This window comes from Dermacentor silvarum, chromosome 1, assembly GCF_013339745.2.
Source record: "Dermacentor silvarum isolate Dsil-2018 chromosome 1, BIME_Dsil_1.4, whole genome shotgun sequence".
Lineage (NCBI taxonomy): Eukaryota > Metazoa > Arthropoda > Arachnida > Ixodida > Ixodidae > Dermacentor > Dermacentor silvarum.
Genome location: NC_051154.1, coordinates 243,565,706 through 243,637,794, shown reverse-complemented (window position 1 = coordinate 243,637,794; position 72,089 = coordinate 243,565,706). Strand labels below are relative to the sequence as shown.

Below are 72,089 nucleotides of genomic sequence, written 5' to 3'. Positions count from 1 at the left end.
GGAACCCACAAATAAGGCAGTTCAGGGTAAGATAGGTTGGGCCTCTTTTGAAGTCAGAGAAGCGCAGAGCAAAATTAGTCTTGAAGAAAGACTCAAGAACATCAATCAAAATAGATGGGCGGCTAAAGTGCACAAATAGCTGCACCTGAAAAGCGTGTACACAGAATGAAGGAAGATGTCAAGAAAGTTGACAACCAAGTACAGGGTAATTGAATGTCTAAATAGACAACTAGGAGTCATCGGGAAGAGAGAGAAGCAGAGACAGTGAATTAGATGCAAAGAATTCAAACAAAAAAGACCATGGAGATTTACATGAATGACAAGAAAGAAATTAGAAGGGAATATCTGAACAATAGCACAAAGGGCTGTGCCGTGTAATTTGAGGCTCGAACCGGTTGCCTGAGGACAAAAACATACCGGAGTATACGAAGTATACAAGTGCTCCTCGCGTTGCGTTTGTTACCATGACAATATCATGTGCATTATCATTCGCAACAAGATGAGGCATGTGCATGCTGCAGCAAATATCCGGAGACCATTTAGCACATCCTACTGGAATGCAAAGGGATTCACCCAGTGAGACCCGTAGGTAACGTACGCCTTCGAAAAGTGCATCGGTTTAAAGGGGACTGAAGTGTCAACCGGTCAGCAGTCGAGATAAGCAAGAGAAGTTTAGAGTATTGGTGGAAAAACAGCAGGGGAAAAAATTATACGACCGGATCCGTACAGGCATCGGGAGCGATACAAGGTAGATCGAGAAGTTGAGGGGAAGAAAAGGTTATCGAGATGTATGCAAAAATGCTAGAATGAAAAACATGTACTGTATACCTAATTAAATCAAGCAGGCTAGGTGACCTTTTGTCAACACCCCGTTTCAAAGGGGGTGCCAATAAATAATCCTAAATCATCATCACTGTTTCCAAAATGCTCTTATGCAGTGTATCGCACGCAGCTACAGTGTCGAACAGCACCACCTACAGTTATACGACACGTTTCAGCAGTGACAAAATTAATTATTCACATATTCACCAAAAACAAAACACCGCTAAGTGCAACACGAGAAATCGTACATCGAAAAAAGCCGGTGACACGTCATCTAGAAAATTATACCCATCAAAAAAAAGAAAACAAATTTTAGGTGGAAATAAAAACTTGGTTTGCAGATATCCTACCCTAAGATTGTGATAGGAAAGAAATGTTACCATGGGTAATACCGCAGAATTTTCAGATTTCATACAAGGCGTGTTCGAGGCGATTGATGTTCGTAACTAAGGTCCGAATCACTGCACAAAAGAAATTGTCGGCCAATAAAGTTCGACACAGATCACGAAGGACACTGATCACGAAATAAAACTTTAAAAGTTCTGCATTATCATTTCGTGTTCGGTGTCCACTTTTCTTTGCCATGATCAACCCCGACCAGACTAGTTTTCGTTAAACTCTCGATTTCAAAAGAAGTTGTTATGCAAGGTGGCCGATAATTGAGAAAGACACAGAGGTTCAAATAAAGCAGATACAATGAATAAAACATCTTCCTTTCTATCTCCTATTCTTTGAATACGTTTAAGTAGCGATACGATGGATTCCCGATGCCTTGTTGCCACCGCGCGCTAGCTATAGCTGCTTGTGTTCTGAAGAGCACTGGACAAGGGACATTGCACTGCGGCTTCATCTCCGTGGAAAATTTCAAAGGAGGTTTAATCAGTGCTCGAAGTATACAAGTGTTCTTCGCGTTGCGTTTGTTACCATGACAATATTATGCGCTGCTGAAGCAGACATACCATTGAAAGCACTAGATGAAAGGCCATTACAGACAATCTCTGTGAAATGAACGCGCGTGCAGTGAATCCGCCTTGGTTACATTTCATTTTTCGTCTGCCATTTGCAGTCCTTCACTGCAGTCAGGTTTAGACCGCACGCAAGGGAGGTTGCGTATGAACGAATACCCGAGTTGTTGCAACAAAGGATGGCAAATCTGTCTTCTAATTGAATAGTCCGAAAATAATTCTGCGCTTTGATACAACTTCGAAATGAAACTCCGATCATTCCTACTGAGTACACCTTAAGGGCTATTGTTACGGCTATTGTTAGCGGCTATTTGACGGCTATTGTTAGCAAAAGCACAACATCTCTGAAATTTTCAGTTACTTGTGGTAGTGATGCAGAAGCGCTGACGATTTGGGGGCCTAACAGCACCGCTGGTCAAGTACCGACTGAAGAATACAAGGTCACGACAATAAGTGTCGTTCTTCTTTCTGTCCCTGAACAGAACGACGCATGCGTGTAGCTCTGAGATCTCAGTCTTTATTTTCTTTGAGTCCCTATTTATTCACAGAATGCTGTCTTTCCAGCGTAAACAGAGAAATAGCTATTCTATTTACACTTTTACCACTTATTTGTACTGTGTGAAGTTACCTGAATGGCAGGAAGACAGTAAAAATGGGCGCATTGAACATCTCTTTCCATGCAAGTTCATTCAGCCTATCGCACTGAACTCCTAGAATAGCAGGCTGCGTCGACAGTGTTACTAATAGAGGTGAAAAAGATAAGGAAAGCGTGTGTGGGGAACGGGTGGGGGGTGCGTATGTGTATGTGTCTGAGTGCAGTAGCCTCATATTGCACATATTGCGAATATTAGAACCCCTTTAAATCAAAAACTAAAAACCCTTGAATTATTCTTCTCGCATCATCCAGGCAATTATTACACAGAAGTTATACCAGTGGCTAAAGCGACCTTCTAGCCGAACACCGTACGTCTCGTATTCGTATAATATAGGTTGTCTTTTTTAACAGCGGAGCTGTGTAAGCCGGCCGTGATGCGCAGGAAAAAAATGTGGGCCGATCCTTGGCGGCAGTGCAGAAAGGGTCCAAGCGCAATGGCACATACCCCTGGGAAGTAGCGAAGGTGATCCTAGCTAAGTCTAGCTAAGCATCGTTTGGACTACTTAAGCTGAGTCAGTCATCGAGTTCGGCAAGTGTTACAGGCGAAAGACTGCTGCACATTTGGTAATACATAAAGTTATACAATCCGGGTTAGACTTCTTTGTAAGACACCGTAGACTTCAGTGGCGCAACGACGGGGGGGGGGGGGGGGGGGGGGATTCAGGGGTTGTAACCCCCCCCCCTGAGGCCGACTTATTCCCCCCTTTTGTTTAACCCCTTTTCTTTCTTACGCATTTGAGTACTGCAACTAAGATGTAAGACGCGCAATCGTCTGCACACTAGCAAAAAGCGAATTTTTTTTCAATTTCCCATGAAGAAATCTAAATTAGTGCTGTTTAGATGGTATTGGGAAACTGTCAACCCCCCCCCCCCCCTGGCAGAGATCCTATGTGCGCTACTGTTAGACTTCTTTGTAATGCATTAAATTATACAATAGGGGTTAGACTTGTTGCAAGACATAACCAGCGGCAATGGAAAGTACACGTGTGGCACTCAGGTAACCTCCTGAACGCCACATATGAACACTTAAAGGGATTGAGACATCAAATTTTGAGGCTATAAAAAGCCTGTTGTAGGCTTCCTCTGTATGCAAGGGCACTCAACATGAATTGCTGTGTTTCCGTGTTCTTTGCTGTGTTGGACACAGCAAACGTTTACAATATATTTTGATTCGCTTACAAAGTGTGCCTAAATGCTTGTTCTCGCGATCGAGACCCATCGCTAGCACTTGCAACACATCACTGTGTTGCAAGCGTAACGGAAGTTTTAGTGACATCATACCACATTAGAGTGACGTATAATGAGCGGTGACTCACAGCACCGGACAGGCCTAGAGAGCCTCGAGTCAAGAGTGCAGTGAGCCGCATCGGACGCAGACGTAGAGTCGGAATCGGAGCTGCCGCAGCTAGCCATGACAACTGTCGGCGTGGTTTTGTTTGCCTGTGCTGGTACAGAACGTGTGTGCGAGAGCAGACGATGCAGCAGTGCGTATGCCACAGCTTTGTGGGCCCACGTGACCAAGCTTCCTAGATAGTGACATCACTGTCCAACTCGGCGCACAAACAATGAAACCAAAAATATTTCACATAAATAATGCCATATTCAGTTACTTACCGAGAATATATGAATCTTCGAGCGTGTATCATGCTTCCTGGAGCAATAAGAAACGTTTGAAACAAAGAACGCGCAAGCCACAAATTTGATGGCTCAACCCCTTTAACGTAGTACCTAAAGTGCAGCATGTTACTACACGCACTAGGCCACACCTTTAGCCAGCGAGATGGCTCCGACATGACGTCTACAATCACGCCCGCACTAGACACACCTTTATAAAGCCAGAACCGTGCAACAGCCATGGTTTCCGGGAAGCGTGCTCGTTTCGCACCCCGAAGTCTGGGTTCGATTCCCACCCAGGCCGAAATGTACCAAATGTTATTTTGAAAGCCACTAACTTACTTTGTTTACAGGAACCTCTCTGAGAAATGTGACGTCAATCCGAGGATTATTGGGCGTCAGCCATTTTTCGGCAAGGCCCATTTTCGACAACGTTACTGCCAAGCACCGCCAACATAGACACCTAAGGCTTTTAGTAGAATTCCCTCTCACTTAAAAAAAATCATTCACTCATGTTACAATATAACTTGGAAAGCCATGGCCGTGTAACCGATTCACTAAAATTGTATGATTAAATACTGTCATAGGCTTTACAAATATCTAAGGTAACTAAAGCCGCTTATTTTGTTGTGCCGGGCGATGGTAATGTGACTTTGAAAATCAGCATGCGCATGCCATATTTAGGAACCAGATCTAAGCCCACTTGTACAGGGACTCAAAAACTAATTTCCATTAATAAACTACAATATATGCCCATGAAGCACCCTTTCAATAAGTTTCACTATATTTGATGTTGACACAATTGGTCTTGTTGGTAGTATAACCTGCCCCTTGCTTTTTAAGTAACGGAATAATTTTGGGGACCTTCCACTCATTTGGAATTCATGCATTACTAATAGAGTAGTTCAAAAACTTCAAAAGCTCATTCGGAGCTTCTTGGGACAAGATATTTAACACCGCATTTGTTATTCCGTCCGGGCCAGGGGCTGTACTTGGCAACCTTACCAGGACCTGTGCTACTTCCCAAGAGCATACCTCTCTGTAGTCCGAGAATGCAGAAGTGAAAACAAAAGTTTGAAGGCTCGTTGTGAACCGGTTTTCCAATCTATTAGCCAATAGCTTTAAGGACTCCTGCATTTCATGGAAGGTATAGACGAATGAGTCTACATTAAAGGTCACTGGGAGTCTCTTTCTAAAACGAAGGTGATTAAATAGAGCCCATTTCTTTTTGGATTTAGAAAAATAGCCGAGATGTCTTTTTTTTTTTTGTCGTACTAATCTTTTGCGCGTGTAACAGTACGTTTAAAGGTTGCCGCAATAAATTGATAATTATTCCAATATTGTGGACTCTGATTATGTAGCAGTTTTTTCCAAGCAGCTTTCGTTCTTCGATAATCTCGTGTGCACTCAGTACCCCACGAAGGGGCTAGATGAGTTACGTTTAGCTGGCAGAATTATGAATTCAGACTATTTCGGGGCATCAATAGTGCTGAAAAAATGTTCGAGCCAATTTCTCCATTATTACTATTTGTAAATGACGCAGTGCAGTATCGCAAGCAGTCTTTAAAGTTTTTGCAATTTACAAATATTCTGCCTTAACTGATGTGAATTAAATGATGTTAATGGGCATGCAACTTCAAAGCACATCAGAAAATGATCACTGTTTGTGCCTCGCAATGCCACCGGCATATCCGAAGGCTCTATCCTTGATTACGGCAATAGCTTCTCGCAGCAAACATCGTCGCCTGTCAATTACCTCCAGTACCTGTATTTCATTAGCTCTTATCGAGCAGTTTGCATAGTCGGCGGCATAGTTTCCTCCACACAGGCAGCACGTTTCGGCTTCAGCTTTGCACTCATTAGGGGGATGATCCTTAGCACAGACGCGACAGCGTGCATTTGATTTGCAGCCTCCTCCACTATGGCCAAAACGCCAGCAGTTCCGACAATGAAGTGGATGGGAAGTGAGAGGTTCTACTAGAAAAATAAGCGGCCACACTTTTCGTTCCGACATACCAGCAAACGTAGCAATGGCAACTTCCCCGTTTACGATTCGGTTACTTTGGTATACAGCTATGACTCCAGCATCAGACAGCTTCTCGAAAATCTCAGATGGACTTAACCGAGAGTATACACTCAGAACAATGCCGTTAGTGCATGATAAATGCGGCGGAATAAACGCACTCGCCGGAACAGATGCATAAGTCTTGCAATTTTGGCGGTCTGCAACAGATGTCAGATCTGATGACCTACGAACTATCCCACTTCTTCCAAATTGTCGGACATCGCTTATCATCTGGAGGTGACATGTCATGGCCTGGAGCTCAGCCTAGACAGCCTGTGGGTTGTTCAGCCGGATTAATTCGCCGCTCGTGAACACCAGCGTGACAGGGATGATGCTAACGCCGCTGCGGAAGAAAGATTCCAAAGGCAAATTATCAAGAGAAAGTGAGGCTGACCAAGGGCCATACCCTTGCCCAGGGGCATTTTTATACATCAGCGCTGCTTCAATCACGAAACAAGTCCTACATAAACAAGATGAGTGAGGTAACGGGGGTCCAGTCCACCCTAAATTTAGCCAAACCACCGACCTGCTAAACGCTCAGCGTCGGTCAGAACCCTGTGCAGCGAGCGTTGCATCGTCCGACAGCAGGCAAACACATGCGTATGCGTACGATTGTTTTTTCTGCAGCCACTTCCTCTCGCTCTCGACGGCGACAGGTGGAAACTGCTGCCGCGAGTCGTTCTAGGCCACAATCTCGGCGAAATCGTCGCCAAGAAAAAGGCTGCATTCCAGCGCTTGTTTGTGTTATTTTACTTTAATTTTAACCTCATCAAAGTTCCCATTCCTGTTCTATTTTTGGATTTGACTAATTATCTTCCTGACCCACCTGATTTGTGGCCAATCCTCTATAGTTGCTTTGAGCCATTCATAAAAGCCAGCCAACCAACCAGGTGAAAATTGATTTCTTCAGATCTGAGCAAATTAATCTTTGTCGACTCTAAAAAATATAAACCTCGGAGTCTCAATCACATTTGGACATGGAAATGAAAGTCCCGTGGCTTTGCTCTGTTTTGAAAGGATCGCTGAAAGAAATCGCAGTTACCATTGTCAACAACAAAGGGTGGCTCCATTTGCCCAGTCGCGGAATTCTAAATGAGTGCATGCACACAAACGCTCAAAGGCCGCTCGGAAAGAACTGCTGTATGAACAGTTCACAGACACTTTGAACAACTGAAAATTTGCTGCCGGCACATTTATGCAGACGATTGCAAAAGCAAAACAAGACTACGAGGAACGACGTTACAGCTATTTTTCAAAGACCAGCAGCGAGAAAGTCCTACATATATTCAAATTTCTTCGATCTCGCAACATGATTCCTGTGCCAAAAAGAAGTTGACGTAATTTTTATTCCCACTGTAAATATTCGACCTTCTAGAGCATATCGCTCAAGGCTTTGAATTGCGTTTGCCTATTGCCGAAATGAATGCTTCCAGTGGAGATGACTTGAAGTTTGAAGTTTGAAGTTTATTTTTGCTTCCATTACAGAAACAAGGAGCAGGAGCAAAAGGCTACAAAGGCCTGACAAAGGGCTCCCACTCCTGTTGACACTCAGCGTCAGCGGTACAAATGACAATACGAAATACTTCACACATGTTCATATCAAATTAAATGTCACTTCGTCGGGGTTACTAAAAAAGAACTTGTTCAGGTTGCTAGTACATCTAACTCTGCTCCAGGTACTGGTGGTATTAGCAAGGTTATGATCGAACAACTCTTTGATTTCTTTTCTCAGCATCCAGTGAATATCGTTATCATGTCTCCTATGACTGCTTGGGTTCCTCCAAAATAGTGTCTGGCAAAAGCATACTACTGAAAAAGCCAGCAATGACATGAACAACATTAGACTAGTATTGCTTACATCAAATGTAGTTAGGGTAATATAAATGGTTTTGAATATCGGTATTTCGAAATTCCTTTCTGATGAGTTTATACTGAGCGCTATTCATATTGGCAGTTGTAGTTGCTTAATTTAGCCTAGACCTAGCGAGCCGTATACTACTTCCTCTGCGTAAATGGCAATATTCTCGATGCAATACAATGTAACGGGTTCCTGGAATACATATTTGCCTGCAATTGAAAATTTCAGAGAGATCAGGAGTTTTACTATTTTCAAAATTATATTACAACGTTAATATATAAGGCAAGGATTTCCTCAAGAATCAGTTCTTTCCCCTGTTTGGTTTATATTTTTATGATTTTTGTCTCTGTAACTCAAAAGTATGTAGTTTATGTCTACGCAGATGACATTGCATTTCTTCCTTCACCGAGTGATGTATTCTCTATAAAATTCTGCAAATAAACTTGTGTTCACTTAAGCCATTTGTTTATAGACTTCACATGTTCTTGTTCTTGTTCCCTAGGGAAATGGCGCAACCCACTGTAGGGGATCGGCCATGAATCGGGTGGCTTAAAAGCTGTTATCATTTGAAGTGCCTACTCATACAGATATGAATGATCCAATCGCTAAGTATTACAGGTAAAATTGCGTGAGCATAATAAATATTTACAAGACTTTTACCATACAATTCTGTTTGCCTCGCGCAGAAATACACAGAGGGCTTCAGAGACGTTCCTGTGGCTCTAACCCAGTACGGTAGCACCTAAGGAAAGAATTACTGGAAGAGTGAAACTCAAACCGAGGTTTCGGAGGGGTTCTTCTGAAAATCTTTTCCTTACAATAATGAACCGGGGGCATGTCAAAAAGAAGTGTTGCAGAAATTCGCTCTCATTACACCAAGGACACAAAGGTTGTCACCTTTGTCAGATCAGACCATTGGAGGTAAAGGTTTAGTTGGGGGAGTCGGCATCCTAGTCTCGTAATTGTTACTTCGCTTTTTATAATGGGGCACGATTAGTTGTTCCAAGGAAAATTAAGATGCGGGAAATCAGATGTTGACAATGACAATTTCGCAAAATTATTTGCAGTAATAAATTGTCTGAATCGCGCCGCAGTGACGATAGCTGACGTAGGTAAAATTGGGATTATAGGGCCATCGTGGGATGCAACTGCGAGAACATCTGCATATTCATTTAAGGCTAGACCTTCGTGGCCTAGAACCCACACTAGACGTAAATGGGATGGGAGGAGACAAACAAACAAACAAACAAACAAACAAACAAACAAACAAACAGACAGACAGACAGACAGACAGACAGACAGACAGACAGACAGACAGACAGACAGACAGACAGACAGACAGACAGACAGACAGACAGACAGACAGACAGACAGACAGACAGACAGACAGACAGACAGACAGACAGACAGACAACTTTATTAGGGTCCTGAGGAGCCAGCCATTGGAGCCCCAGAGAGGCCCCTGGCTAGCTGTTGGCTAATCCCATGTTGGAGCCGGGAGGCCATGCCTCTCTGCTCTCTCACGGGCCCTCTGGACAGCCTTGTACTGGTCTTCCTGTTTAGTGCTCGTGATGGCCTTCTCCCAGTCCTCGCTGTTGTTGAAGTCGTGTAACATAGGGCACTGCCAGAGCATGTGGGCTAAAGTACAGAATTCTTCCCCGCAATCAGGACAATGAGGATCTATTTCTGTGTGTAGTCTACTCAGGAAGCCTCTCGATGGGTACGAACCCGTTTGAAGCATCCTGAGCGAACGGGACTGTGCTCTACTCAATTTAGGATGGGGAGGTGGAAAACGTCGCCGCTCCCCTATGTAATTTGGGAGGAGAGAATAAAATATTTCTAATAAATCTGACGTGCTCACTGAAGAACAGACAGACAGACAATCGCTTAAAATTACGGCTGATGACAGAGTTGATGGTAATTTCTGTAACGCTAAGACAATCGCCAATAATTCCACCTGAAACATAGGCGTGAAGTCAGGTAGCGGAATGGAAAAAGACCAATTAAGATATGGTGATACAATGCCCACACCTGCCTTCTCTTCACAGACGGAAGCATCAGTTGCTATCACGGTCTTTGTATCCAGGTGTGTAAGGTGGTCTTCCAAAATACTATTCAGATATTCATAGGGCAAATGTTTACAATTGTTTGGGAAAATATCATGAAATTATATTTTAGAGACTCGAGCAGAGGAATTTAGTAAGGCCACCTAGCATAAATGAAGATTGAATGGGTCCAATAGTTTTTATATTCAAACGTATAGCTTCACTGGCTTTACTCAACAATAAAACAAATAACAAAGCATAGACGTTTCGCCACCTATGCGGGTGGCATCGTCAGTACACAAATGGCGTCCCATGAAAGAGAACATCAACTTATATCGTGCCGTAAACATCCGGCAAAGGACCACGATTACTGTTGCATGCATTTTGATTATGACGGATGAACCATGATTCGATGAATTTCCTTGGGCCCCATCGTTGTTCCCGTGCCAGCGTCGTCACATTATCGAAATCAAACACGTGTCCTTTCGTCAGGCAGTGGTCGACTAATTCCGTCTTGGCACGTGTTGAATGTGTGGCTTTGGTGACGTCCCTGACGTGTTCCTTGATGCGAGTATGACGTCGTCGCCCGGTCTCACCGATGTAGCAGGCATCACATTCCGTGCAGTTAACTTTGTACACAACTCCGCTTTGTTCGTCGGAGGGGGTGCGGTCCTTTGGTTTTGGGAACACGTTAGCCAGTGTGCGCATTGGTTTAAACACAGTCCTTTAAACGTTTTTCCAATAGTTTTTGTACGAAAACAACTTGAGGTAAGCGGGAGCGATACCACTGATGCTTAAAAAATGAGGCCGAACCAATAACGAAAGTGTATTGTGACCTCCTCTGTGGAGATGGATATATCTTTAGGAAAGTTTGTAACGGTAGGATATGAAATCGCATGATAAGAGATGGGAGCCGTACTTCTTGATCTAATATATCATTAGCCATGAATTAAGGAACCCCAAGACATAAACGTAGTGCTTCTCGTTCTAATAGAAACAGAGGGCAAATTTTGTATGCAGTTTTGGCAGAAAACAAAACGCAGCCAAACTCTATTATAGGGCGAACATACATGCAATAGATCATAATCAGCGCATGCCAACGCAATCCTAATCCATTGCTGCTAAGTCTACGCAACATTCCTACTGCGCATGCTCCATTTGAGGTAATATGCTCAATATGCGGACTCGAAGCTTTTCCTTGTACATAACAATAAAATATTTAAGTGAATTCACCTGCGGGATACTGTTGTCGATAAAGAATTGACTGTTCCACAACAACTATTGGCGGGAAAATTAGGATGGGGCTTTTTGCTGCTATTTAGAGAGAGGCTCATGCCATCAAGCCACAATTCTAGGCTATTCATATCAAATTGTAGAGTTTGGTACAAACCATGTAAATCTACCAATGCAGCAAAAAATGCGATGTCGTTGGCATATAGGTACGCATGCACATCTTGTTGTAAAGGTACAGTACTCAGTAAAACATTTAACAGCACTGTCATAGAACTGAACCTTGGGGTAAAACTCCTGACTGTTTTACATTAATGAGTCCAATTTGTGTTGAAAGCAGTAAAATTCTGTGAAGTTTAAAAATACATAAACCTACGTGATTACATAATTTGGCAGACCTGCATTCTGAAGTGCGTTAGTTATATGTAAAGTGACAAAGGCAGCAATTTTTTTTTTTGGCAACGAGCTAGTTGAATACGACTTTCTAGGTCGACATCGGCACACCATATTGAGCACCCACGTCTGAAGCCAATTTGGCATGGGCTCCAAATCATGCTCGCTGTAAGCCAATTATCTATGCGGTTGTGTAAGATTCTTACTATGAGTTTTACTAGGTTAGATGTAAGCGATATTGGCCGACTGCTATCTCAGGCGTAACCGGTGCCTTACTTTTTCATTATTGGGGTTACTTTTGCAGGTCTCCATTCTGTAGGAATCCACACATATTTAATTGAATGGTTTACCATGGTAAGTAAAGTATCAAGCGATACCTTCAATAAAGTTCCTATTATTGCCGTAGTAATGTCGTCAGACCTGGCACTGAACTGGGTAGCTGGCTTAGGACATTTGTCCACTTCAAAACTGTCACTTCTTCGAAGTCTTCCCCATGTGTAGGTGGTGTAACGTGATAGGGCTAAATCGACTTAAAGCGACTTTCTAGACCTTTAGCAATTCGTTCCAGTAATTTGGCCAATTCGCTCGGTATTGGAACCACAGAGTCAACATTTATTTGCGCCTGAATGACCTTTTCACTGCTCATAAATCGAAAGAGTGCTTTTCTGTAGGTGGCCTTTTAAAGAAATTCTAAGTGCATACAATCAAAGCTGCGATTCGCATTTGCAACTGTTCTTAAATGTTGTGGCCGCGAACTGATAGTCTCTCCATTTGCTAAGACACTGCAGCATGGTTATGAAGTAATTTTTGCAACGCTGGTTTTCTTCTCCTGTAATCACGTGAGCACTCTTTGTCCCACGAAGGGTTAGAAGACCCACTTGAAGCGAATTGCACAGTGAATTGAGATTTCTTTACGGAATCTTCGAAAACAGAAAATAAGTTAATTGCCTTTTCTTCATCCTTATCACATTACTGATTAGATGAAGCCATGCGTAAGGTCTTTTTGAATGTGCTGAAATTAACAAAAGTATTTGAATGCATCGTAATTTGAGTCAACCGGCATACTAACTCAAAATATATAGGAAGATGGTCACTGCTTGTGTCCGAGTTTATAACAGACCATGTGGAGATAGACAAACTAGACATCATAGAAAGTAAGATCTATCGCGGAAAGTGCCTGACTACAAACAAATGTGGGTGTTCTTGCTTTAATGCATAACAGATTATTGTTAGCAGCCCAATCCCACAAACGTTTACCACTCCAATCGGTCTTAACCCCCACAAAGTATGATGGGAGTTAAAGTCCCCAGCTGAAATGATTTATTTCTACAGGACGTAGGTACTGAATTTAGAACACTAGTATTCAGAATGCCTCCTGGGAAATAAACGCTAACTAAAGTCATTGGGATGCAGCCTGGAACAGAAATGCCTATAGCTAGAATTTTGCTTTGTCATATCATGAGCTGGTTAGCCAATCTATCTCGGTGCAAAATTTTTGAAGAAAAAAAGTCGCACTTACGCCCGAAAGGCGAAGCATCGATTGCGATAGCAAATTAGTAGATGGCTATACGAAGCAAGGATAGTAGTTAAATGGACCGTATAAAGCTGTAAACATGCGCTTACTAACTAAATAAACAAGCACGGTGTCACGCGCGCACAGGTACACAAGAACAAATCGCGCTCGATGACCGCGGAAAGTCGCTGTGAAAACACCGGAGTGAGAAAGCGCGCCAGCAGCAGCGGGCAAATCGACCTTCGCGCTGTCTCTCGTCTCGCTTCAACGCGAACGTCGAAAGCACAGCGCATACGAAGCTACCGGCACTCGGCGAATGCACTTTGTCCCCATCGCACATCGCTTTGAAGATGAGGCACGCACGGGCCAACAGATAGCCTTCAAGATAAGGGCGCACGGCCGCGCTGGGAGCAGCTCGGCCGTGAGCAGCTCAATGTTAGCTATAGCTCGAATATTGGAATACGTTTTTGGCTGTGAAAATCCCACGCTACATTAGCATACTCTAAAGTCGGTCGGACAATTAAGTTCTCCCCTATTATCTTGACATCAGGTGCGGCCTCACTCTGCTTACTTCAAAGAAGACCATGTTTTTTCTTGGCGGATCAGGATATGCGTTGTATGAGCTTAGTCCAATTTATTATTGTTACACCGACTTACTCTAAATAAGAAAAAAAAACGATCGAAAAAACGATCGGTGCTTTGGCAGAGTCTTAAGAACCCTTGATCAAAATAACTCCAAATCCCCCTTTCTAATCGCTCGCTGTCTCTTTCTAGCTCTCTTCCAAACTTAAGGTTACCCCCCCCCCCCCCCCCCCAAGCGCACTGTGCAGCTTCTGGACGTTGAACCCCACAATTTCAGACTCAGTGATGAGATACCTTAGAGTCTTTTTCCACATGCAAAAGACCACGATACAACGATCAACACAAGTTTATTATAAGTCGTCCTTTTAAAAGTTAACCGTCATACTTCATGGCTAAACACACCAAGTGCTAAACCACATTAACATATCATGTGCCAAATGCACGAACGGCGTGAGCACCGTAGCACGCGCTCTTCGGCCAGCCTTTCGGTTGAAGCTTCCTAAATTATAGATGTTTGAGCTATTTTCCGTAAGGCGTCGGTATTTTTGGGCCCACTCAAAATCCCATGTTTTTCGCTCGAATCCTCTCATCACGGTTTATATGATTAATTAATTTAAATTGGGCCTGGCGAGCATTCCGCGTCAGGTGACTGTGCACACCGCCCTTCCGTCGTGGATCAGTGGCGACAAGATGGCGCGCCTTGAGGCCGTCTTCGATGTCTTCCACCTCTGCAGCGTCGTCCATTCGTTAAGCAGGTGAGGATGCTCGGGTTGCTCTCGGCTGATGTCGCTGAAGAAAGGCAGCTCAAAGCAGGGCTCAGCAACGGCCATCGTCTCGGGGATCTTCCGGCCCATCTGCCCGGAGAGAGGGTGACCGGCCCGCTCTATGGTCCGCCAATTCCGGCGATGGTTCTGTGCGTCCTGCTCCTCCCTCGCGCTGAGCTCGGTGCCAGAAGAGCGCGACAACGATCTGCTCGAAGTTATTAGGGCAAAAAGGGGCAAAAAAACCTATATAATTCTAGTGAAAGCTTTATATTTTTCACTACAATGATGGTGACCTTTTGACAATGAACAATAAAACCGTACTCTGGGAAAACATCTTGATAGATCAATTACTAGGGTCAAACAGGGCTGGTATATTGGAACGATTCCTTTGTTAAGGTTCTATTTGTTTCTCAACTTCTACCGCTCACGACGTGACTATCATAGTAATAGCAGCGCACAGTCGGAGCATAGCACGGACCCCTTACGAAGCGAGAAAATAAAACGAATTGAAAAAATATATCGTTACAGTATGCAAGCCCCCCCCCCCCTTCCCCCTCAATTCACAATCGGTCAACACAAACCACACAGAGGTCAACATTTCTCAGCATTCACCCAAGATAAATGCACCATTTGGGACGCTAGATGGATAAAGTGCCGATCCATAATGGTGGCTCAGTGCCTAAGGCGTTCTGTTGCCAAGCATGAGGTGACAGGTTTCATTTGTGGACGCAGTGGCCCCATTCCGATGAGGCGAAGTGCAAAAAAGCTCGCGCACCGTGCTTTGAATGCACGTTAAACCCAGGGGTATCAGAATAATTCGGAGCCCACCACGGCGGCGTTCATCATAAACCACTTTGCATTTTCGCGATGTTACACTTCACAGTTTAAACAAGTCACACTTACCTCGATACTTAAAGCTTTCTTTCTTTTCATTAGGTTGCTTTCTATGCGAGCAACTGAAACGACCAGCGCAAACAGAATAACGACGATATACGAGACAAGACATCTCATCTACCCTCATCACCATTTGTTATCAGTATTCACTATTGAGTATGGATTACCAATATGCCCATTAGTATATTCTTTGCAAGAACTCCGCTCTCTAGAGATACGTCAGTACACAAGCAATGAAGTGGACATAGCTCGGGCAGATCCTTCAAATCAAGTGTCATATCGCGCATGAGTCTAACCGTTTTCTGTAGGCTAAAGCTTGTGTTTATTTGCATACGAAGTTCGAAGTATAGCAGCCCATGTAAATCATCCAGAATAGTTAGTACACGTGTTCGTGCAGAGAAAAAACTTCTGCAAAGAAACTTAGCTCCAACAAGAAAAGTAGCATGCTCCAACAGTTTTGATGGGCTCAAACTACCAGCTTCAACCTCACTGTAACTGCGCGTCTCAGCGAAATCAAGAAAACCTTCCAATTTCATACATTATCAAAATGAAGCGCGAAAGATTAGATATAAAGCAGCTCGTAAGGCTCAGGGATCGTGTTGGTGGATGACGGGTGGCTTCGATGACCCCAAGTAGAATAATGTGGGGGTATGTGATAACGTAAGCACGGTATTGCTGACTGGGTTACGGTTGCATGGGGCATTGAATTTCTTCCTACCCGCCGCGTCAGCTTAGTGGCTACGGCATTGTGCTGCTGAGCTCGAGGTCGCGTGTTTCATCCCGGTAGCGGCTGCCGCATTACGGTGGGGGTGAATTCAAATACGTACCTGCACTCAACTTTACGCGCACGTTCAGAAAACCGGAGTAGACAAAATTATACCGGAATCCCACCACTACGACGTGCCACAGATTCATATAGCGGGTTTGAGATGTGAATGTTTACGTTAAAAAAAGTTTCGGTGATTCTTTCTAGATTGTCGATTGATCAGGCCGCGGCATCCAAAACAGCGCAAAACTCGAGCATTAAACCAACCGCGTAAGACGTGATCGATGAGAGGTCAAACTCTACTTAAATTCTTGTGTACGTTAGGTAGAAAATAACATGCGCCTTGAGTGATGTAAGAAATTATCTGCATTCAATGAAACTTTTTCAACGCCCCCTTTTTTTAATATTCCTATTAGATTCCAAAGTACAATGACAAAAAATTTCCTGCCTTAAAAGCAACTCCGGCGATTTTTCGCGATCAACGGATCTCAATGAAATTTGCTGAATGCGTTCTTCTGCATGGTACCCTCATTTCTTGAAAACATCAGGCTTAAGAGTTGCGCAGATGTTTTACTCAATTAATTTCGTTCATTCCCTCGAAACACCTGCCTTGCCTGTTCCTCAGCTACTGGCCACATTTGGTTATTACGTAGAAGGAGGTATACGCAGAGCATGCAGGGAATGACTGGCAGCGGACAAACTCGAGGAGTGAGCTAGTGATAGTGAGCTAGAGTGTTGGCGTGAGAAGTTGGTGTCGCGAAAAGTTACGTTCTGTGTGGACGGGCAAGAGATGAGAGACAAGTGGTGTTGGTTCCTTGGCTGCGTTTACTTCGAACCCCGCCATCCGCACACAACGTTTCAGCCGATGACGATCACGTTCAGCCAAGTTTGACCCTATCTCAGTTGGCAGACCTGATCGACTAGCCGGAAGCGAATTAAGCCATTAGGATGAAGAAAACAGCTTCTGTAGTTGAGTTTTGACCATACTGATTTGAAGTAAACCCTTCCTCATTTCGTACAGTGCAGACAAAAAAAACTAGAAGCGACGACGCGGCACGCTATCAACATCGGTACGTTGCCATTCTCGAAGGAGGCCAGTCGCACTCGCCGACACTTCCATAAATTAAATATTACTACGCGCATGGGTGTATCTTTACCTAATGTTATCCTGACCCCTTACTTAGCTTTGGATGTGCACTTTTTGCCTCTTATGCGAAATGGGCAGCAAGCGGAGGCCCGTTCGATACAGCAGCCTAAACAGCCCCACCTCGTTTGGCTGCCAACGGTGCCAATACTGGTATCGGCGTTTCCGCGCGTCTCCTAATTGCGCGTCTCCTAATTGAACGATCATACGCGCATTGTCCTAATATATGTCTATTTTACGGAACACACCAATTGTTAGCATGCACAGAATACGAAGAATGATAAGAAGGCAGCATAACAACGCTCCTATACTACGGCCTCCAGCTCGCTGTTTTCGAAAGTGCGTGGTAGCTCATATCAGCGCAAGTCAGAGTGATACAAAGGTGCTTCCATGCACCAAATCTGCGTGTTTTTCTATGTTCTGACATTAAGTAATGCGATTGATGAAGGCTAGCCTTATATCTCAAGTGAACGACAAGCGGTCGCTATACCTGCTGATGTAAACAAATACGCCAGTCGGTGCTTTGGACTATCAGTGGTGTTCTTGCGGGATACAAATGTGGAAAGTCGTGCTACACATCATATAGTAAGTATGCGAAGCGCTTCTCTGAGAAGGGGGCAAAACACCTGAACTGCAAACAGCACGCATAAAATGAGTGGTAAGGGTTACTCTAGTCTTCATGATGCTGCGTGATTTATTGCGCATGAGCGCTGGCTCTCGTGGTGGCGGGTCGAATGCGAACGCTGATTCGTGGCTATTGAATTCGTTGGAATCGTAGCTGTCACTCTGACAAATCTGAAAAGCTGGTGCCGCTGACGTTGTCACCCGAAGGTCCGGCGCGGTCACAAATCAGCTGAGCTTCTGCTCATCGCCGGTTTCGTTCGTTGCGCGGGCGAGACCGACATGCCCTGCGCTCCTTCCCCGCTATGTGCCTCTCGTCACGTCACAGGAAGAAGTTCGCTGTGCTGCTGTCGGGTTTCACTTTCACGCATTTTGCTTATGTAAAATTTTCAAATTTGCGGAACAATTTTAGTATCAGACGCGTGAAAGCGGTGTCTAGGGAACCTAAATATTACATCACCTCGACACGGTAAAAAAATCGCGGAAATTGCAATTTAAGAATAGACATGGCCTGATCCTAACTACACAGTGGATGTATCAGACCCTTCAGTGATTAAGATAACTACTCCTATGCGCGAAAATAGTCCAGTTCTGCCGTTGGAACCGTTGATGCTTCGCAACAACAAAGCGTGTATGAGTCACCTCCTCAGATCAAAAGTTTACTACACCTTGAGAGGCCTATGGTAAAGTGCAAGATCAGTATAATAAGCAATTCGTACAAAGAGGCATCACCGGTCATCTAAGGTACACGCTTCTAAAGAGCGAAGCATATAAAAACCAACGAATCCGGCGGAAACAACAAATTCTAAATCAAGCGCAGTGAAAGCTTCCTCCCTGTACCATCTGAACTGTTGCACCTACAAGGTTTGCAAGCCTTTGTAAGCAAACTGCTGAAATAATGATGTCAAAGAACAGTAGCCTACCGGCAGTAATCCTATCGGAAGACGGTATATCACGTGTTCACGTCCGCGGATCTATTACAAAAATACACCGCCACTCATCTGATTATGCTAACAGCCATATTCCGCTCCAAATGCATTCCTGAACATCACGAATTCCTTGTGCCGGTCTGCTAAAATCACTGTCTCTGGACACAGACCAAATGCATTTGCGAAGCGCGAGACATACCCGCAATAATCGACGTCTTCCGGCCACTGGACGAACCGGAGCGGCTTGCGCTTACATGGCTCTCGCTGCGTCTGTGTCGGGTCGGAGCTCAACGGGTAGGAGAAGCGCGGCAGCAGAACCGCCTGCGTCAACACACGCGGAATAATCAGAACCACCGCGTACTGGCTCGACGCCTTGAAACATAGTGGGTCCAGCAGCAGGGCACCATGGAAAACGCTGGCCACCGGCTGGGAAAAGAGCAAGCGGCCAAGACGACGGTGTATGAGTCGCACTTAGTTTTGAGTCGACTGACGAAACTGAAGATTCTCAGCATTCGGTCTGCCTGGAAGACACCGGCTTGAGAAAATAGAACAATGGCTTGCATGCCCAGAAACTTTGAACACGCGCATTATGGTACCGTACACATTCGAATGCATGCCTAGAAATTCAAGACACAACGCTTAGCTCACCGGCTTCGCGAGCAAGAAGCGCACCGTTTCCTTTGCTGATGTGACAGGAGCGTCTACCAGGACCCTTAGAAAAATTTCGTTATACTACTTTAGAACTTGTAAAGCTCTTCTCAGAGATCGTCCTACCTGAGCAATTTTTGAAAACGCTTTAGTAATAGCGGAGATTACAGAAATAGAATGTTGCGATGTGGCGATTGCGCAAAGCCTACAGTACAGGATCTTTAACACCAACTCATGCAAGCGACTTTTCTTCTCTGCCTACTCCTGCATGGCAACCGTAATAATTCACATACATTTCCGTAATCCTCTTCAAGCACGATCGTCACTGGCCTCCACACTACACTTCCGTAATTGTAATGCCTAAACCTGGTGAGGGGCCGTATAAGCAAGCATCAACAAATTCGAATTGCTTTCATTGACAAAAACAGTGGCATACATCAATTTGTGGAACTGAACGTGAAGCTAATCAGCATGGAGGCGAAAATACATAGTGGTGACCAACCAGTGATGTCGTATTCTACTTATAAAAATAGTGAAGACCGCTCTTAAAAGCTAATTCGGGGCGCTTGAACAGTGCTTTAAGCGCGGCTTTTACTTTAGCGCACATGTTGCTCTAGTACAAATGCGTACTCCCCACAATAAAATTATATCAACGAAGGAAATACTCCAACCCTAGCCTAGCAAACATTTCGGCGACATCCGTCCACCATTACTGCTGAAATGTGAATGGCCGTTGCTGTTATCTTCGTACTGAACTGCGCAAGCGTAACTTGCGGAAAATTATTGTGTGGAATACCAATGCATGGTCGTAGCCACACAAAATCATGTATGACTCTTTTAGATGCCTTTTGTGGCGCTGTTTTAAAACGAATCATCCATACCAACTAGCTCGCACCCAAACCCTTCTTGGATAACTCTAATGTGGCGTTGATCTACAAGTTGTGCTAAACAGATACGACTTCACCACTGCTCGACATGAATTGCACAATGGCGACATGTGCGCTGTATTGTATATTTGGAGAGTGTTGCGTCCCGAATCGGCCGGGCGCATTCTTTGATTGTTTCCCATCGAGGCAGGCCCTTTCATCAGCGTCGCCGAGACGGTGACAGCCCCCGACACCGACGAGACGGGCAAACAAGTGCCCCAACTCGGCAGTGCGCATTCTTTGGTTGCTTCCCCCGATGCCACCCCTTTCATCAGTGGCCGCCTACCTGGCGACGCGGCCCGACACCGGCAGTGACGCGATGAGAAAGAAGCTCACTTAGAAGCGACCGACCACAACCGCCACCCTTCGTTAGAAGCGGGGATTAGCACGAAGGCCATTCTCCGGACCCTGACAAGATGACCGTCGGAGGGCAAGAAACTAAGCCACCGACTTTCGTGGAAGGAGTATGAACCCCCTGCTTCCGGATTGCCTCGTCCATGCATCGAAGGTGCAACATTAGAGGCGGAGTTCAGTGAACAATATGGCCCCTCTGATTGGCCGCATCAAGGTCATCTGATTCCCTAGTCGGGTCAACTAGGGAAGACGAATGTTTCATAAGCAGACACCTTGAGTGCAGTAGTGTGTCCTGACGTGTTCTGATATGTGCTCAGACATATCAGAACACGTCAGATATGTGTAGTGAGCTGAGACTTTCACAGTGCTCCCCCATGGAGTGGGCTTCCATATTTGGAGCCACTGTAAATATGTAGAATAAACCCTCTTTTTCTCTCGCTATTACTCCCGGACGTACTCATCCCTCTGGCTGAAGGATCACCGGCCTAAACGCTACCACGAGTCAAAACAAGAGCCAAAAAGGTTACTTTGCTGCCTAGGTACCTTAAAATTGGTACTTGTTATTGTACTGAAAGTTATGCCTGCTTCTCCAGATAATCCGCCTAAATAAAATACCTTATAGAGCTACCAAGACACCGCGAAGGAACAAAAAAAAGTTCGAAGTTTCATCAGCCAGGCGAAGCATTGATTACGATCGCATTTATTAGACAGCTATGCGAAATAATAGGGACCGCAGTTTTAGTGGTGGTATAAACTGCTGCAAACATTCTCCTTAAAAACTAAGTTAGCAAACATGGTGTAAGGTGTCCACAGGCAATCATTAGCACATCTCACTAGATGACCGCGCGCACTCGCTATCAGGACACTGACGTGATTCTCAGCGGCAGCAGTGGCAAACGAATCGCCTTTCGCGCTGCCTCTATGTTAAACGCGAACTAGGCGAGCGAGAACACATCGCACATGAAGCCGTCAGCTATCTTGTGCTTCCTAACTTTGCACCCACCACAGATAACCTCCATGATAAAGCCTGCTCAGCCGCGCAATACGCAGCAGCGCCCGGAGTAGACAAAGAAAAACGTGCTAACCTGCCCACCTCCGCCCCACCCCCCTTCTACCGCGCAAACATCTCCCTGCTGTCCCCCTTGCGCCCGCAAGAAGACGGCGTTGATTCTCCTAACCCTCTTCTCTAGCGCATGCGAGATCAAGCCCCGAATCTTCTTCGCCATTCTTCTTGTAACTACATCATAGGGCGCGCGGTCGTGATCTTATCGCTCCTAGACTTTATACGGAACATCACGGCGGCTGCGATGTCTAAGGGGACGGCAACGACCACGGTGGCAAGTCCCCTGGAGTGTCCATATAATCGTTTTCGCAATAAAATAAGCACGGAACGGAGCTCAGAGCCACGCACCTCAGGAGCATTTTTCATGACGCAGTCGAGTGCTTCCTCGGAGCAGACCAGCAGCGTGCAAAGTAGAGGGGCAGGCGACCGGACACCGGTGACGTCAATGAAGTATTCGGGCGAAGTCACAGGCCAGCACTCCTGCACTGGGCGCTTGTTGCTTGCAGGAACCACTGAGTAGAGCATTTCTCCCAAACTGCGTCGCACAACGAAATAACTATGAGTGATGACCAGATACATTGCAGTCATACCCGTCTTCTAGACTTCGCTGAATGAACAGCAGCTGGACAGTTTAGCATTCTCGGTCCGCGGTCCGGATTTCCTTGTGTACATCTCGCAAACAATTATACCACTCTGTCTCCCGGAAACATAAACGTTAGGTCCCATGCATGTACCTCTTCCAGGCTCCCACACGTACGCGCAACCTCAAATTGTCAAGGGCACAGTGGTCTACGCAATGCCCAGCTCTGGCTACAGTTATGTGATTATGCCCTCAGAAAGAATTTTTCGCGGCATCGCTACCGTGTGATTACACCTGAGCAACAAGTTATTTTATTCTGTTATCTTTTTTTTTCGGTATCGCTGATGTGTGATATTGTATGCATAAAAACATGTGACTACTCAACAACAAGTGGCCGCGCAGAACGCTACGTGGCCCAGTCTAAAAAATCACTCGTTCAAAATGTCAGGAATATTATCCAGCGCTGACTTGCAGCAGTCGCAATCATCAAAGCCTTCAGTTTCAACGTAAAGTGTGCATAAATTTCCCATATTCATCGGCCTTCGAGCTTTCTCCAGGAAACTATCAAAACACATTTGAGTCAGCATTAACGCGCAGTCACCAGACAGCGTAATTTGGCATTCCAAAACGCTTTTCTATGTCGTTTTCATTGAATAATTGTGATTACGACGCACTACCGACCGTACCGTAAAATAAGGAACATGGTAACTGAAGCGAAGGACTCGAAACATTATTGTCTCTTACCTGTGTGTAAGCTGGCTTCCACAGTCACCGATCACGATGGTTATCGCCTCCCTTCTCCTCTGTTTATGTATGTACCGATCGCAAATGTCAACGAGGCTGTCAAAATCGTCCCACTCGGCTCCGAAGCCACCGCCCTGGAAGTCCTGGAACTGGTGGGACACGCTGAACGCCGGTCTCAGGTTATCGAGGAAACTCCTAATTGTGCATGAGCAACTCGGCTGGTGCCACATATCATCCATCGTATCAGTGCTCCAGGTGCACTGGTCACTTTTCCGTCTATCAAGCTAGGCGGCACGACGGAATATGCGCCGATCAGCGCGTCAGTTCAAAGATGTCTCGAATGAAGGCGGGCTCAGTCCAAGCGACGATGATCGCGGCTGTCATGGGTTGAATAAAGGTCCGCTTCGTCGTTGACCGCGAGCGCAAAAAAAAAAAAAAGAAGACCCTCGCAGTGCCGTACCTGCACGCAGTCTCCACCCTTGCAGAACCGAACTAGCGTCGATATAACTCGAGGCAGAAATTTCGCCGATGGTGTTCGAGTCGATGTCCGCAGTGCGAAGCGATTCGAACGGGCACGGACGATGTGAAAAGGGGACCTTCCCTATAAGCGCAGGGGCTACCTTGTTGATGATGATAATAGTGGTGAGTTTTATCCTCGCATACATAGTCATCTAGCGGCTACTTGAGAGCCGTTCTGAGGTAGCACCATAAAAATGCTGAAGTTATTTTCCCTTTTAGAATATACGAAAGAGACGACGTGACGAAAATAGTAGCATGCGAAAACAAGCAAAATACAGCTGAATCAGAAAATGTTAGTTTTGGTTTCGGTACTGCTCTGTCAATATTGCTGTGGAACTGCCTCTTATGTACTGTCACTATATGTAATAATGTTAGCCTTATAGGCTGTAACCGGGCGGGTATAAAAACATCAGCATATACAAAAATGTATTACAATTAAATGCGAAGCATTTCTTGGTGAACATATGCCACTTTGACAGTATCTATCTATCTAGCCACCTACGTCTTGCTGCTCTCACGGGCGTTTCGCTAACTTGGCAGGTACCAAAATTGGCCTAGCATGACAAAAGTATATGACGAACATAAATGGTAGATCACGACATGAATGTCATGACATGCGTGTCATGTAGGTCATGAAACAGCCGCTTAAAATGACAATGACCCAGCGAAAAAAGACTCACACTCATAAACCTCGGGAATGAGTTCGGACTATGCACCAAGTCAAGGAAACAGTAAAGGATGATGGTAGAAATCAGTCATGAGCATGACTCAGCAAAAATTATGATGACACAGAGAAAAAAGAATAACACTCAAGAACCACTGAAATGGGTTCTGACGTGGGTACTAAGTGAAAGAAACACTAAAGGATGATGGTAGAAATCATATTCGTGAGCATGACTCAGCAAAAATTACAATAACTCAGCAAAAAAGATGAACACTCAAAAACCACAGAAATGGGTTCGGACGTGGGTGCAAAGTGAAGGAAGCACTAAAGGACGTTGGTAGAAACCATAGTCATCAGCATGACTCAGCAAAGTTAACAATGACTCAGCAAAAAAAGATTAACACTCAAAAACTACTGAAATGGTTTCTGACGTGGGTACTAAGTGAAGGAAACACTAAAGGATGTTGGTAGAAGTCATAGTGATGAGCATGACTCGGTAAAAATGACAATGACTCAGCAAAAAGATTCATACTCAAAAACCACTGAAATGGGTTCGGAACACGGTACTAAGTGAAGGAAAAAGCTAAAGATTGATGGTCGAAGTCATAGTCATGATCATGACTATGGCCTTTAGGTCTCTTAGGCATAGCTAAAGGGACTCTAAAGACTCATGACATGTGTGTCACGCAGGTCATGAAACAGCCGCCTACATCTTGGTGCTGTCATCGTCGTTTCGTTAACTTGGTAGGCTCCCTGCACACTGCTTCGCATAACATCGATTCCCACAGAGTCTGCAATCTGCCGGCTTTTTTTTTTTTTTTTTGCGGATCCAGATATGCGTTGTATAAGCTTAGTTCAATTTATTATTGTTACACCGACATACTTTAAATAAGAAAAACTACGTCCATCGGCAATAAGCTTGACTTCAATTGCAGAGGCATATCGTAACTTATATTTGAAATAACATGAGACCTAATATTAATCCAATGGACTATGAAATAGGGAGCCTTCATGCAAGCGCTGTGAAGGCAGCCTTCAATAAGGTCCTCCCTCGTCTTAGAAACCACGCCTAGAGACGTCAAGCGACAGCGCTCATTTTCTTTTCAGTCTCTCACTTCGCAGCCAGCCGCCCCCAACAACGACGGCACGTGACGTCGCTCTATTAATCTGTTAAAACTAACCTGCCGAAGATGTCAAGGCCGCCTTTGATGAAGATAGGTCCTCCTATCGAAACGTTGGCCAGCCTTTCTGAGGGACCTTATCCCTGATTTAACCATTATACCAAGGTACTTGAGTGACTCTACTTGTGGGATATCTTCTAGATGATAGTTAAGCGATATGTGTACTGGATCTTAAACGGGAAAAAAAGGGTAGAAAACTTGTTAGCATTCAGGTACAAATGTAAGCTACCCAGCCAGCCTTCCAGTTCCCTTAGATACGACTGCAAAATTTGGTAAAGCGAGCAAATGTCACTACCCATAGCAAAAGAAAGCAATGTCGTTAGTATAAACGTAGACACTGACACCTGGATGAACAGGGATTCTGCTCAGTAAAATAATAAACAATACTATTGAAAGCACCCATCCATGAGGCAGACCTCTTGTTTGCTTGTGTTTACCAGAAGAAAAGCCACTTCGAAAACAATAGAATTCCCGCTCTTTTAATAATTAGTTCACCCATGCTACAATACAACCTGGTAAGCCTTGGCTCTGTAACCAATTTATTAAAATTGTACGTTCAATACTGTCATGGGCTTTACATATATCAAAGGTCACAAAAGTCGCATAGTGTTCTTTTCTTTTTTTTTTGTGCCGGGTTACGTTAATGGGACTTTCAAGGTCTACATGCCCGTGCCATATTGAATAACCAGATCTCAATCCAATTCGACAGGGACTCAACAACTGATTTTCGTTAAATACCTCTATTATATGCCCCATGAAGCAAAGTTTCGATAAGCTACACTACATTTGACGTTAACGAAATTCGTCTTATGTTGTCGACAGCCTACCCTGCCCCTTGCTTTTTAAGTAACAGAATAATTTTGTCGACCTTCCATTCAAGTGAACTCGTGCATTACTAATAGAGTAGTTTAAAAACTTGAAAAGCTCATTCGAAGCTTCTTGGGACAATATATTTAACACCGCATTTGTTATGCCGTCCGAGCCAGGTGCTGTAGTTGGCAACCTTAAAAGGGCCTGTGCTACTTCCGAAGAGGATACTTCTCAGTAGTCCGAGTATGCAGGAGCAAAAACAAAAGAGTTACGGCGCGTTGAGGACGGGATTTCCAATTGTTTAGGTAATAGGTGTGACTTTTGCATTTCATGTGAGTTATAGATGGTTGAGTCTGCATTAACGGTCATTGGGAGTCTCTTTCTAAACTGAAGTTAATTAAATAAAGCACGCTTGAATTTGGATTTAAAAAGATAATAGAATTTTTAATGTACTCATCTTTTGCGCATGTAACAGTACGTTTAAAGGTTGCCGACATAAATTGATAATCCTTCCAATTTTGTGGACTCTGATTATGTAGAAGTTTTTTTTCCAAGCAGTTTTCCTTTTTCGTTAATCTGGCGAGCACTCAGTACTCAACCAAGGGCTAAATGGGTTACGTTTAGCGGACTGAACTACGAACTCTGACTTTTTTTGACATCTAAAGCGTTTAACTAATATTCAAGCCAATTTCTTCATTCTGACTATAAGTAAATAACGCAATGGTCGAGTGCAAGCAGTCTTTAAACTTCTTGCAATTAATATTCCGCCTTGTCTTTCGACTGATGTTAATGGGCATGCAAGATATTTTCGCGTTGTGACAGAATTTAGATGACAACAAAATTATTAAACCACCTCCTAGGGAAAATCGATCTAACCCAAAAAAGATAAAAAATTCTTAAAAAGGAAAAATTTGTCTCAGGAGTAACTCACGTTTCTTCCAAGGTTATGACGTCAGGATTAAGCTGTGTTAAGCAATTTAAGTCTGTTGAAGCATAAATCAAGGAACGTCAGTTCTTGCAAAGGAAATGGTTATGCGCAAAAACAAAAAACATGGACACAGAAATAGACGGGGACGAACGCAAACTTTCAACTGACTTTATTTTTGCCTGTGTTGTCAATATATACTCTATATATATACTTGGCGTTGTGTACGAAATTCCGCTATCATGTGGAAAGACGTACGTAGGGCAAACTGGGCGGTGCGTCAACGTTCGTGCAAGGGAACATGAGCTGTCGATTAAAAATAATGAGAATGCGCATTTGCCAGCGCACGTCCGGCATTGCATGTGTGTACCAAATTTCCGAGACATCAAAATTTTGGGCAAAAGCCGTGATACTACTGCCCGTGAACTGTTGGAAGCCTTTCATATTTCGTCAAAAGGAGATGGCTGTATAAGTGACACATCAATTTCTTTAAAAGAAACTGAGATGATGTTCTTGCGCGGCACGTTGTAATCTTTGAAGTGTGTCATGTGATCACCGCTGTTGTACCTACGTCATTCAGAGTATATATTGACAACGCAGGAAAAAATAAAGTCAGTTGAAAGTTAGCGCTCGTCCCCGTCTATTTCTGTGTCCGTGTTTTTTGTTTTTGCGCATAACCATTTCCTTTGCAAGTATGAACCAACTCGCCCAGCAGAAAGTTTTACTGAACGTCAGTTCCACTGTAGCACATTTAAAGAAGCTGTGGTGATAATGATTGAATTCCTTCGACTACCGTCGTAGTGTACTCTCTTGGATACCAGAATAAGAATTGGAACTACCCTTTTTGTTTTTGGTATATGCGCATGAAGAAGTTACTGGAGAACCAGTTCGCTTTCGAGGGCTCGTATCATGACTTGTTTCCATGTTATCCTGTGAGTCTGACTGCCGCGAAGGGCAAGGATCAGATCTCACAGACTGAACGAGACCTCTGTTCTTCGGCCCAAGAAATCGATTTGGAGATTGGTACTGCAGCAGATATCTGTGTCATCCGGGTGGTAAAAACTTGAAAAAGGCATTCCGTAACACCCTCTATCACAATATGTTGCGTAGCATTTGTCATTGCTTTTTCAACTGCTGACTCAATAAGTTTAGACAAGTTATCTTCCTTCAATAGATCGCCTCGCAGTGATGCCAGCATATCGAAAGGCTCTATCCTTCACGACGGCAATAGCTTCTCGTCGCGAACATCGTCGCCTGTCGATTACCGGCAGTACCTCTATTTCATCAGCTCTCGCCGAGCAGTTTGCTAGTCGGCCGTATGGTTTCCTCTACACAGGCAGCACACTTCGGCTTCAGCTATCCACTCATTAGGAGCATGATCCTCACCACCAAAACGACAGCGTGCATTTGATTTGCAGCCTCCTGCGCAAATGCTAAAACACCAACAGTTCCGACACTGAAGTGGATGTCAAGCAAGACGGTCTGCTCTAAAAATAAGTGGCCACATTTTTACTTCCGAAGGACATGACATACCAGCAAACGTAACAATAATGGATGCAGTCGCAACTTTTTCCCCGTTTACGAGTCTCTTACATCGGCATACAGCTATGACTCTAGCATCAGACAGCCTCTCCAGAGTCCCAGTTGGGGTTAATCGAGAGTCTACACCCGGAAAAGTGCCTTTAGTGTATGCTAAATGCGGTGAAAAAAACGCACTCAGCGGCACAGATGCAAAAGTCTTACACTTTAGGAGGTCTGCAACACAAGTCAGATCTGATGGCCTACAAGCTATCCCACTTCCAAATTGTCCGACATGGCTTATTTATTTATTTCTAATTTACAAATACCTTACAGGCCTCATCAGAGGCATTTTGTAAGGGGGGTCAAATACAAAAGTCAATACATATTAGGATAGCAATCGAGTAATCATAACTGCAAGATAGAAGTAAGTACAAAACTAGTGTTCACATATAAAAGATTGCAATTCGGAAGTGATATGAAGTACAAGACGACAACTACGCACCATGGAACACAATAAGGTAAATGCATAAAGTTTTATGCACAACGCACAAAAAAAACGAAAAGTTGCATGAATCTTAAGAACAAACGGACGTGCTGAGTGTTACCAATGAAGTGTTTGCGGAGATGTTCGCGAAAGATATCGTGATTGCGCTGCAGGAGAATGCAGTCCGGAAGGTCGTTCCACATGCGGATGACGCGCGGGAGAGACGAGACGTTAAAAGCGATAATATCGCAATCGCTGTCTTCGAGAAAAGATGAGGCATGAGCGCATTTTGATAATATTGTTACGCGCTATGCCGAGCATGGAAGAATGCGCCAAAAAGACGGTGAAGACGACGATCTGGGCAGCGCTCGTGTTGTTGTTCTGCCATCTTGCCTGCAGCCGTCTCTCTTTGTATATATCGTGTAAATATAATTTTCCTATCCCTTTTGCTACTCATATCCCCGTGGCATTTTGGTGGAGGTGCGGGGTACCCACACGGTACAACGGAGCTCCGCAGCGGCCGACGCTTGGCTTTATCCACGATGGCGGAAGAGGTGTCTGCGCCCACCGAGGCGGCACAAACGACAACGGTCGTCCTGGCTCAGCTAAAGAACCCAGGCACATTCTGCGGGACTGACAACGTCGACATCGAGGACTGGCTATCCCTGTACGAGCGTGCAAGTAAGAATAATCGCTGGGATGAGACGATCATGTTGGCCAACATACTATTTTATCTCGAGGGAACCGCGAAGGTATGGTTTCAGAATAATGAACTGGAAATTGGGAGCTGGGATGCATGCAAGGAAAAGATGCGTTCCCTGTTCGGCAAGTCCACAGGGAGAAAGGCAGCAGCAAAGAAGGAGCTGGCATCTCGTGCGCAGACAGCGACAGAGTTATACCTGACTTATATACAGGACGTGCTTGCCCTTTGCCGCAAAGCAGACGACAGCATGACGGTAGCGTCATGGTAGCACGGTAGGTCTAGCTGAAGCAAGCCGGTTCCACAGTCAATAAGGGCAGAATGGGCAGACAGAAAATCCATACCGAGAATGAGGTCATGAGAGCATGTCTCGAGCACGGCAAGAAGTACGCTTGTGGATCGGTCAGCAACACTTATTCGGGCGGAGCACATCCCTAGCACGGGAAACGTTCCGCCATCGGCGACACGAATGAGCGGTACTGTGGGTGGTGTTAGAACCTTCTTAAGGCGGCGACGAAGCTCCGAATTCATCACTGATATCTGAGCCCCAGTGTCCACTAGAGCGACATGTGCGTCATCCAGTTTAACGTCTATCAGGTTTCGTCTGGTCTGCAGTGTGGTCAGAGGATTTGGCAGGCGGGTCGTCGATGCAGCAATATGCTTCGTATATTGATAAAGGGGAAGAAATGATGACCGGTTTTGGTTGTTTGAGGATGCACGCACACTTGCTGCGTATGAGCTAACTGCACAACAGTATTAGTAGCGACATTGTAGATATAGGTTTCTGAGTCCATGCGCAGTTTGTCAACTGACAGCGTGTACTTCTTTTTCTGCAGTTTAGCAAATTTTATCAGTTGTGCCCCCACTTTCCGCGTTGCAAGTGAGAAATTTTCACGGATTGCAAAGTTTGTTCTCAGCAGGGCTCAAACATTTGGGCCCTGCTGACAGGAGTGCTTTGTCCTTGAAATAGGTCAGCTTGGCAATTATTGGCCTTCGTTTTTCAGGGTTATATTTCCCCAATCGGTGGACGCACTCGAATATGGCTAGTAGTGGTTATTTCCAACTATCCCGAGCAAAAGTTAAAGCTCGGACATTGCCCAATCTTCATTGGACTCATCTTCTAACCCAAAGAATAGAAGATTTGAGCGCCGCATCGTCGCATCTTGACGCAATGGCTGTCAGCTGATCTCACAGCCATTGCTGATGGCTTCGTCATTCTTTACTGTTTACTGTTTACAAAATTTTACTGTTTTCAAAGTTATGTTTCAACGTAAAAATATTTACGTTGAAACATCGCTTTGAAAACCGTAAAATTTCCATTACAGGCAAATATGTATCCTGGGAACCCCTTACGTTGTATTGCATCGAGAATATTGCCGTTTCCGCCGGGCAAGCGGCATACGGGTTGCTAGGTCGATGTGGGCACGCTGCGAAGTTTGCCGTGAAAGTTCGCTCCATGTGGGCCGGGCTTAAAGCTTGTTTTTATAAGCATACGAAGTTCGAAGTAAGGCAGTCCATGGAAATCATCCAGATTAGTTACTACACGTGTTTCTGCGGAGAAAAAAGTTCTGCGAAGAAACTAAGCTCTCAAGTAGAATGCTCCAACAGTTTTGACAGGTTCAAACTACCAGCGTCAACCTCACTGTAATTGCGCGTCAACAGCGAAATCAAGAAACCCTTCGGATATCATACATCGACAAAGTGAAGCGCGAAAGATTAGATATAAAGCCGCTCGTAAGGCTCGACGATCATGTTGGTGGTAGACGGGTGGTTTCGATGACCCCCGTACAATTATGTGGGGGTCTGTGATAACGTAAGGGCGGTATTACTGACTGGGTTACGGAGCCTGGGGCATTGAATTTCTTCATACCCACGCGGTAGCTTAGTGGTTATAGCATTGAGCTGCTGAGCTCAACGTCGCGGGCTTCATCCCGGTAGCGGCTGCCGCAATCCGGTGGGGGTGAATTCAAATCCGTACCTGCACTCAAATTTAGGTGCACGTTAACAAAAGTTTAAAGAACCGGAGTAGACTAATTTATTCCGGAGTCCCACCACTACGACGTGCCTCAGATTCATATAGCGGGTTTGGGACGTAAATGTTTAATTTTTAAAAAAAATTGTCCGCGACTCCATCTAGATTGTAGATTGATCGGACGCGGTTACCTGGGCCACGACATCCAAAACAGCGCAAATTTCAGCATTAAACCGGCGGCGTAACACGTGATGGATGAGAGGTCAAACTCTACCTGAATTCAAGTGTACGCGACGTAGAAAATTGCATGTGCCTAAAGTGATGTAAGAAATAGTCTGCATTCGATTAAACTTTTTCAACGCCCCTTTTTTTCGAATATTCCTATTAAATTCCAAGCTACACTGACTATAAAAAAAGCCCCGATTTCATGCCTTAATTGGGTAACAACGTTGATTTTTCTAGGTCAACGAATCTGAATGAACTTTGCTGAGTGCGTCCTTCTGCACGGTTCCGTCATTTCTTGAAAACATCAGGCTTAATAGTTGCGCAGATCTTTTAAAAATGAATTTCATTCATTCCCTCGAAACACCTGCCTTGCCTGCTCCTCAGCTGCTGGCCATATTTTGTTATTACGTAGAAGGAGGTATACGCAGAACATGCTGGGAATGAATGGCAGCCGACAGCATCGAGGAGTGAGTTAGTAATAATGAACTAGTGTTTGGCGTGAGAAGTTGCTGTCGCGAAAAGTTACGTTCTGTGTGGATGGGCAAGAGATGGGAGGCATTGGTGTTGGGTTCGTGGCTGCGCTTACTTCAACCCTCGCCATCCGTACACAACGTTTGAGCCGATGTCGATCGTGTTCAATCGATTTTATGCCTATCACAGTTGGCAGACCTGATCGGCTAGCCTGAGCCATTAGGATGAAGAAAGCTGCTTCTGTAGTTCAGTTTTGACAATATGGAGTTGAAATAAACTATTCTTCATTTCGCACAGTGCACACACAAAAAGCTTGAAGCGACGACACGGTGCGCTATCGACATTGATAGGTTGGCGTTCTCGAAGGCGGCCAGTCGCACTCGCCGACACTTACCTAAATTAAATGTGACTACGCGCACGGGTGTATCTTTACGTAATGTTATCCTGACCCATTATTTAGCTTCTGAGGTGCACTTTTTGCCTCTTTTCTCAAATGGGCAGCAAGCTGACGCCCGTTCGACACAGCAGCCTAAACAACTCCACCTCGTTCAGCTACCAGCGGTGTCAATACTGGTACTGACACCGTTACTGTTTCCATTACAATTTCCATTACAGGCAAATATGTATCCTGGGAACCCCTTACGTTGTATTGCATCGAGAATATTGCCGTTTCCGCCGGGCAAGCAGTATACGGGTTGCTAGGTCTTGAGCATCCTCGCCTTACTAATAAGGAAGGAGATGATTTCCTCAACGATCAGTTCTTTTCCCTGCTCGATCTATATTTTTATCAGCTTTGTCTCGGTAACTCAAGAGGTTCATGTTTACGTCTGCGCAGATTACATTGCATGTAGAGTCGAAAATTACCTCAGACTCCGTGAAGCACCTAGGAGTGATATAAAATGAATAACTCAATTGACTCCCAGACATTGAAAATATAGCGTAAAGAGCAGTGACTGCTGTACCCATGCTTCAGACACAGCAAACAACGTTATAGTTTGCGTAGAAACATTTTTTAGTGATTTATAATACGTGTGTTCAAGCAGTATTAAACCTCGCTTGTGTGCTGTTGTCTCACGGTCCAGAAAAGAAAATTAAACTCTCCGCAGTAATAGAAAGATAAACTTCGCGAGGTTTGCCTTGGTCTTCTGTTGTCGGCAAAAAGGTGCTACACAAGAAAGCCCGTTTACCTACTTTAGCAGATAAATTCTGTAAACTCATTGTACCAAATTCTTCACAAAATTATTTGAATCTTCTCAAAGAAGATTGAAATGTGTGTTTATTAGTGATTAAAATGAATTTTCGTAGGGTCACTTCAGATTTAGCTGCACACTCCATTCAGGTGTCTGCTCAGTCCATGCATGTTTAACACATTAGGCGGGAAACGAATGTTGCAGATGGCATGAACCCTCAGTGTAAAGCACTGAATAAAACGCTACAGCCGAAATATATGTGGACAAAAAACACAAAGCGCTGTGTGAAAATGTACAGATAGCAGGAAGGGTAACTAACGTTTCTAGAGCGAATAAACAGGGAGATATGGCCATGAACGAAGAAATAAAAGCTCCCGATTCTTATGTTGAAGCCGTTTGTCCATGTTGTAAAAACAATACAAAAACTTCCATCTTTTGTATTTGTGGACGTCACAAATGCGTAAGCTTTTAAAATCACTGAAGATTTGTCAACAAACGTGAAAAAATAAAGTACTTTTGCATAGCCTGGGCCTCAGCCATGTATCTGTCAATAGCGGAATAAAACATGTTACGTGAAAATGTGGCCACACATGAAGCACGACGTTACGCTTTCGATTCTTGGCCGGGCCGCATTCAGCTGGGGGCAGAATGCAACAACCCATGTGTAATGTGCTTTGTCAGCTTCTTTAAAAACCCTGGTCAAAATAAATCAAAATCCTTCTTTCTTAGCTCTCCCTCTGTCTTCCGTACTTAAGGCTACCCCTTCAAATCCACTGTGCAGATTCTGGATGTTAAACCCCACAATTTCAGACACAGTGAGGAGATACCTTCAAGTCGCTTTACACATGCGAAATACCACAGACAAAGGCCCAAGCTTACAACAATAAACACATGTTTATTATAAATCGTCCCTTTAAAAGGTAACCGCCATACTAGTTCGCTAAAACACACAATGTCCTGAACCGCACTAGCATATGATGTACAAAATGCATGAAAGGCTTGCGCACCATACCATGCGCACTACGGACAGCCTTTCGGTTGAAGTCTCCGAAATGCTAGACGTTTTAGCTATTTTTCCTAAGACATTGGTGCTTCCGCGCCAAATCAAAACCCCATGCCATTCGCTCCAATTCTTTCGACACTGTTTCCATGATTAAGCAACTTAAAATTGCCTTGGCGAGCATGGTGCGTCAGGTAACTGTGCACACAGCCCTTCCGTCGTGGATCCATGGCACCAAGACGGCGGGCCTTGAGGCCGTCTTCAATGTCATCCACCTCGGCAGCGTCATCTATTCGCTAAGCAGGTGAGGATGCTCGGGCTCCTCTCGTCTGATGTCGCTGAAGAAAGGCAGCTCAAAGCACGGCTCAGCAACGGACCACCGTCTCGAGGATTTTCCGCGTCATCTGCCCGGAAAGAGGGTGAACGGCCCGCTCTATGGCCCGCCAATTCCAGCAATGGTTCTGTGCGTCCTGCTCCTCCCTCGCGCTGAGCTCGGTCCCAGAAGAGCGCAACAAGGATCTGCTCGACGTGATTAGGGAAGAAAAGGACAAAAAAACCTATACAGATAGTAGTCAAATCTATATATTTATCGTTATAATGCTGGTGACACTTTGGCAATGAAAAATAAAACCGTACTCTCGGATAACATCGTGTTATGTGAATTAACAGGGTCAAACATGGCCGGTATATTGTGACGATTCATTTCTTTAGGTTCTATTTCTTCCTCAACACCTACCGCCCACGAGGAGCTGATTATTGTAATAGCGTATAGGCGAAGCGTAACACAGATCACTGACAAATCGAGAAAAGAAAGAAAATGAAATAGAATCGTAGGACTATGCAACCCCCCCTAGCCCCCGAGTTCACATTCGATCAACACTAACCACACAGAGTTCAAAATTTCTCAGCATTCACCCAAGATAAATGCACCAATTTAGTGGACTAACGGGAACATCAACAACCTGGGACGCGAGATGGAAATGTGCTGACCCATAGTGGTTGGTCACTGCCTATGGCGTTCTGCTGCCAAGCATAAGCTGACAGGCTCCATTTGTGTACGCAGTGGCTCCATTCCGATGTGGGTGAAATGCAAAAAAAAAAAAAAAAAACTCGTGCACCATGCTTTGAGCGCACGTTAAACAACCCAACGGTATCAAAAAAATCCGGAGCCTACCACTTCGACGTTCATCGTAAACAACTTTGCACTTTCGGGATATTAAACTTCACAATTTAAACGTCTCACAATTAATTAGCTCACAATTTAAAGAGCTTTGTTCTTCTTTTTCTTGATTAGGTTTCCTTTGGAAGCGAATGAATCGACCAGCGCAAACTGAACGGAATGAACTGGACAAGACGTCTCATCTATCTTCACCATTCGTTTTCAGTATTCGCTATACAGTAGGGATACCGTAATTGACCCTCAAGCCGCGTCTCGCTTCAGCGCGAACTAAACGTCGAAAGCGCAGCGCATTCAAAGCTACCAGCACTCGGTGCATTTTGTACACATCGCAGATCACTTTGAAGATGACGCGCACGCGACCGCGCACCTTTTCAACATCACAGATCGCTTTCAAGATATGGGCGCCAACGCGGCGAAAGTTCCAGTTTGACCGTGGCTGAGCTTGAAGGTCAGATTAATGGAACCAGGCGTTTTCTGGGTTTCTACCAGGAGTAGTAGAGCTATCACTCTAAAACGATCTGCGAAGAAACTACGCTGTTAAATAGAATGTCCCAAAAGTTTTGATAGGCTCAAATGAGCAGCGCTTCAAACTCACTGTAACTGCGCGTCTAAGGAAAATCAAGAAATTGTTCGGAAATCGCCATTTAACAGATTCACAAAATGAACCGCGAAAGAATAGATACAAAGCAGCTTGTAAAGCTGGGTGATCATGTTAGTGGCAGGTAGGTGGTTTCGATAACCCAAGGTAGAAATCTGTGGTGATCTCTGATACCGTAAGTATCACTGGGTTACGCAGCATGGGCCAATGAATTTCCTTCATACCCGCCGCGGAAGCTCAGTGGCTATATGGCATTGCGCTGTTGACCTCGAGGTCGCGGGTTTCATCCCACTAGCGGCTGCCGCTTTCCGATGGGGACGAGTTCAAAAACGTAGCTGTACTTAGGTTCAGGTGCGCGGTAAAAAAAAAAACCGAGTAGGCAAATTATTCCGCAGTCCCCTGTTTCCACGTGCGTCATAGTCATATTACGGTTTTGGACACGGTTATCTGTGCCACAGCATCCAAAACCGCAGAAAACTCAAGCATTAAACCAACGGCGTAACACGTGATGGATGAGAGGTCAAACTCGACTTGTATTCATGAGTATGCTAGATAGAAAATAACATGTGCCTCAAGTGATATAAGAAATAGTCTGCATTCGAATAAACTTTATCAGCGGCCTTGTCTTCCTTTAATATTGTATTTGAGTCGAGGTTTCCAGCCTTAAAGAGCAACTTCAGCGATTTTCCGAGGTCACCGGATCTGGATTAAATTTGCTGGGTGCCTTTTTCTGCACGGTTTCGCCATTTCTTGAACACGTCAGGCTTGAGAGTTGCGCAGATTTTTCACAAATTAATTTCCTTCATTCCCTCGAAACACCTGCCTATATAGCCTGCTCCTCAGCTATTGGTCACTTTGCATTATGACGTACAGGGAGGTATGCGCTGCGCATGCTGGGAATGAATGGCTGACGACAAGGTCTAGGAGTAAGCTAGTGATAGTAAGCTAGTGTTTGGCGTGAGAAGTTGCTTTTTCGAAATGTTACCCTCTGTGTGGATGGACAAGCGATGCGAGGCAAGTGGTGTTGCATTGTTGGAGGCGCGAACTTAAACCCTCGCCATCCGCACACAGAGTTTGAACCGATGTCGATCGCGTTCAGCCGAGTTTGAGCCAATCAGTCACGGCGAGTTCGTGCGTCTAGCTACTGCTGGAGCACCGGACGACTGGTCTGAAGCTAATTATGCCATTACGATGAAGAAAACTGCTTCTGTAGTTCAGTTTTGAGGATATGGATTAGAAGTAAACGATTCCTCATTTCGTACAGTGCACACACAAAAAGCTACAAGCGAGGACACGGTCCGCTATCGACAACGGTACGTTGGCGTTCTCGAAGGCGGCCAGTCGCACTCGCCGACATTTCCCTAAATTAAATGTGACTACGCGCATGGGTGTAAAGTTACGTATTGTTATCCTGACTCATTATTTAGCTTTTGAGGTGCACTGTTTGCCTCTTCTCCCAAATGGGCAGTACGCGGAGGCCACTTCGATACAATAGCGTAAACAAGCGCCTCGTTCAGCTGCCAACGGTGTCGAAACTGGCATCGGCGTTTCCGCCAAAAACTGCGCATTCTGCAAATGAACGATCATACCCGCAATGTCCTAATCTATGAGTACTTTATGGAACACACTAATTACCTGCACGAAAATAATAAGAAAAATCACAAGTAGGCAGCATAACAACGCTCCCATACCAGGTCTCCCACTCGCTGTTTTAGGAAGTGTGTGGTAGCTCATATCAGCGCGACACAGAGTGGTGCTTACATGAACAAAATCTGCGTGTTTTACTATGTTCTGACATTATTTGATCTGAGTGATGAGGGCTAGCATTATATCTCAAGCGAACGACGAGCGGTCGCTGTACCTGCCAATGTAAACATGCACTGGTTGGTGCTTTGGACTGTCAAAGGCGTTCTTGCGGGTTACAAATGCGGAAAATCGTGCTGCACATCTTATTGTGAGTATGCGAAGCGCTTCCCCAAGAAGATTAAAACACCTAAAGTAGCCAGCAGCAAGTATAAAATCAGTGGTTAGGGCTACCCCTAGTGTCCATGTTGCAGCGTGATATGTTGCGCTTGGGCGCTGGCTCTCGTGGTGGCGGGTCGAATGCGAACGCTGATTCGTGGATATTGAGTTCATCTGAATCGCACCTGTCACTGGTTGACAAATATGAAGAGTTGGTGCTGCCGACATTGTCACCCGATGGTCCGCCGCGGTCACAATTCAGCTGAGCGTCGGCTCTTCGCCGGTCTCGTTCGCTCCGCGGGTGAGACCGGTATGCCTTCAGCGCCTTCCCCGCTATGTGCCTCTCGTGACGTCACGCGAAGAGATTCGCTCGCCCACTCGGTCAGGTTTTGGTCTCGTTGTTGTGTTTTCTTACTTATTTAAAAGTATTTTCGAATTTGCAGAACAATTCTTCTAACAGGCGCGTGACAGGGGGTCTCGGAAATCTAAATATTCCATTAAATTGACCTTTAAGCATGGACATGGCCTGATTCTAAACTACACAGTGCACACATCAGCCCCTCAAGTGATTAAAATAACTACTCCTATTCGCGAAATTAGCCCATCTCGGACATTGGAAGCGTTGATGCTTCGAAACAAACGGTGTTGGAGTAACCTCCTAATGTCAAATGTTTACTTCACCCAATGAGGCGTATAGCAAAGTGCACAATAATTATAATCATCAATTCGTACAAACAGGGATCAGTGGCCATCAAAGGCATAGGCTTCAAAAGAGGGAAGCTTATAGAAACCAACTAATCTACCGGAAACAACAAATTCTAGATCAAGCACAGTGAAGGCTTCCTTGCTGCAGCATCTGAACAGTTGCACCTCCAAGATATACAAGCCTTCGTAAGCAAACTGCTGAAATAATGATGTGTAATAACAGTAGCCTACCGGCAGTCATCCAATCGGCAGACGGCATTTCACTTGTTCCCTTCCCGCAGATCTTTTACAAAAACACACATCCACTCCACCGATTACGCTAACACCTATATTCCGCACCAAATGCAATCCTAAACATCAAAAATTCCTTGTGCCGATCTGCTAAAAACACCGTCACGGAACACCGACCAAACGCATGTGTGAAGCGCGTGCCTTACCCGCAATAATCGACGTCTTCCGGCCACGGGACGAATCGGAGCGGCTTGCGTATACTTGGCCCTCGCTGCATCTGTGTCGGGTAGGAGAAGACCGGCAGCAGAACCACCTCCGCCAACTCGCCAGGAATAAACAGAACCCCCAAGTACTGGTTCGATGCCTTGGCACATAGTGCTTCCAGCTGCAGGGCACCTTGGAAAACGCTGGCCACCGGCTGGGAAAAGAGCAAGTGGCCAAGACAACCGCGCATGAGTCGCGCTGAGTTTCGAATCGGCTAACAAAAACGAAAAATGTCAGCATTGAGTCTGCCTGGAATACACGGCTGTGCGACACGTTGTGGCCAGGTTGAAACCGACACACTAGGCATGTTTAAATGGGATTCAATGAATAGACCGCGACAGTTCACAGGCAAGCGCTCGAGAGGTGCTTAACTATGCAAACAATGCGTAATTTGCGTAGTTTATATAATGGTACCCTAGCCTGTAGCGTGCATACCCAGAAATTAGGACTGCATGTCCAGAAATTAAAGTACACAACACTTAGCTCACCCGCTTCGCCAGCAAGAAGTGCACCATTTCCTTTACTGACGCGACAGGGGCCTTTAGCAGGCCTCTTAGGATATTTACGCTATACTACGTAAGAAGTTGTAAGGCTCTTTCTACGGATCGTTCTACCACAGCAATTTTCGAAAAACTTTTTGTATATTAGCGGACGTGACCACAGATGGAATGTTGCAATGCGGCGCTAACGCGGAGCCCGCAGTAGAGGATCTTTCCCACCAACCCACGCAAGCGACATTCCTCCTCTGCCTTCTTCTGCATGACAACCGTAATAATTCGCCTACATTTTCGTAATCACCTGCAAGCACGATTGTCGCCTCATGACCTAGCAACCTCTCTGTTATAATTGTAATGCCTAAACCTGGTGAGGCGCCGGATAAGCAAGCATAAAAAAATTCATATTGCTTCCATTGACAGAAACAGTGTCATACATCAATTTGTCGAAGTGAACGTGTAACTAATCAGCATGAAGGTGAAAAAGATACGATGGTGCATGCACAAACCAGTGGGGTCGTGTTTTGTTTATATAGATATTGAAGACAGCTGTTAATAGCTCATTCATAACGCTTAGCTTAGCGCGCTGCTTTTCCTTTTGCACCCATGTTACTATTGTATACATATGAATACGTGTAACAATAAAATTATATTCACTAAGCAAACATTCCGAGCCTTGTCAAGCAAACATTTTGAAGACATCCGTCCACAAATATTGCCGAAATGTTCATTGCCATTACGGTTATCATCGTACTGAATTGCGCAAGCATAGCTTGTGGGAAACTATTGTTTGGAATGACAATGTATGTCGCAGCACACCTAAGAGATAGATACCTCTAATGTGGTGCTGATCTTCGACTTGTGCTGAACAGATACGCCTTAACCACTGCTAAACATAACTTTCCTACTGGCAACATGTCTGCTATATTGTATATCTGGAAAGCCAATAACGTTACTTTGCTAACTAGGTATCCTATAAGATTGCCTATCGCAATGCTAAGATTGCGACTTGTTATTGTAGTGTAAGGAATGGTTGCTTCTCGATATAATCCACCTAAAAAGGCCGAAATGAGCAATATGCCAGAGATGTTGTTTAAAAAGCAAGTGCGAAGTCATAAAACGGCATTAAATATCACACAATAAAATACTTTATAGCGCTACCAACAAGAGCCAACGAAGGAACGAAAAAAGTCGCAGGTTTCACCAGAAAGACGAAGTACTGATTGCGATAGCAATAAATAGACAGCGATAAAAAAATATTAGGGATAGCAGTTTTACCGGCCCTATAAACTGCTGTAAACATTCACTTACTAAGTTAGCTAACATGGAGTCCCGTGCACACAGGCAATCATGAACACATCTAACTAGATGACCGCGGAAACTCTCTATTAGGACGCTGACGTGATGACGAGCGACAGCCGTAAAAAGCGAATCGCCCTTCGCGCTACCTCTTGCGTCGAGGGAACTATGTGTGCGAGAACACACGGCACACGAAGCCATCAGCCATCTAGCGTTGCCTAACTTCACCCACACCGCAGATTACCTCCAAGAAAAAGAAAACACTGCATATCCACGAAGTGAATGATGATGAGTGGGCGAAGCACCGGGGGATCATTCGGGCAAAACGCCGGAAGCGTTCTCCGGAAGCTGGCTTCCGGAACCGGAAGTGGAACGGGAAGAGGTACCGGAAGCGGAAGCCGGCTGCCGGTTCCGGCTTCCGGAAACCGGAGCTTGGCGTACATATACTATACATATACATATATCAGAGCTACGGACTACGAGGGACAAGGCTCGGCCCTAAGGTGCTTCGCTCCTAAACGCGCGCAGCCACGGCCGGAGTATAGACGAAGAGAAACGCGCCAACCTGCTCAGCTTCTACCCACCACGGGCCCTCCTAGCGCGCAAAAATGTCCCCTCTCCCCCCCCCCTTTCTTTTGCGCGCGCATGAAGACGGCACGGATTCTCACCACCCTCCTCTCTTGAGCGTGTGAAATCAAACCACGAATCTTCGCTTTTCTTGTAACTGCACAATAGGGCGCGCAGTGGCGATCTTATGGCCCTTGGACTTTATACGGAACCTCACGACGGCTACGACGCCCACGGTGACGGCAGCTATAACGGTGGTAATTCACCTGGAGTGGCCATATAATCGCTATCGCAATAAAAAAAGCATAGAAACGCAATTCAAAGCAGCGCACCTCGGCATCAGTTTCTATGACGCAGCCGATCGCTTCCTCGGAGGAGACAAGCAGCGTGCAGCGCAGAGCGACACGCGGCCGGACACCGGAGACGTCAGTGCAGTACTCGAGCGAAGATACAGGGCGGTACTCCTGCACTGGGCGCTTGTTGCTTGCAGGAACCACTGGGTCAAACAGCATTTCTTCCAAACTGCGTCGCACAAAGAAATAACTATAGCTCTGACCAGATTCATATCAGTGATAATGTGTATTCGAGACTTTGCTGAATGAACAGCAGCAGGGCAGTTTAGCATTCTCCGTCCGCCGTCCGGATTTGATACTGTACATATCGCAAAACAAGTGTCCCACACGGCCTCACTGAAACTTAAACCTTAGCTCCATGCATGCATGTACCCATTCCTGGCTCCAACATGTACGCGCAACCTCAAGTTCTCAAGGGCACCGTAGTCTCCACACTACCATGTTCTGCCTACTATGTGGTTATAGTATGTGATTATAGCCTCAGAAATTATTCACTTTCGCGGCATCGCTACGATATGAATATACCTTAATAACAAGTTCTTTATTTTTTCAGTATCGCTGACGCGTAATGTTATATGCAGAAAAGCAGTGACTGCCCTGCAACAAGCAGCCCCGCAAAACGCTACGTGGCCCTGCCCAAAACAGCACTCGTTCAAAATGTTAAGGAGATTATCCCGGGCTGACTTGCATCAGGTCGCAATCATCAAAGCTTCAAGGCCAACGTAAAGTGTTTGTGCATTTACGATGGGCCGTTATCAGTGGGCTTCGAGCTTTCTGCAGCAAGCTATCGAAACACATTTGAGTCAGCAATAAAAGGCAGTCACCAGACAGCGCAATTTGGGATTCCTAAAAGTTTTTCAATGTCACTTTCAATGAATAATTCTGATAACCAGGCACTACCGACCACACGAGAAAAGAAGGAACATGGGTAATTGAAGCAAAAGACCAAAAACATTAATGTCGCTTACCTACGTGTAAGCTGACTTCCACAGGCGCGTGTCGCGATTTTCATTGCCTCCTTTCTCCCGTGTTCTTGTCTGTAGCAATCGCAAATGTCTTCAACGAAGCTGTCAAAACCGTCCCACTCGGGTCCAAAGAAGCCGCTCTGGAAATCCTGGAATGAGTGGGACACACTGAACGCCGGTCTCAGGTTATCGAGAAAACACCTGATGGTGCACGAGCAACTCGGATGGCGCCACTTGTCCTCCATCGTCTTGGTGCTCCTGGTGCAATGTTCAGTTTTCGGTCGATCAAAGGCGGCACTACGATATATGCGCCAATCAGCGCTTACGCGTTCAGAGATGCCTCGAAGGAAGCCGGGCTTAACAGGCGGGATCAACCGAGCAGCAGCCTAACCGACGATGATCGCAGCTGTCATGGGTTCAATAAAGGTCCGCTTCGACGCTGATCGCCAGCACAAAAAGGCGACCCTCGCCGTGCCGTAGCTGCAGGCAATGCCCACCTTGCAGAACCGGACTAGAGTCGGTATACCTCGAGGCAGAAATATCGCCGACGGTGTTCGGATCGATGTCCGCAGTGCGAAGTAATTCGAACGGGCACGGACGATGTGAAAAGGGGACCTTCCCATATCAGCGCAGGGGCTTCCTTGACGATGATGATGATGTTTAGTTTTATCCTGGCATACCAAGCCAACTAACGGCTACTTGAGAGACGTTCTGAGGCGTCACCATAAAAATGCTGAAGTTATTTTCCCTTTTAGAATATAAGAAAGAGACGACGCGATGAAAATAGCAGCATGCGAAAACAAGCAAAATACAGCTCAATCAGAAAATGTTGGTTTTGGTTTCGGTACTGCTCTGTCAATTTTGCTGTGGAACTGCCTGTTATGTAGTGTCATTATTTGCAATAATGATAGCCTTCTGGGCAGTAACCGGGTAGGTATAACAACATCAGCTTATACAAAAATGTATCACTATTTCTATCCGAAACCAAACTCGGTGGTCACAGATTATGCAACCGCTAAGGGTCATAGAAACAGCGGAAGAAGTCACAAATAGTTCTGCAAGTACATGGAAGTGAAATGTGCCTTTCCCATAGAAGAATACGTTGTGACCCATCTATATAAGACACCTGCAGCGAATTTCGGCAATAAACACGGCCCGGAACAGCTATCGCAGTCGCCAGAGAAACTCGATATAACTCTGCCACCAACCACAGCATCTAAACTTTCAGAAGCTCCAAAGTTCTCGCGCAACAGCACGTGCGTGCTCGTAACACATCTCGGGTGAGTCAGAGCAAGTGCCCTTAGCGAAGAAAGTCCAACAACGAAAACGGATGAAAGATTCAAACGCAACTATTCTCGTTAAAACGGGAAAAAGAGTCAAAGAAATCAATTCTATTTTTAAAGGAATGATGCTCGCGACAGCGTATATTTGTTGCAGTAAAGATATGTTTCTACAGTCGCTTGTGTCATTGCGTAATCTGTAGAGAACAGAGTTGTAAACGGCACAATTATAGTAGAAATACAGATAGTTATAAGCATACGCACACTCGTTATATGTCTGTTGTCCTGTTCCAAGTCATGTCCGGCGATGACGTAGTTTCCGTGAAACGGAAGTCTTCGGAAGACCTCGAGAAAAATCGCTTCTATGGTTACGAAATCTTTCCAGTCTTCAATCATGTGTCAATTTAATTTCAATCACCCAACACATGAGAATCAAGACGGTTCCAGTCAACTACAGTTCGCGTGGCAAAAAATGCGCACCTTAATACTTCAGCTCTTGGTGTACAGGGAAAAACAGTATGCATATGTTTCGTTCTTGATCAAGCTCGACCTGGAGATTGCAAACACAATGTGGCATCCCAATTAGGTTATTTATTGTAAAGCAAATAAAAACAACTTCAATCGCGCTGCGCTGTCTTTCGTCGGACGGCTAGTAGCTGGAGAACAGCCCAAAGAATCAAAGCACTTGGCGATTGCTTTCTGCCATAGCACAAAAAAAATAATTTGACGGCTAGTTATCACGTTAGCTCGAATATTTTAGACAGTTTTTGGCTGTGAGAATTTCTCTCTGCGTTAACATACTCTGAAGTTGGTCGCACAATTAATTGCTACACTATTATCTTGACATCAGGTGCAGTATCCTTCGGCTTACGTCAAAGAAGGCCAAGCTTTTTTCTTGGCGAATCCAGATAAGCGTTTTACGAGCTTAGTGTAATTTATATTGCCAGTAATTGTTACACCGATATGCTTTAATTGTTACGTTAATTTTATTAAACCGTGGGGCATATAAACATAGGTAAAATGTGCTTTTTTGCTTTAAATGCTCATGCACACTGTTTTATTTATATTAATCTCCATCGCAGATTCATCAAATTGTTTTTAAAAGTTATCCGAGATTCGTTTAATAGAATTTGGTTTGAAACGCATTTCACATGGCACAAAAACAAAAGTCACCGGTAATAAGCCTGACTTGAATTGAGGGGCATTTTGTTAACATATTGTGACGGAGGGAAGAAGCAAGACTGGAAAATATGTTTACAATATTTTCACAATTGACACAACCAGTCAGTCACTGAAGCGTCGTCTTCTTCAGCCCTCAAGCTCGTGCTCCTCTTCCTCGATATTGTGCAGAGCAGTGTAACATTTGTCCGCCCGGCGTGGGAGCGCTGTCCCAGTGCTTTCTAGGTAGAAGAGGACTGGTAGCGTTTCAGGCGGCTGACATGAACGATGTCATGGGAAGTCTGGAGGGAGCGAGTAGTAGGTGTGACGGGAGAGATCTCGCAGGTCACGTCGGTCACCTGGCGAAGGACCCGGTAAGGACCGGAGTAGCGAGACATTTTTTCAGAGAGGCCGACGCGGCGGGTCGGAGACCATAGAAGGACAAGGTCCCCGGGAGCATAGTCAGCGTCACGGTAACGACTGTCATTAATGCTTTTCTGTTTGATCTGGGAAGCACAAAGGCGATAGTGAGCAACTTGGCGTGCTTCTTCGGCTCGGGCAATGACGTCGCGGGCATACTCGGACACGGGCTCTTGAGGGGTAGGCAGTATTGTGTCAAAAGGCAATACGGGATCGCGGCCGTACAACAAATAAAATGGCGAGTAACCAGCAGTGTCGTGGCGCGAGGAATTGTACGCGAATGGGACAAAAGGGAAAGCAGTATCCCAGTCACGATGGTCATCAGACACATACATGGAGAGCATGTCCGTTATTGTTCCATTAAGCCGCTCAGTAAGACCATTTGTCTGCGGATGGTATGCAGTAGTAAGTTTGTGTTTGGTAGAACAGGAGCAGAGCAAGACGTCCACAACTGTAGAGAGGAAGTAGCGACCCCGGTCGGTAAGAACTTGACGAGGGGCGCCGTGGTAAAGAATGATGTTGTGCAACAGGAAGTCGGCTACGTCCGTTGCACAGGAGGTTGGAAGGGCTCTGGTGATCGCAAACCGAGTTGTATCATCGGTTGTGACGGCAATCCACTTGTTGCCGGAGGAAGATGTGGGGAAAGGTCCCAGTAGGTCTACACCAACGCGAGAGAAGGGTTCGGCAGGAACGTTAAGAGGTTGGAGTCGACCAGCAGGGAGCGCACACGACTTCTTCAGGCGCTGACATAACTCACACGAAGCGACATAGTGGCGGACAAATCGGTACAGACCAGGCCAAAAGAATCACCACCGGACACGGTCGTACGTACGAGATTCCCCAAGGTGACCAGAAGTTGGTACATCGTGAAGCTGGGACAGAACAGTGGTACGAAGATGCCGGGGGATGACAAGCAGCATCTCAGGTCCGCTAGGGTGCATGCTGCGCCGATGTAGAATGCCATCCTGGAGTACGAAAAATCGAAGGGAGGGATCGCTTGACCCAGATGTGAGCTTGTCCATGATACCACGTATGGTTGGATCTCGGCGCTGTTCGGTAGCGAATTCAGCAAAAGCAGATAGAGAAAAAAAAAACAGAAGTATTGGTCGCAGGAACATCAGGAGGGTTGACTGGATGGCGGGACAAGCAGTCAGCATCTTGGTGTAAACGGTCGGACTTGTAGGCAACTGTGTACGAGTATTCCTGTAAGCGTAGCGCCCAGCGCCTTAGGCGACCGGTAGGGTCTTTCAGGGACGAAAGCTAGCAGAGTGCATGGTGGTCTGTGGTGACCTTAAATGGGCGACCATATAGATAGTGGCGAAATTTCGCCACTGCCCAGACAAGCGCAAGACACTCACGTTCAGTGATGGAATAATTACGCTCAGCGGGAGAAAGCAGACGGCTGGCGTATGCAATCACGCGGTCGTGACCTCACTGATGTTGCCATAAAATGGAACCGATTCCATGACCACTGGCACCAGTGCGGACTTCTGTAGGAGCAGACGGGTCGAAGTGCGCCAGGATGGATGGAGACGTCAGGAGGGAGATAAGCTTCGAGAAGGCGATTGCCTGCGCAGGACCCCAAGAAAACAAAACGTCTGCCTTCAGAAGAGCAGTAAGAGGACGGGCGACTTCCGCAAAATTGTGCACAAAGCTCCGGACATCTTTAGTACAGGTTGCTACAGGAAACTTCTGTACGGCACGAACTTTGCCCGGGTCTGGGCGCACACCAGATGAGTCAACAAGAGGAGCGAGGATAGCAATTTGGCGGCGGCCGAAGTGGCATTTAGATGAATTAAGTTGAAGGCCAGCAGTGCGAAAAGCAGAAAGAACGAGCGAGAGGCGCTCCAGGTGTGAGGCAAATGTAGGAGCAAAAATGATGACGTCGTCTAAATAACAACGACAGATGGACCACTTCAGGCCATGCAGGAGTGTGTCCATCATGCGTACAAATGTAGCTCGAGCATTACATAAGCCGAACGGCATGACTTTGAACTGGTATAAGCCATCGGGCGTTATAAAGGCAGCGTTCTCACGGTCCAAGTTGTCGACGGCAATCTGCCAGTAGCCGGAACGAAGGTCGATGGAAGAAAAGTACTTCGCACCGTGGAGGCAGTCGAGGGCGTCATCAATGCGTGGTAGAGGATAAACGTCTTTCTTTGTCATTTTGTTGAGGTGCCGGTAATCCACGCAGAAGCGCCAGGTGTCGTCCTTCTTTTTAACGAGAACGACAGGGGACGCCCAAGGACATGATGACGGTGCTGCGACGATACCTCGAGAGAGCACGTTTTCGACCTCCGTGTGAATGACTTGTCGTTCATGCAAAGACACGCGGTATGTTCGCCTGTGAATAGGATGTGCGTCACCGGTGTCAATACGGTGTGTCGTGAGAGAGGTCTGGCCTAAAGGGCGACCATGCAGGTCAAAAATGTCACTGAACGAGGCAAGCATGTCGCGTAGCTGGTCGGCGTGGTGTGGCGGAAGATCGGGAGCAATCATGTTTGTTAACTCCGGAAAGAAAGCCGGCAAAGAAGATGCAGAGTCAACGGAAGTCGACGTAATATCAGCAGTCAAGGCTGATAACTGGCAGTCTTGGGAGGAGGACAGTGTACCCAAGGCTATGCCTTGCGGGAGGACGTGGTCCCCAATTCCGAAGTTTACGAGAGGAAGGCAGGTGGAGTTGTTGGTGATAGTGACGACGGTGTACGGAAGAGCAATGTGATGGACAAGGAGGACGTCCGCGAGAGGAGAAACAATATAGTCACCGTCAGGCACAAATGGAGAGGGGGAGAGGAGGACGCAGGTCATGGCTTGTGGGGGGGAGCCGAATGTGCTCGGCTGAGCACAGTCTGCTGGGAACTTCCTCGGGTGGGTCAGGGCAAGACAAACCGAGTTGAAAAAGTCCAGCGGAGCAGTCGATAAGTGCGGAGTGAGCGGATAGAAAATCAAGGCCTAGAATAATGTCATGGGGACACTCTTGAATAACAGTAAATAATACAGATGTTTGGCGGCCAGCGACGCCCACACGACCGGCACACATTCCTATTGAGGCCAGTGTTCTTCCATCACATAGGACGCCGCAAGTGTCAGGACTTTAGTGAGCCGTCGACGAAGCTGGTCGCTCATCCCAGAGATGTGCGCACCGATATCAAGCAAAGCAGTAACAGGGACACCATCCACATACGCATAAAGTAAATTCCTATCCATCGGTAAAGTCAATAGAGGTATTGCAGTCCGGGTCGATCTAGCAGCGTCACCCCTCGGAGCTGCAGCCGTCAGTTTCTCGTAGAGCGCCGGTACATGGGGGACGGAGAACGGCGAATAGTGGGTGAGCGAGACAGGGGACGTCGTGGTGAGGGTGAACGACTCTGCCGTGTAGATGCGGACGACTGAGTAGAGTAGTATGGCTCTGTGGAATCTTTCGGTGGTGGTCGAGTACCTGGTGAGCGGCGGTAAGGTGGGGACGCAGACTTATATTGCGATGATGTCCAGGTATTGCGGCAGTGACGGGAAATGTGGCCAACGCGTCGGCAGTTGAAGCCAATCGTCCTGTCATCGGATGTTCGCCATTCAGTTGGGTTGCGAAAAGGCCGGGAGGGGTACTGGCGTCGCGAAGCAGGGATCGTAGGAAAGGCGTAGGTATCCGATCCGTTGACGGAACAGACAGACTGAATGCCAAGGTTCGCCAACTCTTCGCGTACGACAGACTGCACGAGGGAAATTGTCGGTCGAGAATCGGTAGCATAGGTCTGGAAGCCAACCGGTGACGTGGCTTCGATCTTACGCCGAACGACACGAACGATGCTCTCGGACATTGGCGGCTGATGCGGAAAGTGAAGATCCTCGCACGATGACATAGCAGCTGTGTTTGGAAGACGCGTGAATTGGTGTGCGATGCGACGACTTTTTGCTTCTTCGAAGCGTCGACATTCATTAATGACGTCGTCTATGGTGGAAAAATTCTTATATACCAGCAGATGAAAAGCATCGTCCGCTATGCCCTTCAGTACGTGGTTCACTTTGTCTTCTTCTGACATCCACTCGTCAACCTTGCGGCAAAGGGCGAGAACATCCTGGATGTATGTCAGGTATGATTCGGTCGAAGTCAAGACGCGAGACCCAAGTTCCTTTTGCGCAGCTCGCTGACGGTCAACAGGCTTGCCGAATAACTCGTGGAGCTTTTGCTTGCATTGCTCCCAGCTAGTAAATTCTTCATCGTGGTTTCTAAACCAGACCCGTGCCATGCCTTGCAGGTAGAAAATTATGTTTGCCAGCATAACAGTTGGATCCCACCTGTTATGGGTGCTGACAAGCTCGTACATTTGGAACCACTCATCGACGTCAAGACTGTCGGTCCCGGAAAACGTACCTGGGTCGCGGGGCTGGGACAAGATGACTGTCGGCGTTGGGGCAGCGGTTGCTCCTGTCGGCATGGCGGCTGTCCGAGCACCGGCTCCAGCAGTCGTCATGGTGTTAGTGGCCAGGCTACGTCCGCTGTGGAGCTCCGTCGTGCACATAAGTACCCCGCGCCTCCACCAACTATGTGACGGAGGGAAGAAGCAAGACGGGAAAATATATTTACAATATCTACACGATTGACAATGATTGACACAACCAGTCGGTCACTACAGCGTCGTCTTCTTCAGCCCTCAAGCTCGTGCTCCTCTTCCTCGATATTGTGCAGAGCAGTGTAACAATATATTGGCAAAACTCGTCTCGGAGATACGAGAAATGCACCACCATACGATCGCAAAAGGACACGACGTCGTGTTTCAGTGGCTGCCGAGTCATTGCGGTATCACCGGCAACGACATCGCCGACGAAGCTGCTAGGAAAGCACACGAAGGAGCAAATATTGTTTCTGTACCTTTATCGAGGACTGACGCAGCCCAACACCTAAGCAAGCTAGCGCAAACTATGACATTGGAGAAATGGCATACAACTGAATTCGCCCAACATTGGTTGCATTCTCTCGACCCATCTATGCAGCTGCGGCTGTTGCCTGGATTTCCGCGAAATGAGGAAACAATGCTGTGCCGCTTACGCTTGGGTGTTGCATTCACCAATGCTTACACGTGTTTGATTGGAATGGCTGATAGCGCCGAGTGTAATGCCTGTGGTGTCGATGAGACTATAGAACACCTACTATGCTACTGTCCATCTTTTCAAAACGAAAGACATGACCTCTGCAGCGTTCTCAATAGGCTAGATAGAAGACCGTTCACTTTGAGCAAGATCTTGGGACCATGGCCTCGAATATCACAGCTGCAAAAGGTCACAAAAGCGCTGCTGCGATTTTTAAAAACTACAGGACTGAGTGACCGTCTATGACCCGGACTGATTGATAATCAGTGATAGAACAGAGATCTGTTTCTACGTCGGCGATATCAACAGTGGACTTTCTATTCTTCTCTTAATCTCTCTCTCCCCTTTTTCCTTCCCCCAGTGTAGGGTAGCCAACCGGGCTCAGTCCTGGTTAACCTCCCTGCCTTTCATTAAATCATTTTCTCTCTATCTCTATTGGCAAAATATTCGCCCTAATATTGATCCTATGAACTATGAAATCGGCAGCCTTCATGCAAGCGCTTTGAAGACAGCCTTCTATGAGCGAGACGAGAGCGCCGTCATGCACAACCAGCTGTACACATGCACTGTAATGTCCCCGAATGGCCCAGCAATGCATACTGACACATTGTTCCTAGTTCGTGTATTCTATGCTGACAATTTTGTCTGCTTCTTTCCTGTATACGCGCCTTTAAGATCCAATACTTACCACTGAACACAGTCGGTACTTTTCGCCCTGTCTCAATGAAAATGAAGTTGATTTATCGTTACACTTAGGCGAAGCTGCATGAGAAAATAGTTCTGGGCGGAAAGCAAGACAGCTTCCTAAAAAGGAAAAAGAAACACCGCATATCCACGGGGTGAATGATGATGAGTGGGCGAAGCTCCGGAGGGAATCATCGGTAAACCGTGAATCTTCCGTGTAATTCGCCCAGTCTCGCCGCACTAAATCGAACGATTGACTTCCACCAATGACACGCGCCATATGTGACGTCATTCCTATTTTATAACAGCGCCCTTCATTATAATTGCACCATCTCCTGCTTAAGGGGACGCTAGCACAAACGCGTTAGAAACGTGCAGTACTCTCTAGTAAGGGGGAGAGGCCACAGCGTCTTACGCAGCCGTTTACACATGCCGGAACGTGCACCGCGTTTGCCGACGCCATCACATGACTGCTGAGAGAGTATAACCCCCGTATTCATAAACACTCCTCGACTTGAACTTGACTTGCCACCGCCTTCAACGCGTTTCGAACGCGCTGCCCAAGGCGGTGGCAAGTCAAGTTCAAGTCGAGGAGCGTTTATGAATACGGGGGTAAGGCGGAGAGGCCACAGCGTCTTACACCAGCTTCTTACACGGGCCGTAATGCGCTAGCACAAACGCGTTAGAAACGCGCAGTCTTTCGTTAATGTTGGGTATTTTTTGTCATCGTGGTGCGTGTGTCCGTGTGCGCTTCGTGGCGTAGTGGTTATAACGCCGCGCGTTCGGAAGCGAGGGGTCCGTGGTTCGATTCCGCGCTACGGACACAACTTTCGGAATTTTTTTTTCATAAAAGTAAACGTGGCTACCTACTACGACTACTACTACTACTACTACTACTACTACTACAGAGGAGGGACAGACCCACACCCTAAGGAGCTTCGCCCCTAAAAGAAAACTGCTACGGTTGCTGTGCTCGTACGCGTCATCCACTGGCGGTACAGAGCCGGGATGTGCTTCCGAATGATCATGTCAGCATCTCCGCAACCGTTAGCACCAAGCCGATGGGTTTTCACCTTCACATTCAACAGTGCCTCGAGGCCGTCATGTAGTGAAGTCAGCGCCACCTTGAGTTCCTTCGTTCTCCGTTCGACAGCTTGGAAGTCGAAGAGCTGCCCGGACCAGTGTCGCTCGGGTATTGCTATTGTGTGAGAGCGGTTACTGAACGCCGTCCATTTAATCATCTCAGCGCGCAGCGGATGAATGCAATTGAACACTTCGGCCTGGCTCGGCTCGCCTTTCGGCGGGGCCTTCTCATCACGATCGTCACTTGTCGACCCGTCTCCAACTTCTGTCATCCTGCAGTTTCCTCAGCAGGCCACCCCACCTGTTCATGAGATTTAGTAACTGGATGCAGGTTATCTTCAACGAGGGATAGTTGTTCTGGCTAGTAGCACCAGTTCCGCAAACATTAATGGTGACATTTCTCCCGTGTACCCTGAGGAGCATGCTTGGCAGAGGTGGCAATCTTTTGCAGTCTTTTGTGGGTGAAGGTATAAGCGCGAGTACTCTGGCTGAACCGGTAGTGAATATCGTGGATGTGCAAATCCGGGTCAAATTCCATGGTGCCTCCATGCTTCGTAGCAGTACGGACCTTGCGAAGGGATCATCTTGGGAGGTCTCTGGGTAGGCCACTAAACTAAGTCAGTAGTAGTCTGACAGGCTCCAAATTAAGGTCCAGTCGTAGTAGTAGTAAACGTTTATTCCATGAATGGGGATAGTGCCTTCACTCTGTGCCTTCATTTCACGATGTAAATGCCGGCAAGTTCAGAGCCGTCTGGGGCGTCGAGTGTGGCCACAGCTCCAAAGGACCATGGACCCAGGTCACTGACACTCCAGAGACGCTGGCGCGGGCATTTCTTACGCCCAGGTTCTGCTGCAACACAACTTTCGGTGCTGCTGAGCCAACATGTGATACGGTCTCCACAAAACCACACTCAGAGTTGGTGAGAAGCGACACACTTCGTCACGTGTCCAGGTCCCGACTGCATTTGCCACAAGATGCGTGGCGATAAGGAACGGCTGCATCAGACTCGTCGCCGGATTCCTTGGACTCGTCATTCGTTTTGTACTTGCCGCTAACATAGCAAGAAATGAACAAGGACACTCATTGCCTCCTGTCACGGATGCGTCCTCCTCATCCTCTGCACTGGAAGCTGAATTCAAGCACATGGACTCGCCTTTCTGAAGCCAGCCTTTCTGAAGCCAACGACTTGCCTTCGACCACTGTTGCACAGCAGTTTGCATCGCCGCCATGATGTTCCAGCTCCGCCAAATCCACCAACTCGTCATCCAGCTGCCCTGCAGCTCCCACGATATCATCTCCATTATAGTCTCAGGATGGTGCTTCTTCGAGCAGTGTTATCTTGTAGAAGTCGACGTTAAAGATGGTCCACTTTGTGAATGGCTACGCCTCATATTCCCCTTTTCAAGCGAAGCTTTCTTTGCCTCATTCTTCGGCTTTCCCGCTGCTGCTGGCTATTGGTTGTTGGCTGCTGTCTTGCATATAAGCTCTAGCTAAATACGTGTGTCATGCTGTAAGTAATGTCGTCGTCACACTGGTGCCGTCGTACTATTCTTATCCCTGCTAGCAGCTGGCTCCAATCTTGCATGATTTGCCGGTACCGCATGTAATGCATAGAAACCCAGGGTATAGTGGGACTTAAGGCGGCCCAATTAGTCGGTACCGGACATAGTGCAAACACCTTACATAAGACGAGTTAAGACGGCGGACGGTACCCCTCATAGTGCAAACAAATATCGGATATATAGTGAATTAGGGTGGCATGACTCGTTGGTACAGGACCTAGTGTAATCAAACGAAATATTTGGGGAGAATTAAGGCGCCCCCACAGTACCGCACGTAGTGCAAACAAACAACGGATACCGCGTGAATTAAGGCGGCTTGATTGGCCGATGGTGAATGGCTACACTCAAAATCAACTGTGCAGTTCCTGGATGTTAACCCAAAAATTTAGGGCTGAGAGAGCAGATTTCCCACTTGCAAGAGGCCACACAACTAGGCACAAGTTTACAGCAATAAAAACATGTTTATTATAAATCGTCCTTTTAAAAGGTAACCGCCATACTAGTTCGCTAAAACGCACAATGTCCTGAACCGCACTAGCATATATGATGTACAAAATGCATGAAAGGCTTGCGCACCGTACCATGCGCACTTCGGACAGCCTTTCCATTGAAGCTTCCGACATGACGGACCTGCGAGCTATTTTCCGTTAGGCGGTGGTGTTTCAGGGCCTACTCAAAACCCCATGCCTTTCGTTGCGATTTTTTTCACTGTTTCCATAATTAAGCAATTTAAATTGGCACTAACGAGCATGCCGCGTCAAGTGACTGTGCACAGAGCCCTTCCGTCGTGCATCCGCGGCGCCAAGACGGCGGGCCTTGAGGCCGTCTTCAATGTCGTCCACCTAGGCAGCGTCATCTATTCGCTAAGCAGGTGAGGATGCTCGGGCTCCTCTCGGATGATGTCACTGAAGAAAGGCAGCTCAAATCAGGGCTCAGCAACAGCCATCGTCTCGGGGATCTTCCGGTCCATCTGCCCGGAGACAGGGGGACCGGCCCGCTTTATGGTTCTCCAATTCCGACGATGGTTCTGTGCGTCCTGCTCCTCCCTCGGGCAGAGCTCGGCGCCAGAAGAGCGCGAGAAGGATCTGCTCGAAGTCATTAGGGTGAAAAGGGACAAAAAAACTATATTTATCATTGTGAAAGCTTTATGTTTTTCATTACAATGCTGGTGGCACTTTGTCAATCAACAATAAAACCGTACTCTGGGATAACATCATGTTAATCAATTACCAGGGCCAAACAGGGCCGGTATATTGCAACGATTTCTTTATGTTCTATTTGTTCACAACTTCAACCACTCACAACGCGCCTATCATAGTAATAGCAGCGTACAGTCTGAGCGTAGCACGGATCCCTTACGAAACGAGAAAAGAAAAAAATGAAAAAATATATCCTTACAGCATGCTGCCCCCCTCCCTTCCCCCTCAGTTCACATTTGGTCAACATAAACCACACAGAGTTCAAAATTTCTCAGCATTCACCCAAGCTAAATGCACCAATTGGGACGCGAGATGGAAAAATTGCCGATCCATAATGGAGGCTCAGTACCTATGGCGTTCTGCTGCCAAGCATGAGGTGACAGGTTCCATTTGTGGACGCAGTGGCCCCATTCCGATGAGGCGAAGTGCAAAAAAGCTCGTGCACCGTGCTTTGAATGCAAGTTAAACCCAGAATAATTCGGAGCCCGCCACGGTGGCGTTCATCATAAACCACTTTGCATTTTCGCGATGTTGCACTTCACAGTTTAAAAAAGTCACAATTACCTCAATACTTGAAGCTTTCTTTCTTTTCATTACGTTGATTTCTATGGGAGCGAATGAACCGACCAGCGCAAACAGAATAACGAAGATATACGAGAAAAGACATCTCATGCATCCTCACCGTCAGTATTCGCAATTCAGTATGGATTACCAATATGCTCATTAGTACATTCTTTACAAGAACTTTGCTGTTTAGAGATAACTAAATACACAAGCGATGCAGTGGACATAGCTCGGGAAGATTCTTCAAATCAATTGTCACATCGCGCATGAGTCTAATCATTTTCTGTGGGCTAAAGCCCGACCCACATGGAGCGATTCTCTTGCGAAAAACTGGCGAACGGCGGCGCGCGGCGTCCGCCCGGCGGCCCGCGGCTGTTCGCCGTCGATCAAGAAGGGCTAGATACGTTCGCAGGCGGTCAACCGCTCACCGGAAGAGGCGAATGAATGCTGTCAGCACGGACCAATCAGGGCGCGGTCGCGTCCGCCTTCCTGCCACCGCATTTGAATCGGCTAGCCAGCCAAAGAGCCTAGAGCGCACATGGCGACAAAAGCTGCGCGCATCGCGTTGAGTTATCGACTGATCACAGCTGTCCAGACACGACCAATGTGTTTCAGTTGCAGAATAATTGTTCAGTTGCAGATAAAAAACATATTTTTAAAGCGAAGCTTTGTACCTCTACCAGCCAAGGGTTCTGTTGTGTCCGTCATTGTAAGCAAAAAACGATCGCGACGAATCGCTAACAATTGCAGGTATAGCAGTATAGCTTACTTGAATTCAGGCATTCAGCGTACAACTAAGCACTCGTTTTCGCAAGAAAAACCACAAAAACAAGCTTCAAAGTGACGAGCCAACATGATGGATGATAAGGGCTGCGGGCAAACAACGGAAACAGGCTCGGCGCGGTCCGTAAGATTAGATTGCAGCTGTTGCAAAGCTTATGCAGCTGCTTGAAAGAGGGTTGACGTCATTCGAAACCCTTCCAGCCTAGTAACTGCTTCGGTTCATTTTCTAGACTACCCCACTATGGGGTAGTCTAGTAGTGTATATCACGCCGATCATAAAGCAGTAGTGAGCATTTTGTGAAGTAAATAATAATAAAGGCCGTGGTTAAAGTTACGTTGTAGCGTGTGAAATATCATGTGCGCCGCAGTCACCGTGAATTGAATTATGGGGTTTTACGTGCCAAAACCAGTTCTGATTATGAGGCACGCCGTAGTAGGGGACTCCGGAAATTTGGACCACCTGGGATTCTTTAACGTGCACCTAAATCTAAGTACACGGGTGTTTTCGTATTTCGCCCCCATCTAAATGCGGCCGCCGTGGCCGGGATTCGATCCCGCGACCTCGTGCTCAGCAGCCCAACACCATAGCCACTGAGCAACCACGCAGTCACCGTGAGGGTGGCGTAAAAAGCTTCGCTTTCCAACCACCTTCACAGGGTGGATTGGCGGGCATTTTTTTCACTGCATTTTACTGGGAATGGAATCACACTGTTTCTAGCAACACTGAAATCCGCCTGTTTTTAGCCGCATGTGGGTGTAGCACGGCGGCAGCACGCTGGCGTTCCGCCGCGCTGATGCGGGCCGCGCGAAATTCGCCGTGAAAGTTCGCTCCATGTGGGCCGGGCTTAAAGCTCGTTTTTATATGCATACGAAGTTCAAAGTATAGCAGTCCATGTAAATCATCCAGATTAGTTAGTACACGTGTTTCTGCGGAGAAAGAAGTTCTGCGAAGAAACAAAGCTCTCAAGTAGAATGCTCCGAACAGTTTTGATAGGCTCAAACTACCAGCGTCAACCTCACTGTAACTGCGCGTCTCAGCGAAAACAAGAAACCCTTGCGATTTCGTACATTATCAAAATGAAGCACGAAAGATTAGATATAAAGCAGCTCGTAAGGCTCGACGATCATGTTGGTGGTGTACGGGTGGTTTCGATGACCCCACGTAGAATTATGTGGGGGTATGTGTTAACGTAAGCACGGTATTACTGACTGGGTTACAGAGCCTGGGGCATTGAATTTCTTCATACCCACGCGGTAGCTTAGTGGTCGTAGCATTGAGCTGCTGAGCTCAAGGTCGCGGGCTTCAGGTAGCGGCTGACGCATTATGGTGGGGGTGAATTAAAATACGTACCTGCACCTAAATTTAGGCGCACTTAAAAAAAGTTAAAAAGCCGGAGCAGACAAAATTATTCCGGAGTCCCACCACTACGACGTGCCTCAGATTCATATAGCGGCTTTGTGACGTAAATGTATAATTTAAAAAATTGGCCGCGACTCTGTCTAGATTGTTGATTGATCGGACACGGCTTTCTGGTCCACGGCATCCAAAACAGCGCAACACTCGAGCATTAAACCGACGGCGTAGCACGTGATGGATGAGAGGTCAAACTCTACTTGAATTCTTCTGTACGCTACGTAGAAAATAACATGCACCTCAAGTGATATAAAAAATTGTCTCCATTCGATAAAACTTTTTCAACGCCCCTTTTTTCGAATATTCCTATTAAATTTGATGATACACTGACTAAAAAAATCCAATTTAATGCCTTAATTGGCTACTACGTTGATTTTTCCAGGTCAACGAATCTGAATTAACTTTCCCGAGTGCGTTCTTCTGCATGGTACCGTCATTTCTTAAAAACATCAGGCTTAAGAGTTGCGCAGATGTTTTACTAAATTAATTTCGTTCATTCCCTCGAAACACCTGCCTTGCCTGTTCCTCAGCTACTGGCCACATTTGGTTATTACGTAGAAGGAGGTATACGCAGAGCATGCAGGGAATGACTGGCAGCGGACAGAGTCGAGGAGTGACCTAGTGATAGTGAGCTAGCGCTTGGCTTGATTGCTGTCGCGAAAAGTTACGTTCCGTGTGGACGGGCAAGAGATGGGAGACAAGTAGTGTTGGGTTCTTGGCCGCGCTTTCTTCAACCCTCGCTATCCGCACACAAAGTTTGAGCCGATGTCGATCGCGTTCAGCCGAGTTTGAGCGTATCCCAGTTGGCAGACCTGATCGACTAGCCTGAGCCTAATTAAGCCATTAGGATGAAGAAAACTGCTTCTGTAGTTCAGTTTTGACCATACTGAGTTGAAATAAACCATTCTTCATTTCGTATAGTGCACAGACAGAAATCTAGAAGCGGCGACACGATGCGGTATCGACATCGGTACATTACCCTCCTCGAAGGCAGCCAGTCGCACTCGCCGACACTTCCCTAAATTAAATGTGACTACGCGCATGGGTGTATCTTTAGGTAATGTTATCCTGACTCATTATTTAGCTCCTGAGGTGCACTTTTCACCTCTTATCTCAAATGGGCAGCAAGCGGAGGCCCCTTCGATACAAAAGCCCAAACAATCCCACCTCGTTCAGCTGGCAGCGGTGTCAATACTGGTATCGGCGTGCAAAACTGCATCTTTCCTAATTGAACGATCATACGCGCAATCTCCTAATATGTGTCTACTTTACGGAACACACTAATTGGTTGCATGTACAGAATACGAAGAATGATAAGACGGCAGCATAACAACGCTCCTATACTACGGCCTCCAGCTCGCTGTTTTCGAAAGTGCGTGGTAGCTCATATCAGCGCAAGTCAGAGTGATAGAAAGGTGCTTACATGCACCAAATCTGCGTGTTTTGCTATGTTCTGGCATTATATGATGCGACTGATGAAGGCTAGCATTATATCTCAAGCGAACGACGAGCGGTCGCTGTAACTACCGATGTAAACAAATACGCCGGTCGATGCTTTGGACTGTCAGTGGCGTTCTCGTGGGATACAAATCTGGAAAGTCGTGCTCCACATCTTATAGTGAGTATGGGAAGCGCTTCCCTGAGGAGGAGGCCAAACAACTGGAATAGCAAGCAGCACGCATAACATCAGATGTTAGGGCTACCCTTGTCTTCATGTTGCAGCGCGATATATTGCGCATGGGCGCTGGCTCCCGTGGTGGTGGGTCGAATGCGAACGGCGATTCGTGGCTATTGAATTCGTCGGAATCGTAGCTGTCACTGTTTGAAAATTTTGAAAAGCTGGTGCCGCTGGCATTGTCACCCGAAGGTCCAGCACCGTCACAAATCCGCTGAGCGTCTGCTCATCGCCGGTTTCGTTCGCTCCGCGGGAGAGACCGACATGCCCTGCGAGAACTTCCCGCTATGTGCCTCTCGTGACGTCACACGAAGAAGTTCGCTCGGCTGCTGTCAGGTTTCAGCTTCGTTTTGGCGCATTTTGTTTATTTAAAATTATTTTCGAATTTGCGGAGCAATTTTACTATCAGACGACGTTACAGGGGGGTCTCGGGAACCTAAATATTCCACTCACTCGACATCGTCAAAAAATCGCGGGAGTTGCAATTTAAGCATGGACGTAGCCTGATGCTAAGCTATACAGTGCACATATTAGACGCTTCAGTGATTAAGATAACTACTCCTATGCGCTAAAATACCCCAGCTCTGCCATTGGAAGCGTTGATGCTTCGCAACAACAAACGGTGCTTGAGTAAGCTCCTCACATCAAAAGTTTACTACATCCAAAGAGGCTTATGGCAAAGTGAAAGATCAGTATAACTAGCAACTCGTACAAACAGGCATCAGCGGCCATCTAAGGCATAGGCTTCTAAAGAGCGAAGCATATAGAAACCAACGATCCCGACAGAAAGAACAAATTCTAAATCAATCACAGTGAAAGCTTCCTGACTGCAGCATCTGAACAGTTGCACCTACAAGGTATGCGAGCCGTTGTAAGCACTCTGCTGTAATAATGATGTCAAATAACCGTAGCCTACATTGCAGTCATCCTAGCGGCAAACAACATATCACGTGTTCCCTCCCCGCGGATCTTTTACAACAACACACCTCCACTCCGCCGATTATGCTAACACCCATATTGCACTTCAAGTGCAATCCTAAACATCAAAAAAATCCTTGTGCCGATCTGCTAGAAGCACTGTCTCTAGACACAGACCAAATGCATTTGCGAAGAGCGAGACATACCCGCAATAATCGATGTCTTCCGGCCATTGGACGAACCGGAGCGGCTTGCGCTTACATGGCTCTCGCTGCATTTGTGTCGGATCGGAGCTCAGCGGGTAGGAGAAGCGCGGCAGCAGCACCGCCTCCGCCAACTCGCCAGGAATAAACAGAACCACCAAGTACTGGTTCGACGCCTTGATACATAGTGGGTCCAGCTGCAGGGCACCCTGGAAAACGCTGGCCACCGGCTGGGAAAAGAACAAGTGGCCAAGACGACCGCGCATGAGTCGCCTGAGTTTGGAATCTGCTGACGAAACCGAAAAATGTCAGCATTCATTCTGCTTGGCAGACACGGCTGTGCGACACCTTGTGGCCAGATTGAAACCGACACACAAGGCGTGTTTGAAACGGCATTCAATAAATAGACCATGACACTTCACACGCCAGCACTCGAGGGGTGCTTAGGTGTGCAAACAATGCGTAATTTCACAACATATGATGGGTTCAGATAATGGTACCTTAGACAGTGGCTTGCGTTCTCAGAAATTCTGAACACGCGCATAATGGTCCACATTGCGCATAATGGTCCACACATTGGATTGCATGCCTAGAAATTCAAGACACAACGACTTCACAACTGCTCCACATATATTTCACACTGGCGACATGTGTGCTGCATTGTATATCTGGAATGCCAATAACGTTACTTTGCTGCCTACGTATCTTAAGATGGACCCTTGTTATTGCAGTGTAAGTAACGCAAGGTTCTCCAGATAATCAATCCAAATAAAGTACCTTCTAGAGCTACCAAAAAAGAGACCTCGAAGGAACAAAAAAAGTCGCAGTTTCACCAGCAAGGGGAAGCATTGATTACGATCGCAATTATTAGACAGCTATACAAAATATTAGGGATAGTAGTTTTACAGACCGTATAAACTGGTGTAAACATTCCCCTTACAAACTAAATTAGCAAACATGGTGTCACGTGCGCACACGCAATCATTCACACATCTGACTAGATGACCGCGGACAGTCACTATCAGGACGCTGACATGATGAAGAGCGGTAGCAGTGGCGAATGAATCGCCTTTCGCGCTGGCTGTCTTTTAAAATTAACGCGAACTAGGCGAGCGAGAACACGGCGCACATAAAGCCATCAGCTATCTTGTGTTTCCTAACATTGCACCCACCACATATTACCTCCAAGATAAAGCACGCTCGGCCGCGCTATTACGCAGCTGCGGCCGGAGTAGACAAAAAAAAAAACGCGCCAACCTACCCCCATCCTCGCCACGCCATTTCTAGTGCACAAACATCTCAGAGAGATAGCGAGGTTTACGGTTTTCAAAGTGATGTTTCATCATAAATATTAAGAATGCGAGTATTTCCTCAAGGATCAGTTCTTTTCCCTGTTGGATTTAAAATTTATTGTGCTTTGTACCGGGATTTTCCGCTAGGGGGCCGTGGAGAGCAGACGTGCTTCACATGGGCTCCCGCTTCTCGTGCCTCTCAACGAGGATCAGGGCCAGCGATCAACCTAATTTTATTAACTGCTTAACGGGCAAGACGAGAGGAATCGGGGGACACTAACGACCACCAAGTGAGTGCCTTGTTTCCTGATTTCTGCGACGGTCGCACACCCGCCTGGGTAAGCCCAACGCCGAACGAGCTGCCGGAACCCCGCCCAGGAACGCGCCAATGCACCTGTGGCACGCGGCTCGTGCTCGCGCCACTCGAACGTATCTGTGAGCGCAGCGTGGGCGCCCGCCCACGCGGCAACTAAGCTCTCGAGATGAGCGAAGCAGCAGCAGATGCAATCGAAATACCAAGAGAACAGCTGGAAGATACAAACACAATGCAAATGGACCCGACTGAAGTAAACAACGCAGAAACTACCTGGAATCATGACGCAAACAGTGGAAGAACAATTGAACGTGAGAGCATCTGGATCACGAGGGGCAGAATAGGCCAGAAGGACGTAGAGAATAAAACAACACAAGAAAGCAACCCACCCAAGGAACAAACGACCAGTATGCCACCACCGCCGCAACAACGAAAGTCTAAGATGCCGCCTCTACCAGTCGACGACTACAAGGTCGTATACCAGCCACAAGCAGGCCTTGACCTTGCAAAGTGAAACAATGTCGCCATCATGCATGCCATCGGAAGATCCAGCGGTTTCTCGCAGCAAGAATTCGGCGAAAAAGTGTGTGTTCAAGTGCAGAGAATCGAGAACCTGATTATTGCAAGCACGGTCAGCTGGGTTTTGCGTGTTTCTGCCTGTTTTGCTATGTTACTCGAAAATATCAAAATAGCTATGCTATGCAACTCGAAAATATCAGCAGAATGCAACTTGGCGGCACTTTCTTCGCTGTAAAAGGCAACACGAGAACCCCGGACGATGTATCCAGAGGTTTAATAAGCGGACTCTTGCCCGGCACGAGTGACGAGGAACTCAAGGCAAGTCTTCGCGCACCAGCAAGGTACACGGTACTCCACGCCCGTATGCTCGGGCAATCGTCCGCGGCCGTGATATTTTTCCAAGGACCGCACGTTCCTTATTCAAGTTCAAGTTCATTTATTTACCAGATACATGGAGCTTCACATAAGTGGTTGGGACGAGGGAAAAAAAAGCTGCATTAAAAACAGCTTGACTAGCCCCACGTCCCCGGTTCACTATGGCACCATGGCAGTAAAAGAAAAGTACATTTCAACGTCGGTGTCAAATGAGAAAACGCATGATATCCACAGAAAACATATTACAAAAAGTGAAATTTATCTATGAACATACTTAACACAGCATGCTTATAACAGAAGTGTTAGAGAGTGTACGAACATTCTCATAAGAAATATTCAATTTATTTAATGTATTCGGCAAGCAATGACCTAATGTTTGAAAGCCATAGTTTGTGCGCGGCCGTGGCACATACCATTGTTCCGAGTGTGTGTTTAGGCGCGCAGAAGTATTTGGTTGCAAGTTAGCTCACAATATCAGATCTAAAGGAAAGTAATAAAGTGTATTCATATAGCACGTTTAATTTAATTACATTATATTTAACGAATAGTTCTGAAGTATGTGCATTGATAGTAGGTTTGCAACAGAACGTAGAGCTGTTTTTGTAGGATAACAAGATTATTCATGGATTGTTGTGTTCCGTTAGCCCAAATTAAGTTACAATAACGCAGATGTGATGATAAGAGTGCCCTAAATATCGAAAGCTTTTGAGGAACTGGCAATATACGCTGACATATTCTCAGTACGCCCAAGACCTTGCAAATTTGTTTTGTAAAAGTTTCGTATGGTGAACCGCTTCCGTCTGATTCCAGAGTCTCGACTTTAGCTGGCGACCCTACCACAAGTCCGTGCAATACTGCAGGACCTGCGGCAACACGGAACACCGCCATGATGTATGACCAAGACCACTGCCAGCCTTCTGCTATAAATATGACAAAACCGATCAACTACCTGACCATAAGTGCAAACTATCTTGTAAGTTATGTGCAGAAGGGCATGAAACCGCACGCAAATTTTGCAAGAAAAGACTGAAACCCAACCCACCGCCATTCAACATAGTACAGCAACGCATGGGCAGGCTCAAATCGACAGACAGTCGCTGGAGCTCAGGCGGCGAAGAATTTCCGGTATTAGGTAGCCTAGCCACCAGCTTGAGCAGTAGTGCTGGCAGCACCCCCAAACGAAGGTCTACATCAATACTCCAACCGCCCTCCCGACCACGCTCACGCTCGCACTCGCTCAAATGCGTGAGCTACTCGGATGTGGTAAGCGGATCGAGTGGTTCGAGAACCACAAGCCGCTCAAAAACGTCGTCGGCCGAAACCGCGGCCATCCAGACTCTCGAAAATAGGGTGCAAATTCAAAGCAGTCCACTAAAAAGCCAGCAGGCCCTCATCGACAAGCTGATCCAAATGCAACAAAAACAGCAAGACAGCATAAACAGGCTTTTACAGAAGTGCGAGGAGCAAAGGGACCTCATTGACAAGCTGCATCAGAAGTGTACGAAAGGTCAAAAGAACATTGGACAGCCGCGACCATCCCTTCCCAACGCAGATGGGGAATCCGTAGTTGACGAAAGATTCCAAGTCCTCCAAGAAACTCTCATAAGAAGCACCCACGCCCCAATTGAGAAAATCGTTCAGGAATCAATAGCAAATTTCGCCGCAAGTATGGCAAACCAGATTACTACGCTAGATGCCAAGGTCAATGGACTTGCAGCGCAGCAAAACAATATCATAGCCCACGTGAAGAAGACCTACGTAACCAAAGAGAAGCTTAACACCTCACTAAATGACATTCAGCCCGACAGAAAGCGGGCGCGTGCAAACGGCCGACGTATCTATCACTGAGTTTCACCTACCCGCGAGCGCTGGGAGGGAACAGAACTAACCCAAGATGGCGGTTCCTAATCATACGAGGACAAAAGCGCTCTCGACTCTCCGCATATGGCAATGGAACTGTCGTTCCTACCGACCACGGCATGCTACCTCACAATTTGTCAAACAAAACGCACCCGACCTCATAGCGCTACAAGAAACAAATACACAAAACGTCCGGCTACAAGGGTACAACGCCCACGTACAAACAAAACGCACAGCATTCCTCACCAAGAAGAATCTCACCGTACAGGAATTCGAACCAGTCAACACACCGATCAAGCACACCTTAATAGAAGTCATACCGGAGAGGAAATCGCACAAGAGCCTCTTCGTAGCGAGTGTGTACAGCCCTCCCACAGACCTCCTTTCAGACTTCGACCACCTCGTCCGAGAAATTTAGAAACGCACCGATGGTCATCAACTCGTTATATAGTGGAGGACTTCAACGCCTCACACACGGCATGGGGATACCAGACCACCACGATGAAAGGAGCCCAGTACACGACACTGCACAAGAGCACAGACTCACCATGTGGAACGACCCACTCCAAACCACGAGTATTGGGAATAGTGTCTCCAGAAACACAAACCCAGACCTCACATTCACGCTAAACGTGCCCTCGGCAGAATGGAGCCGACTCCCAGAAACCCTGGGCAGCAACCACCACATCCTCCAACTGTTCGTGGCCCACACTCGCAAGCCCGCCAGGATTGTAATGGCCCGGGTAAAGGAGTGGAAGTCATTCAGAGATGGGCTAAATGTCGAGACCACCATCGAGAACATAGATGACTGGCTGAAGAAAGTCCTCGACACGGCGGATCGCCACACCAAGAAAATACAGTTTAATAAAGTCACGCCAGCCGTCGATACGCACCTCCTCCACCTCTGGGAAGCCAGAAGAGCTCTCCTCAAGCGATGAAATAGACAGAAGCTAAACAAGAAATTAAAGAAGCGAATCGCCCTCCTCACCGAGCAAGCGCAGGCACACGAGGAGAAATTAGAAACGCAGAACTGGCAAGCATTCTGCGACAAACTCCAGGGGACCCTGAGCACAAAGACGACGTGGCACCTATACTGCGCGCCCTTCTCGACAATGGCCCTACAATGACACAGCAGTGACAGTACCCCTGTAGGCTTGTGCACAACCACGCCGGATCAGAAGAGAACCTCCTTCGAAAATTCAGAAGACGACGTGCGGCGACCCACCCGGTAATACGATGGCACAAGCAAAGTTTGCGGTGGGAAACCAAACCCCGAACTTGACCAGCCCTTTACGCAGGCATAACTCCCTGCAGCACTATCGACGCTCACAAGAAACACCAGCCCGGGCAATGATCGTGTCATCAACAAGCATCTCCGGAACGTTCCGCAGCAGGCCAACGCAGCCTTACTCCAGTATTTCAATGCATGTTGGGAGAAAGGAGAGCTACCGGCTGCCTGGAAGCATTCGAAGATCACCATGATCCCCAAACCCTCTCTCTCTTTCTCACTCTTATCCCCGCTTAAAGCTACCACACAAACCCACTGTGCAGCTTCTGGGCGTTAAAGCAAGGCAGTCCTTTTCCATATGCAAGATACCACAGAACTAGGCAAAATTTTACAATAATAAACACATGTTTATTACAAATCGTCCTTTTCAAAGGTAACCGCCATACTTCTTGGCTAAACCACACCAAGTCCTCAATCGCAATAACATATCATGTACCAATTGCATGAAAGGCTTGCGCACCCTACCACGCGCACTTCCGCCAGCTTTTCGATTGAAAATTCTGGAATGATGGCCATTTCGGCTATTTTTCCTAAGGCGTCCCCGTTTCTGGGCCGACTCAAGACACCATGCCTTTCGCTCCGATTCCTCTGACACTGTTTCTTTGATTAAGCGATTTAAATTGGCTCTAGCGTGCATGTCGCTTCAGGTGACTGTGCCCAGCGCCCTTCCGTCGTGGATCCGAGGCACCAAGACGGCGGGCCTTGAGGCCGTCTGCGATGTCGTTCGCCTCGGCAGCGTCGTCTATTCGTTAAGCAGGTGAGGATGCTCGGGCTCCTCTCGGCTGATGTCGCTGAAGAAAGGCAGCTCAATGCAGGGTTCAGCAACGGCCATCGTCTCAGCGATCTTCCGCGTCGTCTGCCCGGAAAGAGGGTGATCTATCGTCCGCACCATCCGACGACGGTTCTGTGCCTCCTGCTCCTCCGTCGCGCTGAGCTCGGTGCCAGCAGGGCGCAGCAAGGACCTGCTCGACGTGATTAGGGCAAAAAGGGACAAAAACCCTATATAGATCGTAGTGAAAATTTTATATATATATATATATATATATATATATATAGAGAGAGAGAGAGAGAGAGTTTCAGCGAGCACTTTCCAACATTCTTAAAGGTTGCCTGTGGCAGATAGCACAATTCTAGTTCATGAGCTGGTCTACTCGACGAGGCGGACATTACTTGCTCAAGAAAGTGAAATGCATAATTGAATAATCCACAAAAATTCACTAATTAAGTTTTTAACTAATTAACTGATGGCCCATATTGCAATTTACAAATTGTAGCCGTGGAATTCGCGAGGCGGATCCACTTGGAACGAACTCTCGGGAGAACACCAGTTTCGAGATATTAATTCCCGAACTTTGCAGAGAAATGCATTGGCGTTCCAGTTCGTTTCTTAACAAAACGTCGCTTTATGTATTGAAGCACAACATTAACTGGATGTTCCCCTTCAGTTCACATTCGGTCAACACAAACCACACAGAGTTCAAAATTTCTCAGCATTCACATAAGCTAAATGCACCAATTGAGACGCTAGATGGAAAAATTGCCGATCCATAATGGAGGCTCAGTGCCTATGGCGTTTTGCTGCCAAGCATGAGGTGGCATGTTCCATTCGTAGTCGCAGTGGCCCATTCCGATGGGGCAAAGCGCAAAAAAGCTCGTGCACCGTGCTTTGAATGCACGTTAAACACAGGGGTATCTGAATAATTCGGAGTCCGCCACGGCGGCGTTCATCATAAACCACTTTGCATTTTCGCGATCTTAAACTTCACAGTTTCAACTATAGTCACAATTACCTCAATATTTCAAGCTTTCTTTCTTTTCATTACGTTGATTTCTATGGCAGCGAATGAACCGACCAGCGTAAACAGAATGACGACAATATACGACACCAGATAGCTCATCTATCCTCACCATCAGTATTCGCTATTCAGTATGGATTACCAATATGCCCATTAGTATATTCTTTACAAGAACTTTGCTGCTTAGAGATAACTAAATACACAAGCGATGCAGTGGACATAGCTCGGGAAGATTCTTCAAATCAAGTGTCACATCGCGCATGAGTCTAACCATTTTCTGTGGGCTAAAAAAGCCCGACCCACATGGAGCGATTCTCTTGCGACAAACTGGCGAACGGCCGCGCGCGGCGTCTTCCCGGCGGCTGTTCGCCGTCGATCAAGAACGGCTAGATATGTTCGCAGGCGGTCAACCGCTCACCGGAAGCGGCGAATGAAGGCTGTCAACGCGGACCAATCAGGGCGCGGTCGCGTCCGACTTCCTGCCGCCGCATTTGAATCGGCTAGCCAGCCAAAGAGCCGAGAGCGCACATGGCGACAAAAGCTCCGCGCATCACTTTGAGTTATCGACTGATCACAGCTGTCCAGGCGCGACCAATTTGTTTCAGTGGCAGAATAATTGTTCAGTTGCAGATACAAAACATTTTTTTTCACTGCATTTTACTGGGAATGGAATCACACTGTTTCTAGCAACACTGAAATCCGCCTGTTTTTAGCCGCATGTCGGTGCAGCACGGCGGCGGCACGCTGGCGTTCCGCAGCACTGCCGTGAGCCGCGCGAAGTTTGCCGTGAAAGTTCGCTCCATGTGGGCCGGGCTTAAAGCTTGTTTTTATATGCATACGAAGTTCAAAGTATAGCAGTCCATGTAAATCATCCAGATTAGTTACTGTGTTTCTGCGGAGAAAGAAGTTCTGCGAAGAAACTAAGCTCTGAAGTAGAATGCCCCAACAGTTTTGATAGGCTCAAACTACCAGCTTCAACCTCACTGTAACTGCGCGTCTCAGCGAAAACAAGAAACCCTTGCGATTTCGTACATTATCAAAATGAAGCGCGAAAGATTAGATATAAAGCAGCTTGTAAGACTCGGCGATCATGTTGGTGGTTTACGGGTGGTTTCGATGACCGCACGTTGAATTATGTGCGGGTCTGTGATAACGTAAGGGCGGTATTGCCGACTGGGTTACGGTTGCATGGGGCATTGAATTTCTTGGTACCCGCCGCGGTAGCTTAGTGGCTATGGCATTGTACTGCTGAGCTCGAGGTCCCGGGTTTCATCCCGGTAGCGGCTGCCGCATTCCGGTGGGGGTGAATTCAAATACGTACCTGCACTTAAATTTAGGCGCACGTTAAAAAAACCGGAGCCGACAAAATTATTCCGGAGTCCCACCACAACGACATGCCACAGATTGATATAGCGGGTTTGAGATGTACATTTTTATTTTTTTTAAATTGTCCGCGACTCTGTCTACATTGTCGATTGATCGGAGCCGGTTATCTGGGCCACGGCATCCAAAACAGCGCAACACTCGAGCATTAAACTGATGGCATAGCACGTGATGGATGAGAGGTCAAACTATACTTGAATTCTTGTGTACGTTAGGTAGGAAATAACATGCGCCTCAAGTAATGTAAGCAATTGTCTCCATTCGTTAAAATTTTTCAACGCCCATTTTTTTCAAATATTCATATTACATTCCAAGCAACACTGACTAAAAAAATCCGATTCCATGCCTTAATGGGTAACTCCGTTGATTCTTCTAGGCCAACGAATCTGAATGAACTTTTCTCAGTGCGTTCTGCATCGTTCCGTAATTTCTTGAAAACATCAGGCTTAAGAGTTGCGCAGATTTTTTATAAATGAATTTCGTTCATTCCCTCGAAACACCTGCCGTGCCTGTTCCTCGGCTGCTGGCCACATTTCGTTGTTACGTAAAATGAGGAATACGCAGAACGTGCTGGGAATGAATGGCAGCCGAGCGGTCGCTGTACCTGCCGATGTAAATAAATACGCATGTCGGTGCTTTGGACTGTCAGTGGCGTTTATGCGGGATACAAATGTGGAAAGTCGTGCTCCACATCTTCTAGTGAGTTGTGATATGTGAAGTGCGCGAGTGCCGTGATCGTTGTGGGTAAGTGCCAGAAGTGAGCAACAAACAAGGAAACAAGCAAGCGACCGCCATCGTGGCAGAGAGGTGGAAGAAGAGGGAGAAGAAGATGACCAGGGTGCGGGAGTAGCGACCAGTCGAGCTCCTGGCCCAAGGCCGTTCCAGGCTCCCACTTGGGATCGTCACGACAACCAACTTCTTCCTGCAGCCTGTGGTTGGCGAACGTCGGCAGGGCGTCCGACCCAGGCGGCCCAGCGTCTCCAGCGCCGTGCCCGAACTCCGGCTGGCGAACGCCGCAAGGGCGTCTAGACGTTACCCGTCTACACTATGCCTGTCTTCACAGCAGTGTCGATCGTGGCTGCCTGATAAGGTGCCGACCGACATTAGAAGAAATGAAGCCCTTGTACCGGTCGCAGAGGTGAAGCCCTTGGACTTGGTGTCCGGTGACAAGACCTCTACTGTACAAAGGTGACCTATCCATGTTCCCAACGTCACAGTGGAACTTGCGGAACTTCCTCCGACATTATCGAATCCCTGGTGTTCGCCTGGGGGCGACCATCGTCACCGCTTATACTCCACTTCGAGCTCCGCCTCTGTCACCGCTTCTATAGTCCATCCCACAGCTCCAGTGCGAACCATGAAACTGTAGGCCCCTTCTGACTTTTATGTTTTCTTTCTAGACTTAATCCTATTTTGTTTTTGTGATTAGTTTCCTAAGTTTCGTTTTCTCTTCTCGCTGTATTTTCTTTATTGAATGGCTTGTTGTGGTAATGAACGGCTTCGTCATTTCATGCGCTGAGGCTGTGCCTCAGTAGCGAGTAATTCATTGAAAGAACCTCATCACATGAGTATGGGAAGCGCTTCCCTGAGAAGGAGGCCAAACAACTGGAATAGCAAGCAGCACGCATAACATCAGATGTTAGGGCTACCGTTGTCTTCATGTTGCAGCGTGATATATTGCGCATGGGCGCTGGCTCTGGTAGTGGCGGGTCGAATGCGAAAGGTGATTCGTGGCTATGGAATTCGTCGGAATCGTAGCTGTCACTGTTTGATAAATCT

At 46.5% G+C, this 72,089-nt stretch overlaps 2 protein-coding genes across 2 annotated transcripts in view; both read right to left on the bottom strand.

The window, feature by feature from the left end:
- Positions 1-14,152: 14,152 nt before the first annotated feature.
- On the bottom strand, positions 14,153-22,217 carry LOC125942420 (uncharacterized). Its single transcript, XM_049660575.1, has 3 exons — positions 22,200-22,217; positions 19,060-19,286; positions 14,153-14,711 (listed from the first exon to the last, which is right to left on the bottom strand). The coding sequence occupies exons 1-3, from the start codon at positions 22,215-22,217 to the stop codon at positions 14,384-14,386; spliced, it is 573 nt and encodes a 190-aa protein (XP_049516532.1). The 3' UTR covers positions 14,153-14,383.
- A 31,666-nt stretch (positions 22,218-53,883) lies between these two features.
- Positions 53,884-72,089, bottom strand: part of LOC125942417 (uncharacterized) — a 27,774-nt gene continuing 9,568 nt past the window's right edge. The window contains exons 3-5 of the mRNA XM_049660567.1: positions 61,543-61,714; positions 54,357-54,440; positions 53,884-54,035 (exon numbers count right to left, since the gene is read on the bottom strand). Of these exons, the coding sequence (XP_049516524.1) occupies positions 53,884-54,035; positions 54,357-54,440; positions 61,543-61,714 (408 nt within the window). The remainder of the gene's footprint in view (positions 54,036-54,356; positions 54,441-61,542; positions 61,715-72,089) is intronic.

Excerpts from the sequence above, each read along its gene's own strand:
- LOC125942420 (XM_049660575.1), bottom strand. Across the intron at positions 14,712-19,059 it reads GAAGACGTCGATTATTGCGG|ATCGTTGTCGCGCTCTTCTG; the intron begins GTATGTCTCGCG and ends AACTTCGAGCAG.